At 45.4% G+C, this 70,814-nt stretch overlaps 1 protein-coding gene across 2 annotated transcripts; it reads left to right on the top strand.

Annotated features, from left to right (window-relative positions):
* The first annotated feature begins 16,620 nt into the window (after nt 1-16,620).
* Nucleotides 16,621-40,806, top strand: SENP5 (SUMO specific peptidase 5). Of its 2 annotated transcripts, XM_071437956.1 has the most exons (10): nt 16,621-16,773; nt 22,575-22,829; nt 27,240-27,345; nt 27,495-27,642; nt 28,257-28,304; nt 30,218-30,295; nt 33,603-33,740; nt 35,353-35,436; nt 36,815-36,865; nt 36,956-40,806. In XM_071437956.1, the coding sequence occupies exons 3-10, from the start codon at nt 27,257-27,259 to the stop codon at nt 37,064-37,066; spliced, it is 747 nt and encodes a 248-aa protein (XP_071294057.1). In that variant the 5' UTR covers nt 16,621-16,773; nt 22,575-22,829; nt 27,240-27,256; the 3' UTR covers nt 37,067-40,806. The 2 variants fall into 2 exon arrangements, with proteins under 2 accessions (XP_071294057.1, XP_071294056.1); XM_071437955.1 differs by lacking the exons at nt 16,621-16,773; nt 22,575-22,829 and adding an exon at nt 23,047-24,148.
* The last annotated feature ends 30,008 nt before the right edge of the window (nt 40,807-70,814 follow it).

Raw genomic sequence — 70,814 nt, 5'->3', positions numbered from 1 at the left:
GATGTGGAACAGAAAAGAGAGAAAATCTGCTTCACAAGGGATTGAAGGAATTTATTTTAGGGACTTGAAGGACTGAAGTAACTCATTTCACGTGACTTTTCCTCCTCTATCCCATGCTCATGACTGCATGCAACAGTCATTTTTGCTGATGGAAATGTGGTCGCTGTATTTTCTGTCCCACTGTCATCTCCTTGTCTCTTTACTTGTCCATACAGTATCATATACCCTATGGCATCATATAATTAAAATAGATGATTATGCAGATGTAAGTGGATCCCTAAGGAAACTTAGCACATGGACATAACACCACAGACAACTTTTAACTGATCATGCAGCTATGAAGAAGTTTCTGCTTTTTAAAATTAAAAACACCTTAACTTTTTCCCTTTTTTTTAATGCTAACAATGTAACATTTTCCTCTCCAGATAAGCTCTGAAATTGAAGAGAGAGAGCAGAATACCTTATGGAAGGCCATAGGTTTATGGGTTAGAAATCTCTGAAAAGCACAAAAATATTTCCTCCCATTTGCAGCACCCCTCCCCCTGCACGCAGAGTGCAGCCCCTGTATGCATTTGGTTTCCAGATCTGTGATTCCCACCCTCCTTTTTATAAGCTGTGAATTTTTTCTCTTTCAAAGCACAGATTTTACCCCCCTCCCATGCCCCCAGGGAAGCTTTTGTCCTGTGAGTGCCCTAGGTTTTTAAAGAATGTGGAAAGTCCTTGGTTTGTTCTGTTTCTGTACTGCTACCTCCAGTTCCTGATTCCTGTTCCTCTGTGGCCTCTGCTAACGCAGAGTCTGTCCCAAATGGGGGTTTTCTCTGCAGTTCCAGTGAAATGTGGCTGTGTGCACAGGGACTGCAGCCTTCTAGCCAGCATTCTTTTCTTGTTATTTAGTAGAGAAGAGATATCACTTTTTCCCCCTCTCCATCATCAGCCTGATTTTATTACAATCACATAATGCCAACACTGTTCATGTTTCCTCATCCCAAGACTTGGTGGATCCATTCAAACACCGTGTTAATCCCCCTCTATTCTCAGTAGCACCTTTATGATGGTATTGCCTTTCCAAGCTACAGTTGATCTTGCAAACCTTCACACCAGCTAATCCAACCTCTTTTGGCTTCTTTCCCAAAGGTGTAGAGTTCTAAGGGGAACACTCAGCAAGGATATTTTCACTCAGTATCAGTGGATCCAGAATTTCTTATTTTCTTACCCTACAGGGCTGCTCACTCCTCTCCATTACTAGCAGCAATGAGGGATAGATACTGCTCACATAATATAATAATTTTAAAAGGAAATAAGATAGGAAATAAGGATTCTAGAAGCTGTCTGCATTTTCTATCTGTAGGTACAAGTCAGGTAGAGCTGCCCTAACATTTGTGCTGCTGATTAAGGAATAGCCTGTTATGTAATAAGCAGTACACACTCTTCTATAGGAGCAATCTTGCAGTGAAGCAGGAGAAACCACCTGGGTGGAGGGACCAAGGATTAGCTGGTGCCTGAAGCAAAGACTGTATAGACAACATCTCCAACAGTATTCCTCAGAGCAGCTTGAAGAATCTGGCAGATCATAGCAGAACACTTGTACTTTATTATGTGCTGAAAAGTAACTGGTTTTTACACATTAGACACTAATCAAGGTCACCCTTTCATTGCTGAATGCTCTGCATTCACTGCGCTGTTGGCAGGAGGGCTTGCTCTGCTCCTGTGTGTTCAGAAAAAAACCCAAAATAAAATAAAAGGAGAAGAAATCCTTTGGCCAACCATCTGTTGGAACAGAGGCCATGGACACAATGCAGATATGAACGCCTGGATGCATTTTGCAGGTGTGCCCTGTGACCCATCTTTCCGTGGAGAAATTCACTGGCAAAATAGATTGCACTAGACTGTGCCTGCAACTGCAGTTAATCGTGCCTTTTCTATATTACTGCTACAGGATTAACACAAACATTGCTTCTATTTTCAGGCTTATCAAAGGCAGCAGCACATCTCTCTAATCTCCTATTTCCCTGCTCTCTTTAAAGCGTTTAAATGAATGGAGCACTGATGAGCAGGGATGTGGTGCCAGCAGGGATGGTGTCATTTAATGCCTCGCTATTTATGCTATTTAATGCCTGTGTGGCTTTATGTGCCCTGGGTGACTTGCAAACCATCTGGCAGCCTCCACCCTTTCGCAGGACAGACGGAGGTGTAGACAGCACCTTCACTTGTCTCTGGCTCAGGGAGTGACCAGCAGCAGTAAAACAGCTCAGTTCTGATGTGCCTGCTCCGACACAGCCTGCACCTGCTGTCACTGGAGGATGGAGCTTGGAGGCCATGGATTGGTGACCCTGGAGATCAGGCAGGCTGGATCCCAGTGAGCTGTGGGCACTTACCTACATTCCTGTTGGACTGGCTGGCACACACAACCTGGATTTTTCTTACAGCTGTAAAAAGCATAATGACATCTGATCTGCCCCAGCACCTGTTTGTGCACTGTTAACTTGTCAAAAGGTTTCAGACAAGCTGGAATTGGCAGAATTGTGTGTGTCATATCAGCTCCTTGTCCTAAGAGTCCTACAGCTGGATTTGCAGTATCATTGAATCATAGACTGAATTTGTAGCCATATTACTTACACAAATCACAAATACTTGTGTTGTGTCCTCCAATCTGCTAGGAAGTGGGCTGAGATCCACCCTGCAGCTTTCACACCACTGTCAGCTGGCATTAACTTCCAGTCATTTTTTCCTTTGAGGCCAGATTGAAATCAGTGACCTAGAAGTAAAATACTCTGTATTTTGTTAGCAAGAAGTCCCTGGAGTTGTGCGGTCTAAATTGGGATGTTTTCTCAGTGAGCTCTTTTGTATATCTTCTATGGCAATTGTGCTGTAATCACCACAATCCTCTTTCTGGTAGCAGAATTTATTAATTGCTTTCTACTTTCTCCAATGTATTTCTGCTCAGATCACAGTGAAATAAAGACTTTCTTCAGTGTGTGGAACAGTTATGATAGCCTACTGTAACACATTAGTTTTCTATGGTGACATAATCAGAGATTATATTATGGATTCACTGATATTCCGGCAAGGAGAGCAAACTGGAAACTGTCTTGGACACTTACTGCACTGCCTATTAGCAGTATAGCTGTGGGATCTGACCCTGAAAATGCTCATGGCTGGGAGAATATTTGCAGAAGTAAGGACTAGTCATGTGTAGAAAAATTTTCACAATTAGCCTTCATGTTTATGGGAGGGATCACTTGTGGACAGTGCTGAGAGTCTGCTGGGAAGTGCTGGCTGCCCTTGGCAGTGCCATTGCTGGAGGTTCATTTTATTCAGCATTTTAAGGAAGTGCCCAGATCATGTTGTAACTTAACTGCTGTCTGTTCATATGAATAAGTTATGTCTCCACTTTTTCTGGAGTTCAGGTTCTGTGTTCAGATTCAAGGTCAGATCCAGTTGGTCACTCTGTGGCAGTGTATAATGAATTGCCAGCATCCCAGAACATATAAAATTGGAGATTAGAATCAGCTCCACCTTATTATCATGATAGTCAATTGCAAGTGGTAGTGCAGTGGATAAAGGGCAAGGTAATGTGACATGTGAGTGGAATAGCTCTCAATCTGTGTATTATGAAATTGTCATTCTGTGCCACTGTTCAGCATAAATGGACTAATCTTCAGTTTGAAAATGAGGAGAGCTTGACTGTTAAAGAATAGGTCATTTGGCTTCTGGCAGCAGCAGAGGATGCTGTAATATTAGCTGTAAGAACTTGTGCATTCTTGGTAAGGAGATAAAAATGATTAAATTGCACTGCTTGCTTCTCTATCTTTTAAAGTAATTCATATTTGGACCCGGATTCAGCAAAGCATTTGCATAATTCCTCAGGCCATTCCTATTCAGCCATGCATTTCAGCTTGTGCTTAAGCTCAAGCAAGTGCTGAAGTTCTTTTCAGTTCCTGGGGCTTCAGCCTTGCAGAACAAAGTCTGGGCTGTTACTTTATGTTTCAGCAGCTTCTGAGGTGGCTGTGCTCTAGCAAATGGAAGTTTGCTTTGTATGCAGCAAATGGAAGTTTGTATTTGTTGCATTACGGGCTGAGTACTCTTTAATGACTCAGAAAGGTTAAGGGTGAAGATGTTGGGGCCCTGGAGAGGATAATTTTTAATAGAGTCCTCTGTTGGAAATCCAAGAGCCAGAACAGGGGTCATGTCTCTGAAGAGTTTCACGGACTCTGCAAAACTGGCAGTCACACTGACTGCCTCCCTTCCGCTGGGCTCCTCCTGAAAAGGAATGAGTAGAGCCAAGGGAAAGGTTTTGTTGGGCTCTTTGGGAAATGGAGCTCTTCAGGCTGACTTCTGTTCCAAATTATGCTGTTTTCCAAAGTAACTTCTCAGCTTTGGTAGAGTTGTGCCAGGTGGTAGCCATTTGTGATGTGAATTGTAGTTTTAACATCTCTTTCAAAAACTGCAGTATTACCATATGTATTTGTACTGTGAAAACTTGGGAGTGAGGGCTGGAGAAGAATATTGATATGCTGATTTTTTTTCTTTTGTGGAGCTCAAAGTTCAAAACATTTTGCCTGGCATTATCAAACTCTTGTGTGTCAGTTCAGTCTAGCAACAGAACATGTCAGCCAACAGAATTCTACTGCTTTGTGAAAATGTGTGTGGGAACTGAAAATTTTTCAACTGAGATTGACCCCAATCTAAAATGAAATGTTTGGTTACGGCTTTTTATAGAAAATACAATGAAACAATTAACTTTTTTTTTTCCTTTGGAAAAAATAATTTTCAAACATTTGGTAGGAAACCCTTTACAGAACAGATTTATGGCCTGAAGTCTTGTTCACAGTGAAGCTGGTGGGAATTTTGCTGTTGACTTTCATGTAGCCATTTTACTGAGGTTTCCTTTGCAGCAGGAGGGATTGTGTGACTCTCTATCTGGAGGTATTAATGTAACTTCAAAGCTTCTTGGCCCACTTCAGAAATAAAAAATATTCTTATATATCCTGTTGACTTGTTGGAGGTCTTGCTTCATTGAAGGTAACGCAATTTTTTGTCCCTGTCCCAGAGAACCACAAGGAACTCAATCTATATTTGTTAAAATGGAGACCAGCAACATGTTCTTCTAACACAGCAGTAGCAGAGGAAAGGGCAAATGTCCAGGTTAGTGCTCTGCTTTGCTGGGCAGTTTTCATATCATTGCTTTTAAATTGTTTGTGGAGGAGAATCACTGCAGGTTCCAGATGTAGGTGTTTACAGGGAGATTCTGTTTCAGTGCAGTGCTGTGCATGATTCTGCCTCTGTTTGCCTGCTCCCAGTGCATGAGATGATTCACCTGCTCCTGGATTTTCCTTTCTGTATAGCAGATTTTATTAACTCCCAGAAAGCTCGATCTGGAAGCTGGTTTTCCATCCCAAACTGAGGTCTTACTATTAACAATATTTTACGAGCATGGAGCAGTTCATTCCATTGCTGAGTCCTCTGTTCCCTCTTCTTCACATGTGTCAAAGTGTCAACAATAGAGAGAGAAGGAAGAGAAATGACTGGAAGAATCAGAGGAGGGGGGAAAGGAAAACTCTGTGATCACTTTTCATGAGATACACGCATTTGGAAATTTGCTAAAATATGTTTGTAATGTTTTTCATAAGAAACATTAAATGAAAGTACAGTTAATCCTGGACTTAACCTACCCATTTTTCCTTGGATTTAGGGCTACCTCAGGGCATTCTTCCAGTTTTGCACTTCAATCCCATCTCTACCTGCTTTACTGGCAGGTTGCACTGCACTGAGGACAGCTCTGTCCAGCTCTGTGTGGTAGATACAAAAAGAGCAGGACCTTCCATGGAAGAAGTGATTCCTGGGAGGGGCCTGAGAGCTGAGTTTCAAAAGCATCGTGTTCCCAAAGAAAGGCCAAATTTTTCAGAAGGGCTGAACAACAAGCACTCCTGCTGTGACAGATGGCTGAGTGTTTCAAAAGATCTTGCTATTAAAGCTGGCTGGAGATTCTCTATTCTCTCGTTTTTGACAGGAACTTGGGTTTTCAGTTAAACACAATAATAGTGCAGAATGGACAGATTTTCCTTCCAGCATTCTATTTTTATGTGAGAGTTTTAATTGTTTTGGTCAAGAAAACTCTCACCCCTGTAATACACTGATTTACACTCACTGTGCTGGAGAGCCATGTGACAGACACTTCCCAAAGTCTGATCCCAGGTTCTGACTCCCCAGTGTCAACAAAGCTGCTCCAGAGCTCTGTCTGAACACAGGGATGCTGTGTGTGATGTGGTGGGCAGAGCACTGCAGTGTGCTGCTTCCAGACAGGATTTCTTGGGTTTTCTTTTAGGTTTCCAAGAGAGGGTTGAGTTTTGAGATACTTGATTTGGGGTCCTGAACACAAGATCTCCAGTGAGTGAATGTCTTCACTTGTGGCTGCTCACAGGTAGGATTGGGAGTGAAAGGAAAGCCATGTTTGTATGTACCTGAACATGCAGAAAGTAGGACCTTGGAACTTGAGGCTGTTTCTCAAAATGTGTGCTTTAACATTTCCATGATTTAACTTTCCCATCCATAAATAGGAAATAAATCTTCATCATCAGTGAAGGACTTGAAAAGCTCAGTGTTTATACATGCAACTTTGGAGAAGCAGAAATACAAAAAAACCCCTTTTATTTCATCTGAATGTCTCAAAGCTCTTTTAAACTGTTAATTAATTGAGCAGTCATAATGATGTGCCAATGGGGATGAAGGGGGAGGAATAATTTACAGGTGGGAGAAATGAGGCATGAATGACTTCCTAGCCTTACCTGTGCCATGCTGTTAGTCTGTGTCAGATCCAGACAGATACCTTCTGTCCTGTCTCCTTTTGCATCTGTGATGGGTGGCTGCGAGCATCAGTTGTTCCCCCTCCCTGCTTCCTCCTCTTCTTCTTCATCCCCATGTTCTGTTTCATGGAATTACAAGTTGTCCACGTGGCTCACCTCTCTGAGGGAGCAGGCCTGGAAGCTGGGACATCTTTTCAACTCCTAAGTTCCACCTACTGAACCGGACACAGCCAGAGTCAACTCCACTGCCTGGGAGAAAGGAGTAAGGAAATGAAACTCCTGTGTGCTCTTAGAGCAATGGCACATTCTGCTCTGCCTTCCTCCTCCTGACCTTCTGCACAGCTGGATTATGGTGTGCTGTCCTCTGCACACCTTCCACAACAATTGAGTTTATACCTTTGCTGCACTGAGCAGAGTAGCTCAGGAATATCTGACCTGGCTCTGAAATACCAGCTCACCTCTGAGAAACAACAGAGCCCCCTTTGTCACTGTCTCTTTCTTGTCTGAACTCCTGCATTTGGGGTCAGAACACTTTTGTACAGAAAACATTGGATCTTCTGGCATATATTGAATAAATGAGCACAAGGCAAATTCAAATTGTTTAAAACTTATGGAATGGGCAGGATAAAACCACTGCTTAGGAAAATACCCAGTGCACAATTTCATCTAGAGTTTGGCTGAGAATCATGTTTAAACTTAGTTCTTAAATACAGTTGTGAAACTCATGAAGATGCCACATCAGTAGCTCACCCAACAACCTTGAGAGCCTCCTGGGAAGGTAATCACAGCACCAATAGTGAGCAGTAATTCTAACAGGCTGCTTTGCTTCATTCCTCTGGCTACTCCTTGTTGAGCTCCTGCAACTCCAGACATGAAATTTTTCTTCTACCCAACATGGTTCCAACTGCTTCTCCCTATCAGTTATTCATATCTGAAAGGGAAAGGAAAAACACTGACATAAATTGCTGGACCCTGGAATACAAGTTTTTTTTTAACTGACAGGGCTTATGGTTACCTTCAGACATAGCTTTTAAAGTAGTTTTTAGCTGGATGACAGAGATAAGCCCTGAAGGAAAAAGCAGTGGTAAAGTGGTGGGTCATTATAAATATTTTGTTCTCTCTGTAGTCGTGTTTTCCATTCTTTTTCAGTTTATGTATCTTGTAAAATTTTTCCAGTAAATCTGCTACCTTCTATGTGGTGAACTTAAGCCTATTGATTTGTAGCTGTCCTAATTGCATTTTACAGAACCCCTGCTGCCTCTGGGACCAGAGCTTGAAAAGTCCTGTTTAGTGAAATGGATTGTCTTCCACAGGTCATTGACACCCTATATTCTGCCTTATCTAAATTAGGCAGTCTCCAGCATTCTCTGATCTAATCCCAAAAGTGGCAGGTGTGTGTTATGTGCAGATATAATGCTTACACATAAATTTCTATTGAGCAGTTGTTGGAAAAGGAGCTGAAAGCAGGTAGACCTTGTCCTCCCAGCTCAGTGCAGTGCCTGCTAACAGCTGGCTTTTCTGCAGCTCGGCAGGTGATGAGTTCCCACCACTTCAGGAGCCCACTGCCAATGCTTAGCACATGCTGCTGTGAGAAATCTCATCAGTCAAAAGCGTCTCATAAATAATTTAGAGAAAGCAATTAGCACACACAGCTGTAGCTGTTTGCAAAGTCACAGTTATACCTGCCAGGGCAATCTGGAAATGGAAATTTCAAAACACATTTCTTGAAGTGGCCAGAATGGTCTAGCTTGGAGCTAAGGCTGATGGGTAGTTGTTGATGAGTAAGGAGCAAATTGCACTTTCATGTCTTTTTATGTGTAATGAAATCCAGGAGAGAATTTTAGTATTTTGTGCATATTGGGAAAGGGATCAAAGGGATGCATAGTTTTGAAAATCTCCAACAGTCAAGGCCTTATCCTTTCAGAAGCTCTGCAACTCATTCAGCTTCAGAGCAGGGGGGACAGATTTTAACAGAGACTTGGACATGCATTTTGAAGGCATCAGCTAGTTAGAGTTTGTCTGTATGTACAGACTGCTCAGGGAGGACAGGCAGGAGGAAAAGGAAGAAAATACTGTTTGAAGTGTCTCATCTGAGTATGCTTGCTTTGACAGATCGATGAGAGCAAATTGTTTGAGGACTTCTGGATAATGATAAAAGGGAAGGGAACCTGCTCTTTAAGAATCTCAAGCAACTACAGAAAAGGTGTGAAAACAGATTTGTTTGTGCAGGTGAGTCCTGAAGAAGGGGTATCAAAAGAAGGGTATCAAACATTAAATCTAGAGATGACACAAGGCTGTGTAAATAGGGCACATGTAAATATATTCTAGGAGAGGGTTAGAAGTCACCTACCATGACACTACATTGGGACAAGGGACAACATAGTGCAAGATCCTCTCAGCATCATGGTATCTCTGCTAACTGAATGCCTAAAACATGTTCATCTTCACAGGATCCCTCCTTGGCTAGGGAATTAGTATTCCTATGTTACCAACTGGAAACTAAATCACAGTATGTTACCACATGAGGCAATCCCAGTCCTAAACTCTGATTCCTTCCTCTTTCTAAGAGGGAACACTGTATTGTGAAAAAAACATTCAAATGTGGGTTGCTCATAGTATGAATGCTACAAAGCATTTCACCTATGCTTAAAGACCATCTGAATTAGAAAAGATTGGAGTTAGAATTTGTAGCAGTGGCATTATTTTATTCTGCAACTCTCCTGTGGAAAAACATGTCCCATTTCCTACTGTTGTGTGCACCATTTGACCTGTTCTTCTAAATCCAACTGCCATCACCTGGCCAAGAAAGCAGCAGAGAAGCCCAAGAACCTGCCTGCCACTTTTGGGTGGTCAAGGCCTTCATCCAAGGAAAACTCCACAGGTGAGCCTTAGAGAGTAACCAAAGGCAGCAGCTGCTCATTGACTGTGAGCTGGATGAAAATCCCTGCAGTCAGTCAACAGGCTGCCCCAGCTGCTCTGGCCTCACAGAGACAAGTAAGACCTCCTGTAAGTGATATTCATTGGAGTCTATCTAGAAATCTCTTACCATAGATTTTGTTTGACTGCAATGGGAACTTTAGCACGTTATTGAATACATTATGGCAGCCTACCTTCCTGGACTGCATTATGATTAGCTGTTAGTGTGTTTCGGTAAGAGGCTCAAGTATTTCATTTGCTTATTTCTTTCATGTTTTTATACTTACTAGCTCTTAGTAGAAGTGGGGAATGTGAAGAATGTCCTTCAGAACTGCAGATGAATAATTGCTCAACAGCCAGAATTTCAGTAACTTTGAAAATCTTCCTTGAACTGAAATTCAGCCTGGGGTGAATCACTGGTCACTGGGGTGAATCTGGAGTATTTTGTGGTTTTTCTTCTTGTGAGTTAATCCAACTTTATTCCAATTTAACATGTTACCTAGATGGGATCATTGTGTGGCTCTTCTTAAGCCAACTTAACACATTTTATAAGCTTCTAAATCACATTATCTTCTGGACCACAAATAAGTGTTCAAGAAATGTAAGTTAAAATAATTATCTAACAGGCTTTAAAGAATATCTTTCCCTCCTATCCAGAGAAAAGTGAGTGCAGAATTTGGATGACTATTCATAAAAGCCTGTAGAAATATTTATAGGTATCCTTCTTGAAACAAGTTGAGCCCTTGATCTTTATAACAATATTGCAGGTATATATTAACAGCACTGCAATGCAGAAATGTGAGAAACTACTAAAAATGTCAACTAGGTCAACTAAGGATGAGTCAGGATTTTGTTCAAAACAATAGGCAAAATGTTTTCATAATTCAAGACAATATTCATTGTACAGGAGAGATGACTCCTGTTTTTAAAAAGGAGATTATCTGGCTACAGGGTTTGGCTGGGCTTTGCCAGTGACTGCCCTGTACATGAGGGTAAACATCTGCCTTTGATGGTATCTTCTGGGTCCAGAGGTTACCACCTGAAGTGTCCTATCACATCCCCATTCTGGCAGCTCTGCAGTCTGGATTGGGATGTCTCTCCATTGTCTTTGTGATAAATTAGGGAAGAAAGGAAGAATCTGTTTTTCACTAAAGGTAGATTCATCTGCCTCACCTTTAACTTGTAGGAGCTGTCTGGGTGTGTCCATAATGAATGGAGCAGGAATGGTGTCTTCACCTGAAGATTCATCATCTAATCTAGATTTGATGACTTGTCACTGGAGAAGGATATACTTTACTGTTCATTTCAGAAGTCCTGGCAGTAAGGTCAGACTGGATGTCTCCTTTTACACAGTCAGTTTTGGTTAATACCACTGTATTTCAGCACAGGAGGATCCCTGATATTTCTTGTACTAGAAAAACTCCATTAACACTGTACAGGTTTTGCTAGGGGTTTGTTTATGTGTTACTTGTGGGTTTTTTGTGTGGGTTTTTTTTTTGGTTTGGTTGGTTTTTTTGTATACTTGAAAAGCACAAGGAATCCTTCAATCTTTTTCTTTTCTTTTCTTTTCTTTTCTTTTCTTTTCTTTTCTTTTCTTTTCTTTTCTTTTCTTTTCTTTTCTTTTCTTTTCTTTTCTCTCTTTTTTTGAGTAGAGCTGAATAATCTATTTTATTTGTCAGTTCTAATTTGAAAAGCGAAGTTCATTCTGTGTCAAAAGCCTTAGGTATGGCAGCCCAGCTACAGATGATATTGCATAAATGTCTTCATAGGACACTGGGAAAGGCTGACATCCTTGCCCACGTCGTTTTGATTGCCCCACTTGACCTTACTTTCTCCTAGTGGATTCTCCCAGGCTAAGAAAAATCCATAAACACAGCTGCCTTTAAATGGTGTGAAAACATGTAAGAAGGCCCTTCCAGCACTCTCATTTTTCTCTGAAAATGGTCTCGGCTTCTCCAGCCTCTCCAGAGAACAAAGATTTCCACCTACTCAGACATCCTCATTTCTGTCCTACGGTGCATGTTCTGTATCCTTCCCCAAGTACAGTTCTGGTGCTGCAATAACTGGAGCTATATCCTGCTTTAGAAGGAGTTCAGCAATTACAATATTAGTATCATTTGGGGAAGTTGATAATGAAATCTCTGCTGGTTTTTACCTCTTTTTTCTTTCAAGCTGCAAGAATTGCAACAACAGCTTGGTCCTTCTTCTAATTTATTCCTTATTCCATTTCACTCCTTTGTTTCTGATGAAACAACCCCTCACAATCTGATATCAGTGAAAGCCAGCACAGTGTCAAAAGCAAGTCCCACGTCTGGCTGCCAAGCAAAAGACAAAATGTACCAGTAGGATGCTGTGCAGCAGCAGCACTTCCAGGAGGCAGCCTTCCTCCAGATCTAGCCCCTGGTGTGTCACTGCTAGAGAGAACACAACCAACATGTTTTAATGAAGAACACTGGCAGCTGACTGGAAAAGAAAAAACTGTGTTTATTCTTTCTGTATCACCATTTGGACTAGTGCCATTTATACATGTTCAGGGGAGATTCCCACCTATGCTTCCAGCCTTGACCATTTCAGCCCCTGCCTCTGGTGGTCCCTGTGCAACTCTAGAGAAAAATTGTTGGGCATTGCTTCTCCTCTTTTTTTTTTTTTTTTTTTTTTTTTTGTTTGTTTGTTTGTTTGTTTGTTTGTTTTGTTTTTGTTTTCTCCATGTGGATAAATTCAATCATTCAGTTTCCAGTGAGCTTCATGGCTAGTTGTAGTGGCATAACAGGAGACAGTGGAAGGGAACAGAGATGCAGAAGCAAAAAAGAGTGTCAGGGATCAAGAAATTCCTCTGCTGGCTTCACTGCTTAAATAAACATGTGGAATTGTACCTAGAACTAGCTTTATATTACCTGCTGAGCAGCTGGTGAGCTGCAGAGCACAGCAGTGGTACCTGCATGTTTTCAGAAGTGGACTCTGCAGCCTGTGTTGGTACCATGATGACACTGCCTGTGGTACCTGGAATAGCTCATTTAAATATAGCCTGTACATGGTCTCCGTGAGCTTTGGTGGGTGCAGACACACAGCAAGATACAATTATGGATTTTCCAAGTCCAAAGCTAAGCACTATGTTAGGGCTGCCTTTCTTTCACTACCACAGTCCCTTCTGCAGTTAAATCTCAAGCCTGTTGACTTCAATCTGTTTGTTTTGAAAACATACCTGCAGGGCAGGCAAGCATCCCTGTCTGGGTCCTGTCAGTGAGATGTGGGAACACACTCAAAAGCAGCAAGGATCACTTGGGACTTTACTACTCCACCAGTGTGAGGGCAGAGAGAGAGAGAGAGAGGGACCTGATGGGCTGTGTGGCTCCTCATCCCTCAGCACAAGGCTGGGTATCTGCACTTCACTGCTTCAGGGTGGCCCAAGATATTCTGACTTGCACACAAAGTGGACAGGGAGCAAGAGCATTTTGTGCCCTGCAGCCTGGGCTAGGAGGTGACACTGTGGGGGAAGCTCTGTCCTGAAATGCCAGATATGTGGGGGTTCACTCTAGCAGCTTGGAGTGGAGCAGAATATTGATGTCAATGCACATCATTCTCATCCTCTCTCCCCCATGAAAATTAGCCTTCCCTCTGAAATCCTTGTCAATGTTGTAATTATGAAAGTACAGATATTTTAAATGCAGTTGGGTAAATGTGCAAGTCGTGGTGGTTTTGTGCTTTAAAAGCTCTCTCTGTATTTATATAATTGGGTTATAATCATAGAGGAGGAACTGAAAGCCTCACACTGCAGTGGTAAAAAATGTCAGAGGTGTCCTAACCCCCACCTCTGCCAGCAGTTGCTGTGGGTGAATTGTGCAGGCCATGGAGTGGCCCTAAACAAGCTATCAGAAGTCTGCCTTTAAAATATTGTAGGTTTGGGAGTTTTTAAACAGGTCACTTTGCAAATCCAGTTTGGAGTTTGCTGCATACATTATATGGACAGTCCTTGATTTGGGGTAACTGCATGTACTAAGATGTGCAGCTGGAAAATTGGCAATCCCTTAAATGAGGTTTGTGTGGATCTACATGGCTGTAGTGATATAAGGCTTAATCCTTATCGAGTCCATTGAATTTGGGGGAAGAAGAAATGACATTTTTACTTTATTGTTACATAGTGATCAATGTTCAAATCTAGAAGATTCACTTCTGGGATATGCTGAAGTGATCTTTTCAGAAGCTGCTGTGCACTTGTCCTGGGAGGAATAAGTGAACAAGTAGGGGTGGAGGCAGCAGAATCCTGGGCAGGGTGTGAGCACATGGGGAGGGTCAGCAGGGGCAGAGCTTCTCCAACTGACTGAGATTCTCTTCAGTAACTGAGCAGGGGCTAGAAGTACTGAGGTAAGGTTATGTAGTGGGGCTGTTTCCTCTTAGGGAAGCTTGGGCTACCTCTGCTGTATTATTGCTTTCTTCCCACCTCTTGCACCCCTGTGCCATTGAAGGATTAACCTCATGAAAATTCTTATGGCCTGAAAAAACTTCAGACTTCCAAAGCATGGGCCAAGGAGTAGCCACATTCCATCATTACGTACATAGTTATGTTCAGGTTAGAGGTTGCCTGCTGTGAATGTACCTTTTTCCAAGCTTTTTTACTTTGTTGTAATTTAACAGTAATCCATTCCATGTATTTAATGAAAGTATGTGCTGAGACCTACAGATATTTCTGCCAGTATAGTCTTTACATCACAACTTGACGTTATGTGAAGGAATGTGCAAGTTCTCTGGAGCGGTCCTTCATTTTATTCTGATTCAGAAGCGGAAAAACAGGCAGGGACAACAAAGAACAAATTTAATTTTCCTTCTTAAACCCTGCCAGTTCGAATAATCTCTTGCTGAGTTTCCTGATGTGGCTGTTCACATTCCTTCATGAATTCAGACTGGCTGTTAGCAGCCTCCAAATAAAACATGGTTATATGGAGATTTACCTTGGCCCTGCTCTTGCTTGGCGACATGAGACACAGAGAGCAGCCAACTGCTTCGGCTCATGCTACATGTCCTCTTCCAGCAACTGCTTCCTGTACAAGCCCACTGGTCTCCAAATTAATGGGATTGTTGCTTTAGCTCAAGATGTAGGAGATTTAATTCTGGTGTTTGTGTCAGCAATCAATGAAGTCAGGATACTGCCTTTACAGAGCATTCAAAAGCCCTTTTATTCTGAAAGAATCAAATCCAGGCTTCTGTTAAATGCAGTAAAGGCTGCCATCATTAAAACATTGAGGCTGCAAGTTTGGCCACAAAAATGTTACCGTAATGCAGTTGGTATTCAGTCCTTTCTGTCAGCGTTGCCAAGTCCAGCTTTTATTTATTTATTCATTTTCACAAGTCTCATGTTTTTCAGGCATTCCATAAAGCCTCGGTGTTTACAGGCATCTTAGTCATTTGAGAAGCTCAGCTTCCAGTTTTTAAAGATCTGCTATTAGCCCTCACGGACAGGGAGAAAGCAGGAACGTGTGATGAGGCTGATCCTCACAGGCAAAACCAGAAGGCTCATAAAACTCCACATTTAAAAAGTCAAATATGATTTTTTTAAGAGGATCTCATGAACTGGGTCTCCCATTTATGTGTCTCAAGTGCCTGGCATAGACTCTACTAATGATGGCTTGGGTCAGGCCGTGATGTGATTGCAGAGGTGCTGTTAGATGCAGAGAGCTCTGCAGCACTCAGATGGATTGGGGGAGGAATCCTCTTTCCATTTATTATATTCCTGTTTTAACTTCATGGCCTGAGCCTTGCCCTGTGCAGCCTGTTTACTGTGTGTTTCATAAAGGCCAGAGGATTCATCCTGTTGCTCTGAAACTGTTTAGCCCATCTTTGGCTGGATTTACTGTTCAGGAAGAACAAATGGTTGCTTAGGAAAGTGCTGTATTTAACGAGAGAGACGGGCTGAACTTTTTTCAAACAAACAGATAAAAGCCAGCAACTCTGAGCTTGGCATGGACTTTGCCGTTTTGTTTGTTGCATCACCCCATTGTCTTCTCTATCCCTTCTTTTTTTAAATTTCTTTGTTACAGCATTTCACAACCCACAGCCTGGATACGGTAATTCCTGAAGGAATGCACAGCATAATGAATACTGCATGATCACAAAATAGTTCACCTCGTGCAAAGCCATAGCAGAAAACGATGCAACATGGCTGTTTCCCAATTGTCCCTGCTTCACTGGTTTCTTTTATTTGGAGAAATTCTTTCAGCTTCTCCTCACAAGGGCTACTGAGTGAGAGAGGAAGTGTAACCTTTCTCCACCCAGCAACAAAAATGCAATGGTTTTGGAGCACTTCCCATTTCCATGATGTCTCTGTACAATGCAGCAGGCACAGAAGTTAAACTGGCCTGTGCCTTCTTCCCCGGCTGCAGGCAGGGGAACTGGGGTACGCAGATGCTGGGTGACCCACACATGGCAGCACATGGAGAAACAAGCCCTGCCTCATAGAGAAGCAGCTTTGCCAGACTGCTGGGGCCAGAGTTAACAGCAGAACTTTTTAATTTGGGGATTTTTAGCAGCACTTCCACACATCGAGATACTAATTAATGGCTTATTTTAAAAGGTCAGGTTGTTGAGTTTCTTATTTTGTAAATTGAGTTTTTGAGAAGCACTTCCACAGACCGTGGTATTAATTAACGGTTCATTTTAAGAAGCCAGGTTGGCATTTTTAAGTGTCTCATTTCCGCGGCCGTTCCCGGGCACAGCGGCGGCCCCGAGGTGCCGGCCGGACCAGGGCACCAGGGAGGGCCGGTGTCACCTTCGGCTTCGCAGCTCACAGCCCCACGCGTGCCCCGCCAGCGCTTCCCAGGAACGCGGGCAGGGCGGGCACGGCTGCGCCGGGAGGGGCCGAGCCCCGGCCCTGCCCCGCGGCCCGGCCCCGCTGCTGCGCTGCGCTGCGCTGGCTGCCCGGGCGGGCCCTGCCCGCGGTGCCGTTCCCCGCCCGTCGCAGGGCTGACGCGGCGGCGCCGGCGCAGCTCCGGCCCGAGAGCGGCGGGGGCGGAGCGCGGCCCAGGCGGCGGCCGGGCTGAGCCGGGCGGCGCCGCGGGCAGAGGTGAGCGGGGGGCGGCGGGCGGCGGTCCCGGCCCGCCCGGAGCTCGGCCCCGCGGAGCGGCGGGGTCCGGGCGCTGTCAGCGCGGGGCCGCGATCGGGCGGGCGGGCGGGCGGAGGCCGCGGGGCGCCGCATGTGGCTGCGCTGCCTTCCGGCCCTCCCTGCGCTCCGGCCTCCTGCCCTGCCCGCCCCGCGCTGGCCGCGGCTGCCGCGGGGCTGTGACCGGGCCTGCGGGAGTCGGGGGCAATCCAGGCATGCTGTGCCCTGGGCAGCACGGGGAGGCTCTCCCTGACTACCTGCTGTGAGAGTCGGGGCGTTGGTGGGGTTGGGAAGCTGTAGAAGGGAATTTTCAGGTGTTGCAAGAGCTTTGTTTCTCCATCACTGGGCTCTCGACCCCGCTCTGCCCCCAAGTTGTCTTCTCCCTGAGTTCCCAGTCTCTCTGCAGTGTAAGCACAGCGCTTATCTGCTCCAGTCCTCTTTGCTGTCCCCTCTCTCAGCCCTTCCAAGCTGTGCTGGCCGGCAGGGTCAGGGAGTTCAGCAGCAGCAGCAGCAGCTGTGAGTGCTGAGCCACGGGACAGGCACAGCAGAGATGTGTTCCTGAGCTAAAAGCTGTGTTTAACCAGTGTGTTCTACCACTTCCAAACTCCCCTTGTTCTAGTCCAGACTTCTCGCTTGGAAGAGAGATGGATTGCCTTTGGTAATACCCTCATCTTATCTTTTCATGTTGCTAACACAAGAAGAGAAGTAATTTTTAAAAAAAACTGCAGGAAAATGTGTTTAATACTTGTAGAAATACACTCTCTCTTAAGGAAGGCCCTCAGAAAGCATCAGGAGGACCCTTGACCTCAGACACATTCAAGACCCCCAGATGAAATACCAGTTGCTGTTCCCTTCACAGAGCTTGGGCAGCAAAGTTTGATGGGCTTTGTTTCAGCTGCTTCCGTGCTTCTCCCTTGCAGAGGTAATCAGGAAGGAAGGGACAAAGCTTGAGTAACATTTTATTACAATTTAAAGCCTGAAGATTAAAAAGTATTTATATCCTTAAGTTTTGCTTATAGAAAAGAATCTTTGGGTTCTTTAATGTAGAAAATTTCCATCTCTGATTTGTGATACTATGTCTCTTAAAAGTTCTGTTATCTAATATATATATCTCCATTAATCTGGTTTAGCCTAAAAGAGGATGTTTCTGTAAGTAAATTCTATCATCTTGCCAGAAATAAATCCAGTAGTTGTGTAGCCAGCCAGGTGAGACTTTGAGTTCCCAGAAGTGCTGGTTGAGAGAAGAGTCCGTGGTAACTGTAGGAGTTGAAACTTTGCAGTGTGACCATGAGGTCACCAGCTGCATGTCCTGGTGTGTTCCTCTGAGTCAGTAACTTCGGACTTTGGCTATTTCTGTATGGTCTTGTGCTAATGAGTTATGTTGTGTCAAAGTGCCTTTCCCTAGGGCTTGCTTCACCTCTGGGACAAAATGTTTGCTTAACAGTTCACAGAACTGTGCTGGTCAGAAAAGAAAGAGAAGAGGGGATGGTTGCCAGTGCTGTGAGTCTGCTTTTGCATGTGCTAATGGAGTAATCTCAGACTTCCGGACCTTCTCAGCTTAGCTCCGGCCACGTGGACACCCGTCTCCAGCTTCCTCTCTCTCTTTCCAGTTTTGGATCCTGCTTGGTGGAGGGAGGGCATCTTCTTGCCCAGCATATCTCAGCTGCACACCACAGTCTCAGGCTGGCTTTCTCTTTCCTCCTTACCTCCTGTCCTTGGGAGCTGCCCAGACCTTCACTGGGAAGGGCTGAGCTTTGGATGTTGTAAGAGCTGCCTCCCACGGGAGCAGGTGATGCCCGAGTTACTCCTGCCTGGACAAGGCCACGCTCTCACAGCAGCTGTTCACTCTATTTACATTACTGTGGCTCTTAGAAACAAGCTTCTTTAACAGAAGAATTTCCATGTGCCTCTTCACCCACTGGGCTCCCTGACACAGCCCTAGATGGCTTGTGCTGATCTCAGCATGAGGGAGAGCTCTTCTGCAGTACTGTGGGTTTATTCTGCACTTGTGTGGACAAAAGGTTTCTGTGGTCTGACAGTTCAGGTGTCAGCTAGAAACCTTTGGTAGCGTTCTGTCAGCTGCATTTGCTGGGATTGCTTTCCCCATTTATGTGCTTTTCAGTTAGAACCTGGGGTCTGTAAAACTGTCAAAAATAAATAGGACTGCCAAGGACTAATGAGTGGCTAAACTAAGAGGCTTATAATGGGTGAAAGGTGAATGTAAAGTATCTTTTACAGTACTCAACTTCACTGAAGGTGATGCAGGTTTCAGCCATGTAAGTTGCAAATGGAGTGATCTGCTGATTGATCTAAGGAGAATACAGAGTGTGTGTGTGTGTGTGTGTGTGTGTGTGTGCACTGAGTTTGTTACTCATAAAGGATGGAGGGCCTCATGTTCTCCATTCCCATGCAAGTGTGCAGTGCTTGATGTCAAGTTGCCACAGTCATGTTTGCTTATATCTTACCAGAGCTCTTGTTATAAGCATTCTGAAAACTGAGTGGTTCCCAAACATATTTTTAAAAATTCGAGTATAAAACAAATCTGTAATCAGAATCTGCCATTAATATGGAGGTGTAACAGTCTGGGGTTGCCTTCGTCCAGTGCAAAAGAGATTGTGCCTTTTAATATTTAACCATTTGCAGATGGTATGTCAAACACTGCTAAAGGGGTAAGTTACAGTAAATTTCTTTCACTTTTGGTCTTTGGGACATGTACATCTTGGGCTTTTTGAGGTTTGCTGGTGTAGTACTGGCAGCATCCCTGTGCAGTCACACAGCACAGAAACCTGGCTGCCTCCACTGATGAGCCACACGACTCTGTTAGTGGTGCAAGTTCCTCAGTCCAGAGGTTTTTCATCTCTGTTAATGAATGGGGCACATATTTCACTTCTCTTCAGGTTCTTAAACTTTGGGCAGTGCTTGCTTTATTTTTGGTTTTGCATTGCTCACTTCAGTTCCTTTTCTAGCAGTGAACTTCTAAGCTGCCCTTTTGTCTTGCTGGTTTATGGTGCCAAGTATACCCACTGATACTCCTGTAGCACTGGTGGAAAGTCAGTTCTTCAAGCAGCATCTTGAATTAAGTATTTGCATATGGATTATCTTTTGTCACTCTGAGTAACACTGCTGTTAGAAAAGTGAACTGTTTTAGCTCCTAGGTCTGGGATTAACTGCTCTTTGGAGGCCTTTACTTTAAGGGGATCCAGACTCAAAACAGATCATGTTTGAAAAGGGAGAGGGGAGGGCAAGAAAACTTTGCTTGGATTAAATGGCTTACTCAAACTATTTACCCTTTAGGGAGAAACTTTTTTGTACAGAAAAATTGTGTAATGTGGAAAAATTGGTGTGGACATCACAGACAAACATGAAATATTTTTTAATCCTGTAAGTTATAATTAAAGCATTCTTTAATGGCCTAAGTTAAAAATTAAACAGAAGAACAGGTAGGTAGAGTAGCTTTCCTAACGTCTTCCTTTGCTGCAGTTTTAAGAAGCTGGATTTCATGACACCAATGAGTAAATATTTCCATTGCTGTTGCTATTATGTTGAAACTGTGGCATCATTCTTGTCTCCATTCAGGTTTGCCTTGAGTCCTTTTTGTTACCAGGACTTAACCTTTGCTAGAATCTGATGCATTGTTTTTCCCCATGAGTTCAGTCTCCTCTGGGTAGAGCAGTGGCAGCTGTAGGAATTTCAGCTCCTGTATAATCCATGGCCATTCAGAGAGCCTTTTCCTGTGTGTGAGGCAGTGTCTGTGGAGACTGTTGGACTTGGCTGTGAGAGAGCCAGGGGAAAGGTGGTGACTCCAAATTGTTCAGGAGAGTTCTTAAAAACTGGCAGGTATGTAGCACCTATTGCAGGGCTTGAGAAGATTAAACTCTTGCCTTCATCTGCTGTGCTGTCCTTGGAGTGCTCAGCACTCACTGTGTTGGCAGAAGCCCCTTGTGTATGGGGCTCTCTTGAGAATGTTGAGATTTGCCTGGGTTTGTTTGTTTTACCTGGATGAAATGTGTCTGGAATAAGCTGTCCTAGCAAGCCTGTGGTTTGGCTGATGTTTACTGAGGCCACTCAAGGAATGTTTAATAGGTGCTGCACACAGTAGACAGAGACGTAAGAGTTTGTAGTGGAAAAACAGGGGTAAATTGCATTTAGGATAGAGAAATATGGAAGTGCTAGATGAGCAAGTACAAGAAAATTGGTGTGATGGGATGTTATGTCCTGATTTTTCTGATAACCGAGTTGTGTGGTGAGTATTAGAGGGTTACAAAACAGCTAGGCCCTGTTGCAGTGCTTTTATACTGTTCAGCTGTGCTCTCTATCAGTGGAGGTAGCCAGGTTTCTTTCTATGTTGTAGGTCCAGTGAATTCTGGACAGTTTTCTGTGTGATGGGAATATATTACCCAAGTGATAAATTATATTTTTTGTCCTCTCTACATTTGCACTCCCCTCTCACTCCACAAAAACAAAAAACAAAACAAAAAACAGAAAAAGAAACCAAAAACAAACACAAAAAAATCCCAGCTGCTGTTTGTGTCTAAGATGAGTAGAGTGAAAAATGCAGAAGAGCTTCTTAAGTCAGACTTTGAATACCTGGTTTTTCAGGTGTCATTCATACTTTCCTTAAAAGTCCAGTTGTTAATGTTTTATGTTTATTTATAGACTCCTTTATTTTGAGCTACACATGCCTATGTGTAATGATTAGGACAGACATAGCTAAGGTAAAACTTGCTATAATAGTCTGTAAGTCAGGATAATTCTGATAGAAGGGCTGGAAAAAGTCCTTTTCTGAACTTGAGAAAAACACAGACTTGTAAAATACAGGATGAGATGTACATAGTGAGGCTGGAGCAATTTGCATGAAGCATCCCATGTTGTGTATGTTGCTTTTGCCTTCCCCTTGTGTTTCTGGATTCTTCTAACTTCTAATTAATATTTTTAGCTATGTAGTGAAGATAAACAGATTATTACTATGCAGGTGTTACACGCTTGTGTAGTCTCAGATATATCCTTATTGAACACTTTGAGATGCAGGGTTTTTAGTGGGGAAAGGAGTTTTTAAGATGATTAGCTGCTGTGCTGCATTGGTACTGCTTTGTTAATGCAAAGATAAACACTGATTATAGAAGCTGATAGTGGTGGAGTCATACGGAGTGAGGTGTAGCTGTAAATAGAGAGCAATTACTTCAGGAGTAAACTGTGTCGTTCTTTATCTAGTCAGAGAATCAAAATTTCTGTGGGTGTTTGTGTTTTGCTGTTCCTTTAAAGGAAGACTGTGTGAGCTTGTGAAGTGTTTTCAGAGTCTGCTCACGTTATTGCACAAGAGTAAGGGCTCCTTTGTACAGTGCTGATGATGTGGGGTACCTGCATGCACTTGTTGATAACTTGGACTTCAAAGTTTTGTTTTTCAAAAGCCTTTTGCGGTGAGCTGGCTAACTGTGCTTGCCCTAGGCATAGGCAGTGAGAGAGGTTTACCCTTAGGCTAGAGAGTCATGAATTACATATGGGGAGCATGGGATGGGTGAGAATTACCTGTTTATTGCTCTACCTCTAGGGAAGGTAAATGAACAAAGTCTGTTTACACACCGACCATTGCAACTATTACTTGTTTTTCCTTTTGGTGGAAGTGAAAATGTCTTCGGGAATGTGGGGTTGTGAATGGAGGAGGAGTGGAATTTTAGATAGGCATGTGGCCTGAGGGATGTGCCTTAGTGTTTTGCTATTATGTTACAGTCCAGATAACTCTGAATTAATTTCCCTTATTCTTTCAGTTATTTTTGAAGATAATAATGCAGCAGAAAAATGAAAAGCCATAGAAGACCTTGGCTTTGGCAAAGAAGTCAGCTGTTGGCCCAGTCTGGAAAATGGACCACTGTTTCTGGGAAGCGTGGGAAATACTGCTTCAAAAAGCAAGTTTTCCTAACTTAGAAGAAAAGACAGAGTGCCCAGCTATTTGTGAGTTTAAATCACAACAAAGTGTACAGAATACTGCAGTGCAGAAGGAAGACACTTGAGCTCCAAAGCAGGTGGGCTCCTGATGTGCTTCTAAATGCAGAAATCTGTCCAAAATTTACTGTTGAATTATACAACTTTCCTTACAAAACTACTGAGAGCAAAAAGATCCTGTCCCTATCACGAAGCTGAAAGCTCGTCTGTAGAAGCAGTAAGGAAACTCAACAATGAATCCTTTCAGAGTGAAGATCCCTTGAATGAAGAATTTGAAACTGTTTCTGTTCTCAATAGCATCTCTGGCCATATCCATTATGTCTCATGTGGCTCGCTGGAAGGTGCTGCCTTGCCTGTAAAGAAAGGTGGTTTTGTATATAGCGTGGAGGAGAGCAATAATGATGAGGGCAACGCAGTCCTGGTAGTTTTAAACAACTATAAAAGGAAATGCTGTTGCAAAGGGAGTGGAATGGAACTTGTGGCCCCTTGACAGCTCTAAAGAGGTCCAAATTTAACCATCATACTGTAAAAAAGAGATTTTTATTTATGATGCATAAGAAACTTTCTATGGTTAGGTTTCGGTATAGAATCATAAAATTCCCAAAACTTCGAGCAAGAGGCAAGACTTGCAAATTAAGAAAAATCAAGCGAAGGTGGGTGCAGAAAGTTACAAGGGACCATCAGGAAACGCTTCAGCGGGATTTTGAAGGTGGATTGTGTAATTTGTTTTCCTCCTGGAAATCTAAAAGTAAGCGTCTTTGGAAGCGGTACAGCTTGTCAGATATGAACAATAATACACCCAAATCTTTAGGAGCGGAGAATGAGATCTGTGCGCCTGAGATCTGCCACACGCAGGATGTGTCCACTGAGCCGTGTTCCGAGGATCCCGAATCCAGAAGGCATGGTGGCAGTGTGGATGCTGTCCCACCAGAACTGCATGCTAGAGCTTCTCCAGAGGCAGAAACCTTGCACCAGGTGGAGACCAACGGGGCTCTTGCAGAGGATCATTGCTCTGACATTGTCGTCTCTGTGACAGGAAAAGAAATCGCTGTTTCAGATCAAGATGGGTCAGAATCCAAGGAGGTTGTGTGTGTTGGTGGATTGACACTGTTGCAATCCTCCTTGCAGGATTCTGATGTCAGTGATAATTTTGCAAATGGACCTTTATCCATGGAGCTGACACAGAATGAGGACAGCTCTAGCCAGATGGAAGTAGAAGGCTCCTTAAACTTGGACATTTTTAGTTCAAAATTACTAGATCACCCTTACTGTAAAAGTCCTCTGGAGGAGCCTTCACCAGAAAGCACAGGAGTGAAATCAGGAACTCGGAAGGGAGGCAAAAGGAACAGTCAGAAAACTTCCCGGGTGGCTGATGAGCAGCTGGCAACATGGCTTTGTGGTATACCTTTAAATATCTTAGGGCATCCAGGAGTTCCTGAAAACTGCTGCGTGTATCGTGGAGTTTACATATTGTGTTAATTCCTTTATAAAATGGTTTCTTACTCTGAATTGTAAAGGTCACTTAGCATAACATTTGATTAAATGAGGCTGCAAAGAGGAGAGCTGCATGAAGGAGGGACAAATGAATGTTTATCTGTCAAGCTATTTTAAGATTATTTTGTTTTAGAGAATACAATGTAGTTTAATTGGAATCTGCAGGAAATTGTTGATAGAAATTTTAAATGTCTTATCATGTGGAATCAAAAGGTTCAGGTTTTTAACTGGTTGACAATTGTTATTCTTAATTCGGTTTTTGAAAATCCTAGGTATTCTAATGCTTGCTTCTGCCCTTATACTCTCTTCTCTTGCTCACTAAATCACTTAAACTTAGGTTTTAATAGCCAAATACTGTTCATTGTCCCTTAGTTTTCTCTCCAATTGTTCATAGAGTAAGCTTAATAAATCCTATGAGACAATGTTTTTTTTTAAAGATTGGTCTTAGCAAAGGTTCAACAAAAAGTCTTTGGGGTTTTTTGTGCTATGCTGAGCATGCAGTATTCAATAGTCACTCTAAAGACAAGCATGATAAAAATAGTAATTGGTGTCTTATTTATGTGTAGCAACTTTTTACACACAGAGTAAGGAGCAGTAAGCTAACACGTTGTGCCATCTTGTATCCTCAGTGTAACTTCAGAGATATTCTGATATCTTCCTTTGGAGAAATTGGCTTTTTAGAGTCCCATATACTGTGAGCTGCTGTCAATGGGTGTTAAAGGAATTGTGTGAAGTTTGATGTGCTCTGATTTTTCTGCCTACCTGTTTGTCCTTCAATTTTGCAATTGATTTCTCTAAAGCAAAATGTGAAGAAGGACACAGTGAACCTCAAGAGAGGAGTTAGCTCTCCACATCCATATCTGTAAGTTAGTGTGGGATGTGTACCTCTGTGACCGGCTTTATGTGATCCAGCAAGGACCATATGCTGTGTGAGAAATGGAGAGAAACTCTGGTAACCCAGTGAAGAGATCACTTCTGCAATGGAGTTACAAAGTTTGTCCATCAGAAAAAGAGATGTAGTCCTTCTATAACAGGCAAGAGCCAAGGTTGTATCAAGGTGGCAAAGGTCAACATTTTGTGGTTTGATAGTATAGTACTTCTGAGTTTTCTCAGCTGAAAAGCTGTAAAGAATTGTAGTTGTAGGAGTTCTTGTGTGTTTAGGAGTGTTGTTAATAATTAACTGCACCCTAAAAGATAGCGCTGACCTGGCAGGAGTTCCTGGGGTAGAAACATGAAGGAGGTGCAAGTGTTAGGGCTGCTCTTGGGTTTTGAATTTCTCTGCAGCAGCTGAACTCAGACGTTAATGGGCTGCAATGCTTAGTGCATTCAGAAGTGCTATTAGGTATCAAACAGCCCCATGGTAAATCCTGTTCATGATGGGTATCTGATTTTGCCCCGGGGCTGAACTTTGTATTCTCTTCCTTGAGTTACACCAGCCCAAGTGAGGTCAGTGGTAGCTGGAGGTCTGGAGCTCTGCAGCTCTCAGTTGTAATGACAAGAACAGTCCTTCCTCTGTGCATTAATAAAAAACCTTTAAAAATTTTACATATTAAAACAGAATAAGGTACACTCATAAGACCCGTGCATTGTGTCGCTAGACTTCTAGCCAGAGTGAGGAACATCTTCCCTGTCACAGTGTACTGAGATGTAAGGGATAAAAGTTGTTGGGCAGAAGTGTGGCAGAGTTGCAAGAAGGTTCTTTTCCATGAAGAATGCTTCATTGTGATTTGATCTTGTTCTTCAATCCTTCCTCCCTTCTTTCTCTCGCATGCCTTGTTATATCTTCCCTGCTATTCTCAGCTCATTTTGGTTTGGGTTTTTTCTTGGTCTCTCTCCTTTGGTTTTTATTCTTACTGCTGTTTTTCTGGCACTTTTTCTGTCCAGTGTTTCATCTTCCTTTTCCTATCCTGATCTTGAAAGTTTCCAGGAAATGTTCTTAAAGTCTCAGTAAGCACACAATGCCCTATCCAGTGATGCTCTGCCATCACACCCCAGCCTCAGAAGAGTCCTGGACTTTGGATTAATGCAATTTTCCTGGACTCTGATCTCAGATCCAGCTTTCTGTACACACCAGCTTTCTGTACACAGAACAAACGTTTTCTGCTGCATCTGAAAATTCATTTTCAGAGAGCTGGACAACTTGGTCTTTTTTCTCTTGTTTACTAGCAAGTGTTGAAATCCTGTTCCCCATTCTCTTTCATTCTCGGAGTGGTTTTGGATGCTCTTAAGGAATTTTTATCTCCAGTGTTCCAGTCTTGTGTTTGAGAAAGAAAAACATCTATTTCTTAGGTTTTTCAATTCTTCCAGCATTCATCTCTTCATTATTTCCAAGTTAATATGTTTTTCTGGTGTGGTTGCTCAGTGTTTTCCTGGGCAATGACAGGCTGACATGGCTGGCTGTGTCACCTTAGATGCCATCCCTGGGATACAAGGGTAAAGGAGTTAAACTTGCTGGGAGTCTGTGTGGCGTCTTTTCTGTTCGCTGTGGTGCGGCAGCGGAACTGAGCAGGCTGCAAACACTGCCAGCTCCAGCTGCCTGCATTTGAGGAGAGTCATTCTGCCTGCCATAAGGACAGGATACTGGCTTTTCAATGAAACCTGTTGCAGGAACTGATGGCTTTTCACGTTGCAGTAAAATGATTTAAAATGCTAATTGAAGCAGGGAAGGGGATGGATTCTTCTCTAGCACTGGTATAATTAGTTTGCTGTAGATATATATGTGTATGGCAAGAAGAGGGGGTGATCTTTTCCTGTAAAGCTGAGTGATCAGATTCATGCATTTTTATTTTTGTCCTTCTTCCCCTACCCCCGCTTTTATTTTATGTTGCCAATTTGAGCTTAGTTTTCTTAAATAGGTACTTGACATGTGTGTGCTGCATGTTGGTTGGGTGCAGAATGACTGCTGCTTGTACCTATAAGAACTGAAACTTTATTGGATTGGTGAACTCAGAAGCTTTTTATATGTTTGCACTTTAATTTTTCTGGTATATTTAAAGGATTCCTAGATGAAGTTATGAAGAAATATGGCAGTTTAGTACCACTCTGTGAAAAAGATGTCATGGGAAGATTAAAAGAAGTCTTTAATGAAGATTTCTCCCATAGGTGTGTAGCAGTATCACATTGTACACCTGGTAAAGAACAAAAATCACTTGCATTGCTACTGCATGATCTTCATCTAACAACTAGGAGAACAGAATCTATTTGACATGACCTTGACTTGATTTTTCTCTACCTTTTCAATCCTGTTTTAGAAAACCTTTTATCACCAGGGAAATCATGAAGTATCGGGAAAAACATCCAAAAACCTCCACTTGCAATTTCCGGGTCTTCTATAATAAGCACATGCTAGATATGGATGATTTGGCTACACTGGAAGGCCAGAACTGGCTGAATGACCAGGTCAGAGATGCTTGGTGTTCATGTGTTTCCCTAACCCTTTTTAGCCCATTTATATTAGAATACCAGTTGTATGCCTGCTGACATTACAGGTGGGCTACCCTTACTTTACACTTCTCAAGTAAAAGGAGTGGTGGGCAGCTTTTACAGTGACAGGTGCAGTAAGTCTGGAAGCTGGGAGGTGTCACAATTAGACTGTTTCCTTTTGAACAAATGATGTTGGACTATTTTCATAAAATAGTGGCTACGCATATAGGTTTTAGTAACTTTCCCCATCCTAAGTTTGAGCAGATTGCAAGAATGACAAAGTGAAACAGCAAGCTGTGGCCCACAGCCAAAAAAACAGGAAGGTTGCAGAGCCCAGGGATGCACCAGTAGGTTTAAATTGAATTAAACTTCATTTAAGATTGAGGCAGACTTCAAGCAGCAAGTTACAGTCTCTCTCCAGGATGACCACTATTAGTTGCAGAGTGCTTGTCCTTCAGACAATGTGGCTCTTAAGTCTCCTCTCCATATTGCTGATTTAAGTGGGTAGGGGCCTATGTTTTATGGCATTTGTGAATTTGGGTCTTAAAAAATTGTGATGTATGTATTTAACTATTTACTAACTCTTCCAGATAATTAACATGTATGGTGAACTCGTAATGGATGCGGTCCCTGAAAAGGTGAGGGGGTTTTGTTATTACACAAATGTACCTAATGACAGATGAAGAGGGAGGGTGAAACTTTGCACACTTCAGGTATAGAATCAGGATTCAACTCGGCCATGGCCAACAAATTATAGTGGAACGAGTGGTTCCGTTATAATTTTTTGCTATGTGCTGCTCAGATTTTCTACCTTTCCTTTTCCCTTTTCAGTGCTGTTGCTCCTGTTTCAGGAACTGACTGTAATAGCCCTGCAGGTGCTCTTTGTGGTAGCCTGATGTCAGTGGTGTACCTGTGGAAGACATGTGCCCTATTTTGGCCCATCCCACTCTCCTAACTTCCCTGGAGGTTTCTGTTTCCAGCTTATCAGCTTCTAAAGTCCTGTATTCATGCCTTTGCTCAGCAGCCTGGTGTTTCAGCTGAAATTTCTGATGAAGATGGATTTCTGCTGAGATGACAAACCATGAGTGTTAGCATCTGAACCATGCACATGTGCTGCTTGCACTCACCCTCCCGCCCACCTCGTAGCTGTGGGGGCTGTAACAGCTCAAGCTGTGTCAGCTGCCTGCCTGGTGAATGTGAATTTCTGTGGAGCTGCTTGGTTCCTTGGCAGTATTGACTCTGCAGGACTCTGTTTTGTGCATCCTCCTCAGAATGCTTACAGCTTTGCAACTGCAGTGCCTGGCTGTTGGTGGCAATTGAGAGAAAGAAAGTGAAAAAAGTAATCAAGATAACAACCCCCCCCACCCACCATTTTGTGACTGAATTTGCAGCAGTGACAATTATAAAAACCCATCTGTTTAGGGACAGAACAGTTTTCAGGTGAGACCACAAAGGAAGAACCAAACAAAGCAATTTTTAGATGAGCTCTGCACAATGTAACTCTTAAAATCTTCAAGCTCTGAAGAAAGCATTGTTGCTTTGATTGGAGGTGATGGTGATTCTTCATTAGTATTCTCCATATTTCCTGAGTGTGCTAGGCTAGGGGTATTGGAGATTGTATCTGTTTGCTTGTGTCTGCTTTTTCTTCCTAGTGCATAATTGAAATCCTCATGGGAGATTTTGTGCTGGTACCTCAGAATGTGGTTTTGAAGTCTGTTGGCATAGCTAATGGCTATTAGACTGTGTTCTCAGATGCTGAATTTTCTAACTTTTTTTTCAAGTAACAGCTCAAGCCTCCTACCACCTCTACACTAGCAGAATTATTAAAAACAGATGTTGCAGATTTCTATTTGTATTAATATGTTAGTATAATTGCAAGAAATGAAGCAGAGGGAATAATAGTGTGAACTTGGAGCTAATTTTTTTTTTGCATAAGCCTACATTTTTTTTGTCATAAATGTTGATTTTCACTTTCCAAATGGATCAGTCATACCTTAAAAATACTTCTCAATAGCAGAATATTGTTCATGTCATAAGAGTTAAATGCCAAAGACAATGTTGTTGGACTAAACCTCATAACTGTTTTGATCAATTTTCTTTTTCTGAGTCTCAGCTTCCAGCAACTAAAGCCAGAAGTTGCTCCCTTCTCCACCACCCCTGCTTTTCCAGCCCAGTGTTCTCTTCCTTGATCCCTGTAAAGAACAAAAAACTAACTCCTTGTCCTGGTGTTTTTCTCCCAAGTCTGTCCCCAACAAAAAAATTAAATATGATATGCCTGGAGATACAAAAATGTAAATATAAATGCTGCAGTGGCTCACATGATATATTATAGGGAAATGAGGCTTATTTTATTAGCTTGCTGAAGAACAGTAAGAGTTGAGGCTTGGCAAAACCTCTGTTTGTCCCTACTGGGGTTCTGCTTCTAAACCTACATTAAATATTGCCTCATTACAAGTTGTTTTGTATAAATTATCCTGGGGGAAGGGGAATGACTGTGCATTAAAATTTCTGTGCTCATTGCTCCTCTCTCTCTCTCTCTCTCTCTTTTTAGGTTCATTTCTTTAACAGCTTTTTTCATAGACAGCTCGTAACCAAAGGATATAATGGGGTAAAACGATGGACTAAAAAGGTACCTTTAACATGGTGTCATCAGTGCTGGGCTTCTGCTGGGCTGGGCTCAGCCACTAACTTGAAGCTGGGTTACAGTGTGTTATTTGCAAAGGATGGGTTAGCAAAGGAGCTGTAGAAAGTGGGAAGGACTTGATGAAAATAGTAGTGTGGCACTATTCAAGTTAGTACGGGTATGTTGTACTTGGAATGGCTAAATCTTCAGTGGGAGGTTATCTCTTTGTGTATGTTCATGCAAGTTGTTAATTTAACTGCAAGAAATGTCTCTTACTGCTCCTGACAGTGCCAGGTACACTAATCTACAGGAGAGCAGACTTAATTCTGCTTCTTCCTTTTATCTCAGCCTGGTATTCTTTGACAAAATCAAATTGTTACTCCAAGTAACACATACCAGGTACTAGAAAGCAAAAAAGAAAGAGACCCATGGTTAATAAGCCAGACTGTTGTTCTCTTGACAAGAACAGAATTCACCTTGCTTTCCAGAACCCACACCAGATCATGGGTGGGATATTTTCAGGGATAGCTAATGCAAAAAGAAATACTCTCTTTTTTTCTAGGAACATTTGTCCTTTCTAATATGGGAGATGAGGCAAGACTAATCAAAGGCCATGTTTGAATGTATGATCTTTCTGCAGAAGTACTTAAATAGCACACATCTGTGAAATGCTAGAGATGAACTCATTATCCAAATATAAAATCTATTCATATAATTTATTAAAAATCTCTTTAAAGAGAGATGGAATATCGGTGCTTAATATTCCCACATATTATTTTTTAAACGTTCCTTTTCTCCAGCAACCCAAGTTTTGTAAAAACTCCCGAAATTAAGAGAGATTCTGGAAGCAGGATCTGTATTGTTGCTGCTGAGAGGTGCCTGATGTGACAGGACAATTTTTAGATATTTACACCTAAATTCCTAAAGAATCTCTCAAGCAAGAATGAGAACTAAGCCGTTTCTATGGGAAGGATTTGCAGATTCCATCATGCAATGTACAATTAAGGGGAATTTGTTTCTGCTCTTGAAACCTACCAGAGTATAGCACCATGTTTTGTAAATGTTCTCTCCTGGGATGCAGGATCTCCTGTGCTGGCTCTGGCTGCAGTGGTTTCAGAGCTCCTGTTAGTGTCTGTCCCTTCTGATCACCCATCACTGGCACTCCTGATTCACTGCCATGACACAGAGCTGACTCTGCTCTCATGGTGAAGTCAATCTGGGTTGCCACCACTCTTGCTGTACATCAGTTTGTAACTAAAGACAAACTTTTGGCTGCCTGTTTCTGCTCTTCTGCTGCAGGATTGCACACCTGCAGTAATCCCACAACTAGGGCCACATGAGGTCCCTTGAGTTTTGTGTGGCTCTGCTCTTGCTGGATATCACAGAAGATGGAGTTCATTTCTCTTACTCCAGTTTTCCTTTGTAGTCTCAGCTTGCTGCTGGCTGACATCCCTGTGCTTCTCTCCAGGAGTGATGGATTGGTGTGTAGTGAATGTGCTGTAATCCAGTCAGGAAGCAGTTTCTGCAGGTGGGAGCAGGGTCGATGCTTGTCACAATCAAAGGACTGTTGTGAGCCAGGCTCAGCTGATAACTGCTGTGAATGCCCACACCTTTTTGTCTCTTCGACTTCCCATTGTTACTCAAGAAATAGACTTTTCTTTCCTACAAAAGACCTGCCCTTGCCAGTAGTGTTGCAATTATGTACTGTTCAAATTGCACAGTGCTTAAAAAAACAGGAAAAAAGCTTAGAAATCTTCCCACAGGATGAGTTCATTTAGTTCAGGATTCTATTTTTGCTTATTTTCTGGACTGTGCCACCAAAACCCCAGTAATTAGACACTTCTTTCAAGAGGAGCTAGGAGAAGGAAGACCATGAAAGGCCCTGGTTTGGCTGGCTTCCAAAAGCATAAGGGCTCATCTGCCATACAGACATGGGGGGTGTTGCATCTGATCTACTTGTTCTGTACTTCAAGACCTTTTCCCTTGTTTGCTTGCCTGTGACCACAGTACATCTGCTACAAAGCTAGCTTTGAGAAAGGATGAATCTGCTCTACCTTCTTGCCCTCCTTTCCTCTGTTCACCAAAGCATCCTGCACTCCTCTGCTTTCCTCTGGCAAGTCCCAGAGCCTGTGTTAGAGCAGAAGGGGTCAGACTACAAACTTGCTGGTTTTGTGGGGTGTTTGTAATTACAGTCTCTTAATAGAATCATAGAATGGTTTGGGTTGGAAGAGACCTTGCAGATCATCCAGTTCTGCCCCTCTGCCATGGTCAGGGACACCTTCCACTATCCCAGGTTGCTCCAAGCCCCATTCAGCCCCTGCCCCACTTCCAGGGGTAGGGCAGCCACAGCTTCTCTGAGCAACCTGTGCCCATGTCTCACCACCCTCACAGGGAGGAATTTCTTTCTTTCATCTAATCTAAACCTGTCCTCTGTCAGTTTAAAGCCATTCCCTCTTGTCCTGTCACTCCATGCCCTTGTCCAAAGTCCATCTCCAGCTTTGTTGTAGTCCTTTATGTACTAGAAGGTGCTATAAAGTCTCTACGCAGCCTTCTCTTCTCCAGACTGGACAGCTCAAACTCCCTCAGTCTGTCTTCATAGCAAAGGTACTCCAGGCTTCTGAACATCTTTTTGGCTTCATCTGGACCTTATCCAACAGGTCCAGGTCCACCTCCTTCTTATGTATGGGGCCTCAGAGCTGGACACAGCACTTCAGGTGTGGTGTCCTGTGAGAGCAGTAGAAGGGCACAATCTCCTCCCTGACCTGCTGGCCCCACTGCCTGTGATGCAGCCCAGCGTGCAGTTGGCTTTCTGGGCTGTGAATGGGCTGTGAATGCTCATTGCTACCTTGTGTTGAGCTTCTCATCAACAGCTCCAAAGTCTGTCACTTACTCGTTTCTATCAGCAGCTCCGATAGAAATGAGTGGTGCTCACGCTGGACAAGTGTCATTACTGAAGAGATGAAGAGCTAACCTAAACTGAGGCTCAGTTGTATTGCCATCATTACCTAAGAAATCCCACTTCAACACAGATGTTGCAGTGCAGCATGAGCAGGATTTTGTCACTAATACAGTAGTGATTAATTCTGATACTGTACAAGGTTCCTCAGCCACTTTCTGGACTGCAACTGTATTTTTGTGCCTGCTAATAAGTTGTGTATTAGGTAAACATGAAGAATGTGGTGAAAGGGTGGAGAGGGCAAAAGAAGATTTCAGTTATGGAGTGGCAGAAAGGAAACTTGGATACAATTAATCTCTGGCTATGCTGTATTCTGCCTGTGGAACTCTCTGTAATATAGGTTGTTCTTTTTGCCAGGTGGACTTGTTTAAGAAGACTCTCTTGTTAATTCCTATTCACCTGGAAGTCCACTGGTCCCTCATTACTGTGAACATCCCCAGTCGAATTATTTCATTTTACGATTCCCAAGGCATTCATTTTAAGTTTTGTGTAGAGGTAAGAGTGACAGCTGTGTCTGCAAAGTCTGAACTATTTTCTTAAAGGGAACACTCCCCCTTTGTTTCTGTTCAGCCATAAACTTTAAATGTGGTATGTCTGTCATTGTCTTGCTGTGTATGAAATGAGAATCAGCCTGTCCTGCTGAGGAGTCTGAAGCACAGAGCTCGAGGGTCACACCAGAGCTGGGAGCTGAGGTCAGACTGCCTATTGCCCAATTAGCCTGACCGTGTAATCAGCACAGCTTTGGTGACTCTGACTTGGCACTCCCACAAAAAGCAGGAGCTCAAAGCCCAGTGCCAAGGGGAAGCAGAAGAACCCCAAGGAGAGTGACTTCTTTCATCTGTTAAGGGGCTTGTGTTTAGGATAAATGATAAATTGTGCTCCTTTAGGGGATAGGTTGCCTGGGTGAGAGCACAGGACTGAAGATGCTGTTGTGTTGCCTTTTTCCTTGTCCTGCATTGAAACAGTGTTTGCCTCTGGTTAGAACCCAGCAACCTTTCAGGGCTGCAACCTGAACACTGGAGTTAAATTATCCGTCTTCCTGATAAAGAACAGCCAGGAAATTTTTGCTGGGCTTAGCAAATTGTAATGACCCTCTTACAAAAGCTAATTTTGTCAACTTAATTGCTTGCTTGATGCAGCAGCCCTCTACTTTTAACTGTGTGTAGTTGTTGGCTTACTGAAGAGTAGTAATTATTGTACCCAGGAGAGTTCCCAGCCAGGACTTCTGAATGAAGATAGTATGCCTGCTGGCATTTGCTGAGGATGAAGCTAATGTTTGTCCTGGGAGCAAGAGATCTTATGCTCTCTAGCTTGTGAACGTGCAGCAGGAACCAGCCATCAGCCCTGTGGTCTCTCCTGCAGCCTTGCAACCTGATCTCTCCCATCCCATTCCAGGCAAGGCATTTGCACCTGAATGTCTCACAGACATGAGGAAATTTTATTTCTGCCTGTTCTAGGGGTAGGAGGGCAGCAATACCCCAAAATTCACTGTGATCCACACACTAAGGTGAATATTTGTGTGCTGCAGTGTTTAAATTGTGCTGTAAATTCCCAGCCTGTTTACAGGGAAGTAGGATTTGTTTAACCCAAGACCATAGTCTCATTTATCTTGCTTCCTTCTCTTTGCTTGTGTCAGCCTATTTTTTTCCCCTGTATGTCACTAAAACTCTCCCTGGAGCTTTGTTGATTAGCTGCAGAACTGGAGCATTTTGTATTGAGATTCCAGCAGGAACATGCGGCCGTATTGAACGTAAGGGCCTTGGTGTCAGCCAGCTAAGAGCACATGCCAGGCTGCTCTGTTTTTCTCTGCATGTCTGGGAGCACTCTGACCTTGTGCCTGGGTGCCACAGTAGTCTGGAATGAAGTAGAGCAGTGTACAGTGTGGCTGAGGGGTGTTAGAGCTCCCCTTGATAGACTAAAATGAGTCTTGATGGTAGAAGGCACAGTACCCACCAGAGTTCATTTCTTTACTTCTAGATTTTAGCTCATCTCCTAATGCTCACCTGAAAATTGTCCTATTGTCAAAAGGATGCCAACCAAGCAGTCAGTGTTTCTCTCCTGTTCTTTAGTGGGTGAATAATGTTGCTTTTTTTTTCCTTCTTTAAAGAACATTCGAAAGTATTTGCTGACTGAAGCAAAAGAGAAGAATCGCCCCGAGTTCCTTCAGGGTTGGCAGACTGCTGTGACAAAGGTAAATGACAGCACTTTGAGCCCTGGGGTCTGACTTTGTGGGAGATTTCATGGAGCTGCTTCTAAATTCATATATTTGTACAAGTACTAAATGGGTTTATGCTGCCCACAGGGAGGGTACTGGGAGAGATGCAGGTAGTTACACATTGGAATTCCAGCTCTGTTGGTCATTCAACTCCCACCAGGGCTTCAGCACTTTGTGCAAGTGGCTTGGTGATCTGAACAATTAAATGTGTGCACAGCAAACCTGCACCTGGTGTCCATATTGACACAAGGTCAAGGACTGACTGAGCTGGACACTCAGCTGCCTCCCTTCTCCTGAAAGGGCTGTTCTGAATGGATGGGCTTTGGTGAGGGAGGGAACAGGCTGATGTTGCTGGTATTTTATGTTTGCTATGGATAGAGGGCTTTGGTCTCCAGGGCTGTTTGTGGTACATTGCGTTTGATCACAAGTAAACAAAGTCTGGCAACAATAAAAGGGAATAACTTGTGTGTAGTGTAAATGAGGGAATATGTAATTTGCGTAGCCATCCCATAATGGCTCCAAAGATATAAAACAGGTCATTGCACACTAGACATATTTCCAACAGCTCCCTCCTTGCACAGATTTATTTTTAGATGCTGATACAATGATAAAATGATTCTTCTCTGCACTCATGCACAACCTGTGCAGTCAGTTCATCCTCCTGCGTTCTGTGAGGCAGAAGATCTGGGAGCTGAGGAAAAACAATTACTTTGCCTTTTCAAGTGCCAGAGACATAATAGCACTAGTGATTGGGACTTTTTAGCTCTGCATATCAAAATTGAGCGTGTTTGAGGAAATAATGAAGGTTGAAAGTTATCATTTGAGACTGCCTTGCTCAGTCCTGTTGCCTAGTGATGAGCCATTTGTCATGCTCTCTGAAACCCTTTGGTGTGGCTGGGGGAGGAAGGCCACTGCTGGTAGCATGGATGCTGAGAGTAAGCTTCCTCTAGGCCTGTGTGACTTTGCTGATATAGTTTTGTCCTGTGTAAAGTAGATAATGCTGTACAAACATTTATTTAAACTAATTGAGAAGCTGTTCTGTGTAGGTCACTAAAAGAAAATAAACTTGAAAGAAAGACTGTAATTTATTTTCTGTCCTATACTATATATTTTTCTAACTATTAGGTGTTATTCTAACAAGGTGTTGAGTGTCACCTTGCAAAGTTTGGGATGAGAACAAGTAATTACAACTCCAGTTTCTGGTGCTGCAAAGCAGCTATCTCTGAGCATGAGACAGCTGATCCTTATGCTGAATCTGCTTTTGGATATTAAGCAGGAGTTAGAGAATAAAAGGATCTAACTAAGTAAAAGGATAAGGACCTGACATGTCTCTGGTTGTTTCTTTTCCTTTCAGTGCATTCCACAACAGAAAAATGACAGTGACTGTGGGGTTTTTGTGCTCCAGGTAAGAGCATTCCTATGTAAAAATCAGTGGCCTATGTTGTTCATGTAGTAAATGTCCTTTTTTTCAACCAAGCCTTTTCCTTTTCCCCAGTACTGCAAGTGCCTCGCCTTAGACCAGCCTTTTCAGTTCTCCCAGGAAGATATGCCCCGAGTGAGAAAAAGGATTTACAAGGAGCTGTGTGAACGCCAGCTAATAGACTAATAAAATGCAGCCAACCTAATTTCTCTGGCATTTCTGACAAGTTGCAGCTGGTGTTTGTGTACTTGAATTTCTGAAAATTTCCATGAATTTGAGCGATTCTCAGCTGAGTGGTGTGGCCACTGTTGTTACCTCAATCTTTTGCAAAGTTCTTTAACTGGCAGAACATAACAGAGCTGCCATAGAGGATTCCTAATGTCAGTTTGGTTCTCTTATGTTCTTTCCTGTATTTAATATTTATTATTTCAGCATGCATATAGGCAAAGCATGCAACTAAACCCATGAAACGGTAGATTTGGGGCACCTTTGAGGTGTAGCTAGAAATGACAAATACAGGTGAATTTGTCTGGAAAAATAAAGATGCATGATATGTTTTCTGATGCAATAATGCTTTGAATGTATCAAAAAAAAAAATCAATGCCATAAAAAGAACAGCTAGAATGTATTTGATAGTTCCATTGTCCCTGTTGTGGCTGTGTAATACTGGATACCACATTTTAGGGTGGCTAAACTCATCTACAGCTTTAATTTGTGAAGACCCCTTTTTCAAATAGTCCAAGTTGCTAATAAAGTTTGTTCTGTTAGCATTTCTCTGGCTGTCATTATCAGCCTGTCCCTATAGACAAAAAGCAGTCTTTGCACAAATAAAGCTTCAGGACTTGTCTGTGTAAGAGAAAATACAGAAGTGTTCAGTCAGTCAGATAGGTGGTAAGTTCCAAGATGCTGCAGAAGTCTCCATGATGTGTGTATTAAAGAGAACTATAAAGCTAGCCTTGAAGAGTCACAGCCTAGATAGTAAGATAAACTCCTTGACAGTAACTGTTTACATCTCAGATGGCTTTGAGTCATTTCTCAGATCCATGATATGCAGTGAAAATGTACCATTTCTCCCTTCAGCTCTGTCTTCAAAACTTGTTGTCTTTAACCTCCCATTGGCTTTTGCTTTTGTTCAAATGTAAATTAATTCATTTCTGCTGCATCTGCTGTTTGATTGTCTCGAACATCCCTGGTTTTGTCTGTGTCCAGTAGCGCCGATGGGTCTGGCTGGGAGTTGCAGCACTTGTGGTGGGTGCAGTGCAAACACAGCAGTGTCACCCTGCTCCAGAGGGGTGGGAGCCCATGAGCCCAGCCCTGAACTTTGCAGGGTTGCTGTGCTGGGCAGAGGGTGGGTGAGAGCAGTTGGTCTGCTGGGCTTTCACCTTGGGCTGTAAACTGTGATGTGCTCCTTGCTGAAGAGAGCTACTTCTGCTTGAAGAGATTGTTGTCTGGCACTGCTACACCAGCAAATGTCTTTGCTGTGTTTTTCTGCCAGATACAGGAATGAGCCCAGAGGAAAAGTATTTTCATTGCTAAGCATCATCTGCTGCACAGCTTCACTTTGTGTCCATCCATAGCCCTGGCTTCTGATGGAGGAAAACCACTTTGACTTCCCTGTCTTGCAAATTAATTCAGACTTGAGCTAAGCCAGGTGCAAATCCCTCCTAGATGACGGGAGGGAGAAGGGAGGGGGTGCCAAGCACAGTCAGGCCAGGAAGTGGAAGCACGTGCACACTGCTGTGCTGGAGAAGGAGTTCCTGCAGTGTTCTTGCGTGTTCCCACTTCCCCTTGTTGGCAGCTGGCAAGGACTGGCTTAATTTAGCAAGATAAGGAAAGCCTTAAGCACTTGGTTAGATAATTTAAATGAGGAACTTAATGAATCAGAAAGAACCTAAAACCCAGACAGGCAAGATATATCTGCCCACTGTATAGTGCAAAGCACCCCACAGCACATGGTTTGTGTTTCCCTGAGGTGTAACTGGAAGGACAGCAGCACCTTCTTGAGGTGAGTGCTTGTGAGCAGTGGAGGGTGACTTCCATGAAAATGGAACTTGGGATGTAGTTCCTCCTGTGGGGTAGCACATGCAAGCCAGTGCTGCCATTCTCATCTCTGTGCACTGCTGTCACAAGAATGGTTCCAATGCTTATGTGGTGGGACAACTGATCCAGGCCACAGCTAACCCAGAGGACAGTTCGTACCTCAGTAAAACCTGCTACTAATTGTGCATCCCAGTATGAAGGAATACACGGAATTGGGTGGCCAGGAAGAGATGTGGAGGTAGTGCCACTCTGGGTGCATGAAAGTGAGGCTTTATTTTGAAGACTCCTGGCAGAAAGGCAGTGGAACAAAAAGAACTGCATGAGCAAATTGCTTTTATTTTCAGAACTTGAGCAATTTGGTAAGGAAGCTTGAAAGGTGTCCTGTGAGACTATCAGCCTGGGAGGCTCAATGCCTCAAAAAAAGACCCTTCTTTCTTTGTGCAAGTTGCCTTGTTGATGGATTTATTTCATTGCATGGGAATGTGCTGGAACGTTGCACTACAGACAGTTGTTTCCTAAGGCTTGGTGCCTACTACTGGTTGGTAGGCATCCATCTTGCTCTGTATGAGAGATGGTGAGGAGCCTTTAATCACGATCCCTTATCAGCACCATCAGCCAGAGCCCAGGATTTCTGTGAGCTGTGTGTTGAACGTGGGTGCTTTGAAGCAAGTGCATGTGTGTCCCAGATCGTTGGAGGGGAGGGGGCTTGCATTTGAATTTGCTGCCTTGTGAACTGGGGAACAGGGTGGGGAAACATGCATGTTGGAAAGTACTTCTTATGTGCTTTCTTGTCATCTAGAGGTTTCCTGACAAGTGTTCCAGTTGGTTATGGGGCAGCACAGAGGAGTTGCACTTGAGTCTCCAGCTGTGAACACACCAGTGAGGGGCCTCTGAAAAAAAAAAAGGAGGGGAAATTGAAAACAGATCTAATGTAAGCAAAGTATGTTGGTGCAGTGTTGAAATTAATCACAGGCAGTCGGAATCTCAGGCTCTGTAATGGTGTATCCTGTGAAACTGGACTAATTAACTCCTCCTTGAGAATGTCTTTGATGCCTTAAAGGAGATGGACTTCATAATCTGTAGTCATTTTACTAGTTCTTAAAACATTCAGAACTATGTAGAGTGTTTTTATTTTGAGAGGCACATTTATGTGGATGTAGTTATGGCTGTTAACAATTCCATTAATGTGATCTTCAGATTTTCATAAATCACTCTGAACTGGTTTGGCAGATGCTTAAATTTCACGACTTGTTCCAAAGAGATTGTCTCGCTGTGCTGATTTATACAAATAGTCCCAGAACTGGTGAAGCCTCTGCCTCGTGCGTGACAAATTTCAGCTACCTGAGTTGTAATAAACCTTAAACAGAATTGAAAATGAATTATCAGTTTCCATTTTGTTTGCTTTAATCTATAGTTTTAAATGACTGTGCCCCTGATGCAAATCAATAAATGCAGAGTGTGGCCTTGATTCTGCAAGGTGAGTAGAGAGATGCCTATTGCTGAGCTGCTGGCACTTGCAGAATGCAGGCTGGACCTTTGTGCTGTCTAATATGCAGTTGTTCTGTTCTTACCTGTCTCTCTTGAGTGTGAAGGTGATATTTTGAATGTTTCACATGCACTGATCACCGAGCCAGACAGGCTTGCACAGAGCTGCTGGCTTGTGTTGCATCTCCAGCATAATGCTTAACCTGCCTTTACTTTCTCAGACTTTTGATTGGCATTATCTACTGTAGCATTTACTCAATTCAACAGGAAAATTTAAACCTTGCAAAGTGCTGCAGAGTTAACTCCACTGAGCAACGACTGTGCACTGTGGGTGTGCTCTTGCATTGAATGAAGCCCATGTTCCTGTGCAGTAATAAAATTGAGTTTTACCATAAACCCTATTTTCTTTCAGTGGTTTGGTTTCATTTTAATTTTAAAAGCAACCGATGTGATGTTTGAGGGAATGTTTGTAGCAGCTTGTTTGGGGATGTGTTATTAGGAGAAGCCTCTCCAGTTGATTAGTTCAGTAACTCTGAGCTGAACACTAATGATGCTCTCTGTCTCACAGTGATGTAACTTACTGTGGTTTAGGTTCTGACAACATACAAGATTGGAGATGTCACCCATTGCATAAATAAGGGTGGGAATCTTGCATTAGACACTTTCTTCTAAGGTGGCATTTAAAAAACACAAATCTGTCAACAGTGCACGTAGGACTTAAATTGCTTTTCTAGATCAAACTACACTAATGCCCTTCTTGTATTGCTTGTGGATTTAGCTGTGTAACTATAGAGTTAAATCTTGTCTTTGCTGCATGTTACAAAGCTATACAGCTTGTGAATTTGTGATAATGGTGAGAATGAAGGCTTAGCAAATGTCTCTTTAAGCTATTAATCATGAGACTGGCAACATCATTGTCTTTATTACATTCATAATTTAAAAATCCTATCTTGGAGGAGGAAACATGGATGCTTGTTAAATATATTCTTCAGTGGAAAGTACTAAGAAATCAGATCATTAAAGTACAGAATCATAAGAGACACTAGAGCCTTGCCAGGAACAATAATTACTATTTATATGTAATAGGCACTGGGAGGGAAAAAGATGAGTCTGGTTTGCTTATGCCTGAACTTAATGGGTTTTATGAGTAACCAGCTAGAAGGATTTGGGGATTGAATTTCATTTCAGAGTATGTAATATTACAAACTACAGAGCTAAAAACTGTTGTAAACGGAGTGAAATATCTTGAGAAATCAACTGGTTTGTTTTCTCTCAATACAAGGAAGCAGAACATGTGTGAAGCAGCTCCAGCTCCTGCCTGAAATTCTCATGATTCTTCATTCTTGGGTTTAATTTCAGCATTGCTGGTAACTCATCTCCCCTAACCTGGCACTTTAGAGTTCCAGACCTTACCTGAGCACTAAGGTTACCTGGGGCTTTTTACAGGCAACTTTGGGAAGTGGCTGAGAGGAGGAGGGGTCAAAAATTGATTGGGGAATCTGTTTGCACCACCTTGTGATAAATGTTTTGTGGGAGGAAGGGCAGGGGAGAAACTAAGCTTTAAGAAAGATGTATTTTACTGGATAATGTGGGTCAGGTCATGTTTATGGTATGTACAGAGCTTGATGCAGACAAGGAGCCATCTTGTTTATGGAAACCTTTGGAGATGAGTGGGGGAGAAATGCAGGGAAGAGATGCCTTCTGCAGGGATCATTGCTCTGCACAAATGGACACTCTGTCTTGCTTCAAGCCTGTGCATTTTCCATCAACTTAATGCAGGCAGCAACTGCAGCAAAGGAGGAAATTCCCTCTGCAGTGTTCAGCTGAACATCACGTTTCTTGAGGGCAGTTGGGGCTTGACAGCTCCTCCTCAGCATCTCTTGGCAGCTCCAGCCCATTGAAGAGCTGGCAGGCATTGCTGCTCCAGGCAAATCCAGGGCTGCTCCAAGGGAGGATGCTCACAAATCCAATCAATTCCAGCTCACCTTTCAGGTCTGGCTTCTTCAGGGTTTCAGGTTTGGGGGGGTTGCTGGTTTTTGTTTTGTTTTTAAAGAAGTCTGAAGTACAGAGAGTTTTAGGGTAATTTTTCAATTAGTATGTTCCCTTTTCATTCAGAAAACTTGGCTCAGGAGATCTGCTCTCAGTTTTGCATACTGAAATGCTTCTGTTTCACTATTAATGGGCAGAAAAAAGTCTTCAGGGCCAAATTTTTGGCAGAGTTTTGGGTTTTGTTCTCTGGTGAATGGATCTTCAGGTCAATGGTTTTTTCCCTTTAGAACATGAATATAGCTAAAATATTCTCAAGTCATGAAATGTAATGCCTTGTATTAATGACCACTTAAGATTCTTGTAAGCAATTGGTTGTCCCCAGATGGGATGTCCTAGTCTTTAGAAGGGACTGGGAAGTATTTTGAGGGGATCAGTGCTCTTTAGAAAACAGAGCATAAAGGTCCAGCTCCCAAATTCACTCTCTGATCATTTTACCTGAACGAACATCAGAAACAGAGCATTTAAGTTCTGGTGCAGTTCTTAGAAGGGCTGTAGCTCATGGCCTTTCCTGGGGCTGTGGGGTTCCCTGGGTGCAGCCTGAGTCAGAAGGATCTTCCCAGGGTACTCTTTGGCCACCAGATGTCACGCAAGGACCACCAGAACAGCATGTGCTGCTGAGCTCCAGCTCCCAGCTCATGGTTGACCAAGCCATGGTGTCTCCTGTTGCGTGTCGCTGCCACGTCGGTGGTTGTCTTCTCACACGTTCCTCAGCAACGTCTGCACTGCAGTTGCAGAAAGAATGTGTGTGTTAAACCAACCCCCCCACCACCACCTTCCACCCACCATCAAATCCACTGAAAATCCCTCTGTATCAAACATGTAAGTGTTTGGCTCCAGTGCGATTACTCCAGAGTCCCATCAATTTTACAAATTGGTCGAAACATTTTTTGGTAGAGAAGCCTTGCATACCAGAGGTCTTTAGTCTGATCAAACTGCTGCCCTACCATAGATCATGACTGTTATTTTTATAACTCTGTATTACCATGGCAAATGCTGGGAGGGGGGGGAAACCACATCAGTAGCAACCTCTGTCTGATTTGTGGTCGTATGCTTATAACTTGACATGGTCTTGCAAATAACTAAACAAAACCAGGAATTCTTTTAGGGGGAGAAAAAAAAACCTACCCAAAACTCAAAAAAACGGCTGCATCAAATATCTTGTGTGGAGTCTGAATTGCTCACAATTTGCATCTTTTAATGGAAAATGGTTCAGTGCAGGAATGGGAACTGGTTGCCCTCTGTTAGTGAGCTGGGACTGTGCTGTGGCTGTCAACCACTGCCAAACACTGTGACAGCCTCTGGGCCATGCATTTTCTTGAATTTTTATTTAATTGCTGGTGTCTGCTCAGGCTTTATCCTAAATTTAGTAACATTCAGTGCTCACTTTCCTCTGCAATACCTTTATAAATTCCCATATAATCTGATCTCTAATTTTAAAGCCATCTGTCATTTTTGAGCTGTGTATTTTCCAGCTTTAAAAGGTCTCGTTGAAGGAAAATTTAAATTCATGGTCTACTGAAAATGTATTTTTCTTTAAATTATTCATTGGTAAAATGTCTTTGAACTTGTGTTTGTGTAGCTGGTGAGTCAGGGGCAGATGCTGGGATTCCTGGATGGTCCTTGCTCAGATGCCCCCTATCCAGAGCACTGCTCACCTCATGGCAGCAGTGGGAGTTGCTGCATCAACACCTCACCGAGGGACCAACCTTCAGAGGTGTCCCCGTCTGTCACACGCCATCCTGTTCACTAGGTGGCATTGCTTCCCATTCTAAAAGCTTCTAAATACTTCATTAATTATGCTAATCCCCGTGGTGGACGGAAAGTGAACTGCACTGCCATGTCTTCACCCTCGTGTCCTTTTTATTCTATTTTGCTGATGGGATTTCTTGGGTTGAGTGACCTGCAGCATCCTCATCCCAGCTGGTGAAGTTCTGGGTCCAGGGAAGGCTTTGGCTTGGCAAACGTGAGCAAGCCTGTTGGGAACACTCTGAAGGTGCTGCCTGGCTGTTGGTAGCCAGCTCTGTGTGCCAAGTGCACCAAAGTCATCATTCTCCTCAAGTTACTGACCTGGATTATTATCTTTAATAAAAATTGTCAATGTACTTGCTGGAGCAGGGGTGCTGAAGCCTTGGCTGTCCTAGAGTGGGAGTAAAGTGCTGATGTGAGAATCCTTTCTGACATCAGACCAACCATGGGGGCAGCAGGAGAGCAAGGTGCTCTGGAGGATAATGAGCTGCTACTCATCACTTGGGTGTTTTGAGGGAGATTTGTTCATCTCTTTTCCATGTAGCCCTGTTATTTTATTTTACATTCTTATGCCCTTCCTTGTCTTCCTCCTTTCCTTACACAAAGTCTTAATTAAGGGCTGGAACACAGTAGATTTAAGAAGCCTGTCTGTTGCCAATGGGAATTAATTGCAGCCTTTTGTAGGCTTTAAAATGAGATGAATTTTGCTTTTGCAGGCTCGTTTTAGTAGCAGGAGTACTTGGTTTGTCCGTGGGACACATCAGGAAGGTGGCAAGGTCTCTGTGAGGTGCAGCTCTCACCTCTTAGGTGTCAGGTCTTGGGTGTGTGAAATCACAGGAACCTGCGAGGCTGAGAATGACCAAACCCCCTGAGGCAACTGATGCAGCTGAGATCAGGGTGCTGCCCCTCGAGGGAGGGGGGTCCTGCCACTTCCCAGCCTGCAATATTTGTGCCCCTTTCCCCTTGCAAACCCTGGTGGTGCCACATGTGAGTTAAGACCCACAGAGGCCGATCAGGACAGGCGAGTCCCACGCTGGGCTCCAGAACATCCTTACTTTGCTCTCATGAAAGGACAAGACAAAGTAGTTTTTGAACAAGACTTTTAATGAACAAGCAAGATAAAAATAAATGTAAATTGAAGATCCTGTTTCTCATGTGTATTTTATTAAAGACTACAGAGTTGTTCGTTCTTGCTGTGTAGTATAATTGCTAAAACATGATTTGTAACCAAATATAGCTGCTTGCATTAAAAATGGCAGTACTTCTTACTAGGGAGGATGATATGGTAAAGGAATGCTCATTTAAACAATTACATAGTTCAATTTTTGTATTCAAAACCTCAGCTTTTTCACTTTTTAAAAAGTGAACATAACCTTGAGATGGTTTTTAGCTTGAATTTTGTTGGGCTGCACTTGGATGAAGAATGGTATGCAATTAAAATAAACAATATACTTTTAAAACTGGTTATATACAGAAATTAAACTTGTCAAACCATGTTTTGCATTTTGCAGTGATTGAGTACAAGATAATGAATATGACAGATTCTGGTCACAACAGGACTATGCCTTTCATTGTCCAGGGCCTCTGCAGCCATGGAAAGCATTTCCAGAAGCCATTTACAAGAGAGCAAGGGCTTGCATTTACTGGTTTAGTACCTACAGCTTTTTGAAATGTTTTGTGTGGCTTATTTCCTCTGAAATTCTAGAATTTCTAGCTCTCACCCTTCTGTTGTGGGTTCAGATTTGCCAGGTGAGCAAGGATGGGAAGATTGATTCCCTGTTCTCCCAGTTCCATCTGAGCTGGGCTGGGTGAAGATCACCTTGACCTACACTTGGTAGCTGGACTGGAAACTGGTGGCATGAGGAGATGAGCTTTGTGTGACAACATGTGCAGATATTTACATGTGGTAAATAAATCCATCCTTTTTTCAGTCTAAAGGCTGACATGGTGTTCTAATGTGGGACCCAATGCACTTAAGTAACCAAAGGGCAACCAGGGGTTACCTGTCTTGTGAAGGCAGGGATGCTCCTTTCTGAGTTTGTAACCTGCTGAAACTCCCACATCCATCACCTGAAGCTGGCCTTTCTGAAATACCTGGTTGTTGATGATGTGAGAGCAGTCAAGGCTGGGATCCTGAGGCCTCCTCATTTCTCTCTTGCCCTCAAAAGGTTTAAATGTTTGCTGGCTCAAGCTCAGTGTTGACTGGAAAGAGGATGTGTTGTGGCAGTCCTGGTGTGCAGGAAAATGCCTTTTCAAGCTTCCTCTCTGCTGTTTCCCAAGGAATTCAAGATCCAGTTGTACATCCACACCTTTCATTCCTATGTACCCCTCTCATGAGATCCAGATACAAACTATTTCAGAGATGTCTTTAAAAATCAATAGTCCTGGAAAAAAGTAAACAACTTCCCTCTGATTTCAGATGAAGTCTCCAAGAGCATGTGGATGTCTCTGGGGTGGACCATCAAAACCATCTTCAGCCCCACTCCCATGCCAGAGTTTTTATCTGGAGGAAAAGAACAATTGCATTTAATCTGAAACGCTCTTAGGAGATGATAACTTATTTTAGAATTAGAATTGAAATAAGACTTTTTTTTAGACTTGACTGGAAGTTTTGGATACTTTCAACCTTATCTAAACAAAAACATTGATTTTTGGTTAGATGTCTCCAAAGCCACACTTCTGAAAGCTCATTCAACAGAATGCTTAAAGGTTTTATTTCTATCCCAAAGGCGAAAGAAAACAACTTCAAAATGTCAGAAATGCTGTTACCTGATGAGCTCTATTTTTTGTAAGGTCAAGAAAAAGTGATGGATACAGTAACAAGCATTTCTACTGTTTCCTTTTAAAATATATATGTGATGCTCAAGTTCATAAGTGAAGCGTGTGCCTTTCAGAAGCTAAAAAATAGCAGTGTAAAAGCAGAGTCCTTGGTCTGTCCCTCCTTGTTTCTCCTCAAATCGATTTTTGTTTTAAGTTCTTCTGGTGTAAATAATTTTAATGAAAAGGAGAAAATTGCTAGGTGGAGTTTATCATCTGGAATATATAGGCTTAGATGGTTTCTTGAAATACAGAAGACATGTGAGCAGAACTCTGAATGCCCTGGAGAAATAGTGCCCAACCACTTTAAAAGAAAATAATAATTTTAAAAAAATAATTGTTACCCTGCAGTAGACTGGCCTGGTGCCATTCTGTGTGAATGGAAGGGTTGGGGCTGTGGACACAGCCAGGGTGTTCCTGGGTGTGTGATGGAGCTGCCCCTGTGCCTTGGGCACATTGCAGGGCCAGACCCTTTTCTCACAGCCCTTGAAGCAGGGGCAAGAGCAGCTGAGGAGCCTCACCCTCATCCTCCCCACTTCATTTTCTTGAAACTGTTGTCCCAGGAGATGGGGAAGCACATGTTTGTGGGGGACTGGGGGAAAAAGGGGATTTGAGCAAGGTCATGATCCATCCCACGATGGATCCATGTGATCCATGGTCACACTTGCTCTGTGCTCCTCATTTCTTCCTTTAATCCAGTGATAAATACATACCAGTTTGAAGGAAAAAGAGAGAGGAAAGAAAACACTTGAGGTAGGAAGGGACCACATGGGTGCCATCCCATCTCCTTCCCAGGAGAGGTCTGCATGCAGGAACACACGTGTCTACAGAATTTTGTGTTCTCAAAACCTCTTTGTGCCTTTGCTCTTTACTGCTGGGAGATCCTCCGAGGCAGTGGTTCAAAATCTAGCTTGTGTCTCTTGCCCTACTGCCCCACACCTTTATCAGGGTCCCATGGAGCATCCTCACCCTCCTGTGTCCCCATGCCAGCCCATCAGGGGCTGCTCCCAGCCCTGGTCATTCCCCCAGACTCCTGAATGCCCCTGCCCTGATCCTGTCCCTGGTCACCTCCTTGTGGCTTTGTCACCTCAGCACTGCCCGGGGCTGTGCCCAGGAGCTTCCCCCGGCCCTGGCTGCCTCTGCCATCAGCAGTGACCGTGCCCAGGGCTCGCAGCAGGGAGCAGGAACCTCTCTGCTGACACCAGCGGCCGTCCGAGGGGGTCTGTAATGCTTTGCAGACAATTTTCTCTCTGTTATTGTTTTAAACTCCATGTTAGCCATTCCTGCTTCCCAGGTTTCCGCGTGTTTCAAATTATTTTCCCCAGAGGCATCGACAGCATTTTTCCAAATTGAATCTCATTTATTTTCTACCCAGGTTTCCAATCTCTCTGGGGCTCTTTGTATTATTTCTCAGTCCGCACTGCCGTACAATATATCCTAATTTAGTATCATCTGTGAATTATATTACCATGCCCTTTAGTTCTTCTTCTATTTAATGAAGATATTTCCAAGAAAAAAAATCTAAACTACATTTTATTAAAATAAGAAGGTAGAGTCTTAAAAACTCCTTTGTGGATTTCCAATACGAATTCTAAATCTTTTTCAAAGGAATCTTCAGCGTTTTAAAGAGAAATTAAAATCTTCCAAATACCAAAGTTCGTAGGTGTAGAAATTAATCAGTTTTTCAATTAGTTGAGACCTCTGTCCCTGTGTAGCGAGTTCTGCATAGTGCACTTTCCCTGACATAGACACCATCTATGTACTTGCAGCAGATTTTTTTTTTAAACTAGCACCAAACATATGTTTCAATTCCTCAATAAATTTGTTCCCTTTCCCTTCCTGACCTTTTCAGGTTTGCTCTGTGTGGCTGTTCTAGCAAACATGTACACTGTCAGGAATGGTGCTGAAGCAGCATATTTTAATGCAAACTATGCAGGCTTATTCATAGGAAGTGATTTTCAAATTCAGAATCATGAATATTTGCACTGTAAGGTTGATTCTGTTGTAGCTTCTTATTTATAAGCTAAGAAGTGCTGCCTGTTGGTGCCTGGCTGGGAGAGCACCACGCCTCTGTTGAGGGAATGCACCGAGCTATGGGAGCTGCATGTCCTGTCAGCACAGCTCAGATTTCCAGCCCTGCACAGGGAAACAGCACTGGCAGCAGGCAGTTTGCTGGAGATTCATATCCTAAAATATTTGCTGCATAATTTCTAGCAATGGGCAATTTCATGAAGACTATGATCTGCTTGTGAAGAGAAATAAGATGTAAATTGGATTAATAAATTGTTCTCTGCAAATGGTTTGCTGGCTCCAGAGGGCTTTTCTCTGAGAAGTGCTGGGGTCTTTGGTCCTCTGTGGATTGGGGGTTTGACCCTGCATGCAAACCAATGCTGGGGGAGGCTTCTGGAACGCTTCAAGCTTTGCATGTCCTGGCTCTACCGACCCATCCCACTCTGCCTCTGGCTCCTGCTCTCTGGGGATTTCCCCCCTCAGCTGGGGATGACTATGCTGAGCAGGGCTATGGATGCTGCTGGAAAAATTCATGCTCTGTTTTATCCTGGAGAACGTGTGGGCTAATTGGGGTGGGTGGTGCTGTGTCCCCTGCCCTCGGGGGTGAGGAGGGCTGGTGTTGGAGCTTGGAAACATCTGCAGTGTCAGTGCACAGGCTGAGCTGCCTGCGTGTCCCTGTCCCCTTTGGGTTGCTGTTGTTTGTTTTGGTGTTAAAAACGAGCCTTGTTCTCTGCAGGTGTAGGGAGTTCCCCAGAGATGAGGAATCCCCGAGCTCTGGGGGCTGTGCCACCGACGTTCCTGCCAGCACCGAGGGGGATGCTCCGGGTGGAGCCGCCGGCTCGCTGCCACGCAGCAGCTGTGGGAAGTTAGAGGAGCCTTGGGGCTATTCTGGGAAACACTGAGGGAGATCCCCGAGGTTTCCAGAGCAGAAAACTGGCTCAGAACTGCCTGCCTCCATGCCAGACAGGGATGATGTAGAGCTGGGCGCGGAGCCCTGCAGAGAAGGATGTGTGATTGACAAATCAATGGGATCCTGTAGGAGCAATGCAGAGTCAGGGACCACCAAGAGGGATGCTGGAGGGCCTGGCCCTGTGCTTGTGGACTGCTCAGTAGGCTGCAGCTGAGATCCACATCCCTTGTATGGCACAGCAGGCTCCCTCAGGATACTGGCATGCCCCTCACATGGCACTGTGTGTAGGAGCCATGGCTGATATGGGACAGGGGGTGTAGGACATCACCTGCCTGTCCCCTGGGTCAGAAAGAAGATGCTTGTTGCATTGTCTTGATGGGTTCAAAGGGAGTAAAATTGCTCATCCCTCATGCCAATCCCATGGAGCAAAAACCTTGCTGAAAGAGGGACTAAAAGCCACATGTGCAATGCTGATATTTGCACTGTGTTCCACGTGAGCACATATGGGTGTGGAAAACCCTGGGTCCAGAACCTCCTTGGTAACTTCAGGTCTGGTGAAGCGGTGCTTCCTTAGCTCTACATGAAAGCCACCTATTGTTTCCAAAGCCACCTTTCCTTCAAGTCCTGGTCATGAAAGGAAGCTCCAGCTTGGTGGGCAGTGTTGTGTTACTCAAGCAAGCGTTTAGAGAGTGGCATGTCCCTGGGGACAGTGGTGCCTTTATCCCAGGGGACACACCCAGACCTGTGCACCCCTCCTGTGCCACAGCCAAATACCAAGTTCCATGACTGAGCACCCCTCCTCCCCTTTATCAATAATTTTAATCGGTTTAATAATGTCCCCTTGCACGGATAGGATTACGATTAGAAAATGTCAGAGCCTTGTTATCATCTAATTAGAGTCACATTTCAGCAGAATAGAAAGGAAAATCTTCAAGCGCTGCCTTGTGCAGTGAAATGGGGAGAAAGTGCTGATTTGAACCAGCTGCGGGCCGGGCCGGGCTGCAGCCCCGGCTGGGACACGGGGCACAGCACAGGACATGGCAGCAGGCCCTGGTCAGAGCCCTCTGTGCAATCAGTGCAAACTGCTCCCAGATCACTTTCGCAGAGCAAAAAACTCCAGCACAGTCCAGTAAAAACAATCAGGCTGTCAAGTTTGCCGGCTAACAGCTGAGGGGGTCAGAGCAGCAACACAACACAAACCAAAATAAACACCACCTCACTCTGCCAAAAAGCCTTTATCACTCTTCTGGGAGAGAGAGAGGCACTTTCAGATGGCTTTAACTTTTCCCTTTTTTTGGTTGTTTGTTTTTGTATGCTCAAATGTGAGCTGAGAGTTAGGATCTCTTTCCGCCCTTCCCCTAATGCCATTATGGCAGGCCAAGGTACTCTTAGGAGAGCCTCTTTGTTTGCCTTTTGCAGGAGGAGGCTGGAAAGGCAGAGGGGAGAGTGGGTGTGCTTAACCCCTTGGAAGCTGCCTGGGGGTTTGCTTTGGCTTAGCTCATCCTTGGGCCATTGCAGCACAGCCTCCCATTTGGGGAGGAGGTTGCGTGGCTGCAGTGAGGGGCAGGGCTCTGATGATGCTGGAGTATCCATGGCTGCGTGGGATTTGAGTGGCAGTGACCCTGCTGGAGGGGAGCCTCAGCTCCTGCAGGCCTAATGACCCCGAGGGCTGCAGCAATGCAGGGCTGACACTGTGCAATGTTAGGGCTCAAATGAGCACTCACAAGTGCCAGGGCTGCAGGGAGAGTCATGCATGCCCTGGCTCCTCAGTCTCTCCACACAGAGCCCCTCTGGCTGCCCTCCCACTGGGATCTGCACATCCATCTGCCCAGGGAGCTCATGTGTGGTAGCTGAGCAGGGGAGCCAGCAGGGAGCTGTAAAACCCAAACCTTCTGCAGCTGCTGTGAGCCTGAGTGGGGGATTGTGGTCCTGCTGTCATCACAGTGGGACAAGCAGAACTGGCTGCACTTGGCCAGATCACAGGGTGAGGGGAGAAAAATGGAGTATTTCTTTCAAAAGAAATACTTTTGAGGCTTGTGCCTCACCCTGCTCTGTAGGGACAGAACTATAGATTCATAGAATTCAGGCTGGAAAAGACCTCCAAGTTCATCAAGCCAAACCAAACCCAAGGGATACACCCCTTGCAGCCACATTACAGTTCTTTGCTCTGGGGAAGCAGCCATGGTTCCCCTATGGGTTTAGCAACATGAATGCCTCCAAGGGGCTGGGCTTAACCACTCTCCTTAGGGCCAAAAGGGTCTTCCCCCTGAGATTCCTGCCTTCAGGAGCCTGCTGAAGGAGCAGGAGGACCGTGGCCACCTGCTGATGTGGTGCTTGCCTGAGGCTGGCCCACCTTACACCAGCATTTTATGCTGGGAACACCTCTGTGCACAGGGGGCTGGACCCCAGCATTGACCAGTCCCACATAATAAATAACCACAGTAAAAATAGCCATCACTTAAATAGCACTTTACATCCTCAGGATGCTGTAAAACCCCAAATGCTTAATCACAAGCAGCTCTCTTGATGTTTAGAGTGAGCTGATATTTTGGGTCTCGGAGGAGAATGTATTTTCTGGTGCCAAGAGCTACAGTGGGCTGTGTCAGCAGCTCCTCCGGGAGCAGGACAGGGCACAGCAGAGGCAATTAAAGCTCAGGTGTTACACCAGCACATTGGAGCGACCCAGCCCGTGGCAGGGGCTGGTTCTGAGCCAGCACCCAGCACTGAGCCCTGCCTCCCCCCTGCCACTGCTCTGCAGCCATCTACAGAGCTCCTGACATTTTGGGATTTGCTATATTTAAATGGGTGGACAGTTTAGGCCTGGCCAGGAGCTCACCTCTGACAGTGATGGCTATTGAGGGTGGCACCGGGCTGCCCCCGCTGTGCCAGGGGCCAGCAGTGCCATTTCTGCCAGGCACAGCTCCCCCTTCCCAATTAGGGGTGCTGCTAATTTTAAACGAGCTGCTGCCACCAAGTAGGAGCACTTAAAATATCATCCAGCCAAAGTGCCTGTGGTGAGAGCTGAGGGGTGAGTGTGAAGTGGAAGCTCTGGTCCCTGATATTTCAGGGCAGGGAGAGCTGTACCCCTCTGCCTGCTGGAATGGGCAGGCTTGGGAAAGGAGGATTTTCTTTGGGTCTGTGTTTTCCAGGACTTGGGGAGGGAGAGGGAGGTTTCTTTAATCAAAGTGAAAACTAGCTCTGATTTCATTTTAAAACTTGTGAAAACGTTTAATTTGACCTGATGCAAAGTGTTGCATTTCATTTTGCATTTTAATTAATTTTGTGATCTTCTAATTAGACGAATTTCAATGAAAAAAAGTGTTTCTCTCAAAACTAGAAGTCGGAAGATTTTGAAGATCATTTTTGGCTCTGAAACACTGCTTAAAAGCGTCAGAGATGCTTTCTAGAAACCCAGGTTAATTCCTGCCTTTAAAGAGTTTACAAATGTCGTGGGAGTTAAACCTAAGGAGTGCTTTTAAAAAGGACCCTTGTTCCTCAGAAAGTGAGCACTGCTGCCTGTGATCCTGGGATGAAAGGGGAGAGGGTCCCTGCTCAGACCTTTCCTGCTCCTGAAAAAATTCAGGGCACTCGTGGGTACAGAAGGAGCTGGAGCCCATCACTGCCAAGGCCCTCATGACTTTAGGAAGCCCCAGCCATGGCAAAATCTGACACTGCCTGAGTCCCTGCTCTTAAAGGAACACAGCAAAGGACCTGGGATGGAGCCTCATGGGCTATTTCCCACTGAAGAGGCTTTTGTTCCCCCATGTTGTTTAGCTGCTGCAGTGGGCAGTTTGAGGATGAATCCACCTGGAAAGCCTTTGGCTCAGCAGCCAGAGGGCTGAGCCTCCACCAGCTCCAGCTTCAAGCCCTGCTGGCACTGTGAGTATCCATGGTCATCTGACATTGCTTAGATCATAGTTTTGCTTTAATGCATCACTTTTTCCAGTCAATTAACAAAATAGAGCCACAGATTTTAAAATGCATACATGTTTACAAAGTATTATAGCCAGTAAATCCCACTCTGAGGTCCCATGGGTTTCCTGGAGCCATATGAGCACACCTAAGCTCGATGCATTCCTAGAGGAAAAAAATATTTCTTTAGAGAAAAATGTTAAAAATGTCAGTGGATGGCTGTAGCTGCAGCATGGGCTCAGGGGACAGATGCTCAGCTGCTGCTCTGCCACTGGCCCTCATCACACCAGAGTTACCAGCACCTCTATGAAGGAGACCTGCAGACCACACTGAGCCTTAAATGAGGAACTTGCTGGTCTGCTGACCATCATCAGGGCTTCTCCAAATGAGTCCTCTGCCCTGTAGAGATAAGTATGTGCCACCCTGGAATATTGTTCTCTGATCAGTGCTCCAAGCACCAAGGCAGCTCCAGCCCCCTCCAGGTGCTCCTTAACTTGTGCTGGGTCTCATCTCCTCAGGCCCCAGGGACTGGTGGCATCCCCCTGCCTGCTGCTGCTGCAGGAGAGGAGCTCATGTAGGAGCAGCCAGCTGCAACCTTCAGCTCCACCATGGCCAGAGCTCCCATGTGAGAACCTGCAGGTGTGGGACAAAAGTGCCATCCTAGGGCAGAAGCACCCCTGGATGAAGCTGATCCCATAGGATGAAGGGAGGCTTTGGGAAACTAAAAATCCTTTGGGAATTTGGCAACACACTCATCCCCAGTGGAACTTGTCACAGGGCTGTTCCTTCTCCCAGAGCCCTGTTGGTGTTTCACTTTATTAACTTCAGTTTTTTAATTGGATTGTGGGTGTCCATCCAACTTTGTCCATTTCTGACACTTGGGAAGCCGACAGTGGAGGAGCTGCCTGCTGTTGTAAATCACTTTTTGTACATGAAAGGACAACGGGTACCAGATACCTCAATGCTTTTGGGAAGTTTAGACTGCATTTTTGGAAAGTGTTAGGGCTGCATTAGCAGGAGGTAATTTTATGCAGCATAACCGTGGCACTCGAATAAACTCTGACCCTTGGTGGGCACAGGGCAGGGCTTTACTGAGCCGTGTGTGCCCTTGGATTGACTCAGCTGGTGGGAATGTGTTTCCCTGTACCACTGACCTGCCCTAAGCCACCCCCAGAGCCTTTTCTCCACGTTAGTATTCCTGGGTGTATTTTCTCTGCTCGGTGATTAGAAGTCAGCACTCTGAGGCTGCAGAACAAAACGCTTTCCTTGAGGATGGCATTTGCATTTGAAAGGCACGGTGGCTGTTCCAGGGACTTCACTACTTCACTAACTTCTTCTGTACAGTCTCCTGGCTCCGTTCTCACAGTGCTTAATTTGGGGCTCCATGCTCTGCTCCCAGCGACCTGCATCTGGCTCGAAGCCAGCCTTAATTGCCCTGTCTTGGGGTGGCTGGGAGAGCCATCCAGCTCCAGCAGAAATTACAGTGCTCTGAGGACAGCTGCAATTTCTGTCCTGCTGCCCCCAGTTCCTGGGAACTCTCCTGGCAATCAGCAAATGATGTGACTCACGTTCAAAGAAGCCAGATCCACTCCAGCCTAGCATGATATTTTGATTAGTAAGAGGCTGGCATAAGAGCCAAGTGGTTCCTCTGTGTGTGTGACAGGCTGTGAGTGTCATTCCCCCACTGCACCAGGCTCCTGCTCACTGCTGTGGCTTTGGGGAGTGAGTAAGGGCCAAGTTTTGGTGCACACTTGCACCTCACCTTCCCTGCAAAGGGATGAGGAGCTGCTGGCCAGCCATGCCGACAGGACACTCACAGCCCTGCTCTCCCTGCAGGACTGGGCTTGGTCCCCCTGGGGCAGGGTTGGTGATGCAAGCAGAGCTTTGGTGGCAAAGCTGTGTAACCCAGCCATGCCTAGACCTTCTCTTCTTTGCACTAAAATTCTACAGCTGGAAGTCAGGCTTTGTTTGCCCAGAAACCCAGGCAGCTTGCAGGAGAGTGACTTAGGTCCCCAGATGTGTAGGTGAGATGGGAAATTGCAAATGCTCACACCTATAAATGTGTATGCGAGCTGGGACGTGCTCAGAAATGCTCACTTTTATCTGCTCTACCTAGTTCTGGAGATGCCTGGTTAATTTATCAACTGAGAAGCTCCATCTCGCTAAAAGTCTCATTTCCATATTCTTTCCAGATGGTCAAGATGCCACAGAGACAGTTTCTAAGTAAATAACTTGCTTCTTCATGCAGCCCACTGCCAGCCTCCCAAGTAGCTGTCCCAGATGGCCGGAACATCCGAGAGGCACCTGGCTTGTGAGAGAAAGTGCCGAGTGGCATGAATAATAGACACGGGGTGGCTGTGGCTTTGTCCAGCAAATTCTGTGTTTGCAGCCCGGATCTGGGATGGAGAACTGCTGGGAAGTCACAATGCCCTCTTGCATGTGGGTCCAGCACAGCCTGGGGGTTCCTTGGTGGCGCTCAGCATGGGGATGGGGATGCCCCGTGGCTGGGCTGGGGTGCGGCAGTGCCGGGCTCCTGCTCCTCACGGCTTCTCTGTGCACCGCCGCCCATCACAAGTTAAAACCGAAAGGTTAAAAGCATTTAATTATGCTGATGCTTTCCCAGCGGATTAAACAAGAGGATAAATAGACTACAGCGTGTTATTTGGGATTTGATTTTGTTTTTTAAACAAGGGGAGGGAGACGGGAGGCTGCGGCTCCTTGGCAGCTGTCACACATTCTGCTTTTGATGGTGTCAGTTGTGTCTGTGAGGAGGTGTTTCTCTTGCCACTGTCAGCATTTTCCGGGGGAGGCTGAATTCATTGATACAGTCTGTTTGCTGTCCACATATTCACAGTTCATGTGTTACATTTTACATAAAGTAAACTTAGCGAGGGGAAAACCTATTCTGCAATTCTTCAAAGCTAATGCACACTAAATATATTCTGACACTGACAGGTATTTCTTATTAAAGAGCTCTGAACTGCAGTACCAGGTTTTGCTTAAGTGGCATTATTCTCCCTGAGCAAAGACAGTTCATTTATTAGTCATTCTGAAAACCAAATAACAAATATTATTCTCTAAGCAAACTAAACAAACCATTTAAAAGGGGCCTGTCTGAAATGATTAAAGTACAGTGTCTGAAAAGCAGCTGACATTTTAGTGCCAAAATACCATATGGAGGCTCAAGTGCTTTATTAACATCCTTTGACCTAAGCTGCAAAATCTCCCAACACCTTTGAGCGTGGCAGAGCTGCCTTCCTGCATGCAAGGGAGAGTGCAGAGGCAAATCTCCCTGCCAGTTCTTCAGATGTCATTTTGGCACATGGCAAAGCGAGGTGCAATAATTGAGGGGCTGGATGCGAGCAGGTCTCTTTTCGATTTCTGCCAGAGATACAGCGTAAAATAATTCAACAAAGCTGAAAGCGCAGGCTTTTCACTTATGCCATAAAAAATAAATATATAGTGTTTTTCTTTTTTTCTTACAGCTCTCTCTTTTTCTCCTAACTAAATATTTCCTTTCTTCCAAGCATCAGACATTATTTCTAGCTTTCAGGCGTGCAAAGTAAAAGAGCACGTGCACTGATATATATTTATTTATGGTCTACATGGAGCTGCCTTTGTGTATCCCCAGCTCTGCTCTGAAGATTTCCTTCACAAGTAGGAAAACAATTTTGTGCTGCAGGTCAGACAGAATAACTGATACCACTGTTTACAGATCTGCGCTCACTGGAGAAGCTTATTAAGCCACAGTTGGGTAAGGAAAAGCCTGTTCATCCACACTGGGATGATAAAGCTGTGGGGAAGGGCTCATGTGGGCGCTGCACCAGGCACCAGTGGGAAGGGCCCCGTGAGCACCAGGGAGTCACTGGATGCCGGGAGGAGACGCTCGCCAAAGGAGCTGCTCGGACAACCTGTTGTAACATCATTCAGTCAATTGTTCTCAGCCTGTTCCATCTGTAAAATGCCTGGGATCTGACCTACTTTTTTTATTTTTTAAACAAATGTTTTCATTATTAATAAGAGTTTATCAGATAGGGAGAGGAAATAAGTTTTAGCCTGAGGTCTGCTCATGAAACATCTCCTGTGAGCACATCCTTGCTGACTCTGAAGCAGGGCAGCTTGACTTGGCAAGGATCAAAATAATATAAAATTTATGCAAGGAGTTTAATAAAAAACCTGCAGATACTGAGCTGATGTATGTTATTAACTTGCTTCTCTGGGATTAGGTAGGTCTGGGTAAATGAGGAGATATTGGTCCAGGTTTGCTTTCTGCCGGTGTTGTCCTAGTGACAGGGGATTACACGCCGCTGGGGATTAGCCTGATGGCACGGCATCGCCGGGGTAACCATGTACATGCTGATGTCACTGAAGGCATTTGGTCAGGTCCAGAGTTTCTGGCATGAGCTGATGATTCTTCCCCCCATTAGCAGCCCGGGAATGCCCAGCCGAGCGGCACATCCCCAGCACTCCACTGTGTCCATCGGTGCTCTCCTCTCCCTGGCAGGGGCTGTGTGATCCCAGCAGTCGCTCCCTCCTTGCTGATGAGAGTGCACAAACAGCATTTTCATAGCTGGCACCAGCAAGAGCTGTACAATAGTGGGAGCATTCGAAGTTCCTCTGTGAACACACGATATGGTTCAATAGGATGCTTTAAATAGCTCCTCTTTGGAGAGAGAGAGCAGGTCAGAGAGGCACAATGGCCGTGCCTGTGTGCAGCCATCGCCGAGTAATGATACGAGCAGCAGATGTGGTTGTGCTTTCAAAGGCACTTCTGCCAGCAGCCTGCGTTAGGGAAAATGAAAGCTGGGCTGTTCCTGCAGCTCATGGGGGGTGCAAGGCATCCACATGACACAGGGAATAATTGGGATCTGGGGAAAAGCAGCAGAATGAGTGCTGGAGAGCAGCCTGTGCCCAGGTCGTGCTGCTGCCCTCCCACAGTGGTGCCAGGTTCCTGGGGCTGGGCTCCCTTCCCACACTGGTGCCAGGCTCCCAGGCTGGTTTCCTGTCCCACAGCCGGGGGTGGCTGCAGGTGAAGCGATGGCCCGCACTGGCGAAGGGCACTGGAACAGCTGCAGCTCCTGCCAGTGCTGTGGGGGAACAACTTCACTAATCTGACATCGAGAGCAAATGTTGCTAATGAGGAGCCCAGGCTTTGGTAACCATGGCAATTCATGTTCCTGAAAATGTGAAACAAAGTCAGAGAAGGGGCCAATCCTGCTCCCCTCTCCGCTCCAGTGCACTTTGCTTGCTGGGGATTGCCAGAGGAACACCGGGTCCAGCAGCAGCGAGGAGTGAGGAAAGCTGGAGAGCAGGAGCAGCCTGGGGGCCTCATCCACCCCTCACAGGAGGAGCCTACCTTGCTCTCAAATATTGCCCTCCCACTGCCCACTCGAGGCCAGGCTGAGCCCCATCAGCCTGGCACAGGGCAGAGGCTCTGGCTGGTGCCAGGACTGCTTCAGCCATGACCCCCAGCTGGGAAAGGCAGCAGCACTGCCAGCACGTGCTGCATGGTCACCTCTGCCAAGTGACAATTCACTGTCTGCTCCTCACACTGTGTCTCTAGGGCCAGCTGGGTTCCCTATAAATTTTTATAGAAAATATAAAATGACATCTGGAAGCCTATGGCAGGCAGATAGATTCTCATTCTTCCTCTAAGCAGGGAAGAGCATTGCCCTTTCTTAATTTTTCACAAATCTTGTTGTCGAGCTCAGTGGAGAAAAAAACCTGGTAATTGGGTAATCCTGTCTCCTGTTCCAGCTGCAGAGCCATCACCAGCTCCACACATTTTTGGAGAATAAACACAAATTCCAGCCTGTGCAATGGCAACAAAGCCATTTGCAGATACAGGAGCTAAATTGCAATGCACTGAGCCTAAAGCAAAGCCAGGGTTACGACCAGAAATATGATTTCCCAAGACAATGCCAGTCTTGGTACAATGAGCAAATGCACCCAGGTGCATCCCTGGGTGTCAGGACATCCCCCACAGGTGCCCTCAGAGGCACCCAAAGTCCAGGCTTCTCCCATTCCCCCTGGGCAGCCAGGGATTGCTGCGCCACTGGTAGAGGAGGAGCAGGCAGAGAGGAGCGTTCCGGTTGATGAGGCCTTAGGGAAATCCACTGGTAAGCGAAAATCTCTAAAGCAAGGCGGAGTTTTGCCTTAATTAAACTGCAGTGAGGCCACTGGTGCAGAAACCTGACAAAGCTTGGGGGATTATTTCAGCTCAGGAATGCGGGAGGTGCCACAGAACCCTTGTATTGGTGGGAGGCATCTGTCCAGGGCAGCAGCGAGTGCTGGTGCCAGTGGTGGGGAGCACATGTGCTGCTGGGGAGTGGGGACACCCCAGTGGGGGAACAGGGCTGTCAGACAAGGCAGGAAAATTTTAAAAAAAATGGCAAATAGCAAAAAAAATAGTAAAGCAACAAAAGCGACAGCCCATGCAGGTTTGTAACTGGAGTAAAGCTTAGAAAGAAGATCGATTAGGAGCCAAAAACCCCAAAACCCCAAGGCTTTGGGGCAGCCAAGGTTTCCAGTGCTGCACAGGATGAGGCACAGATGCTGGCTCTCCTGCTGTGGCCCTGGTGCCTTCCTCAGGAGCTGTCTCAAGGCACCAGGAGCAGGGAGGGGTTTGTATGATGCCTGCAGAGATGTGCCCCCCGCTGCCTGCAGGGCCAAGGTCCCCCTCCCCAAAGGATGGCCCTTGTTCTCTCAGGTTTTTCCCTGCTTCCCCCATCTCCCTGCCAGCAGCACTCCTTGCTTTCTCTGCCCACCACCCTTTGCAGGATCAAATACATGTTTCCCCATCTCTTTTGCCCCTCTAATCTCACTCATGTTTATAGGCTTCAGGAGGCCTATTCTGGTGGAACAGCTTAGTTTTTTTAAATATTCTTCTTTTTGATGAAGTTAGGGTTTGGGAAGTCCTGGAGGACTGCCTCAAAGGAAGTGTTAGGTTTATGTGCAGAACGACACAAAAAAAAAATAATAATCTCATTTTACTCTCTTTGGAACAAGAATTGTCCCCTCTCTCCCCTTGGCTCCCCTCCCTCCTCATGACTGGGAAGGGAGAAAAAGCTCCTCTTGCTGCCAGTATGCATTTCCAGAGCATACTGGACATGTCCAGTATTTCCAGCATACTGGAAAGGTCCCTCCTGCAAACTGCTCTTTGCTGCTGTGTGGCGCCATAATTGTTCCTTTCTGGGTCCGGTCTTTGGGTTTTCTGGTTTTTTTTTTTTTTTTGGAAAGGGGTAATTTCTTTTCTTTATTTTGACCTGTTACTAATTCCCACTCATCAGACTGTCCTGGATCAACCACCATCACCTCCTGCAAAGGTGGGATCTGCCATTTTGTTCTGCTGAAAAAGGAATGGAGGAGAACGAGGGGTCCAAAGTCAAGAATCGAAGTGAAGCATCAAAGCAGAGAAGGCATCAGGAAAAAACCTCAATTAGGAGGAAGAAGGCAGGGAGGGAAGGAAAGGAGACCTGGGCTTCAGCTGCAGCTCAGTAGGGCTGTTAGAGGTGAAAGCTCCTTCCTGGGCTGGACACATCCTGTCCCATGCTTGGCCAGAACAACAGCAAAGCTCCCAAAAAAGCATCAGCAGAGCAGCCACCCACCCTGTTCACATCTTGATGCTTCACCAACCCCTCACACTGCTTACAGCAGTGCTGTGCAGGGCACTTCTGGCATTACCTGCAAGGGCCTGGTGGCCACAGCAATCAGTGCTGGCCATCGAGGCTGGGTCCCCCCTCACTGTGTGTGTGAGTGAGTGACCTGTGCCAGGGACAGTGCCCCAGCCCAGGGCAGGGCTCTGGGGCTGCTCTAAGTGTTCATCACGTTCTTACTACCCAAGCACACATTTTGGCAAGACATTCAGCCTCCCCTTGACTCACAGAGCTGACAGCTCTCAAGTACATCCCGAGGATGAATAAAAAGTGACAGAACAGGTAGTGATTCCTGCAGTCAGCCAGAGCCTCTCTGAAGACAGTCTCAAAACTGTCTCACTGTCTTAGTGGCCAGAGGATGCCTGTCACAGCCACTTGACCTGTAGGCAGATGGTTACTGTCCGTCTAACACTGTCTTTTGGGGCTTGATAGGCACTTCTAAAATGCAGATAGATGGCGAGCCCTCACTGGGGGAAGGGGGCAGTGCTTGGCAGCTGAATGCCAGCGTTAGGATGTGCAGGGCAGGTTGCTGGGGAGCATGGCACGTGGCTGTTATCGAGGGCCAACTTGATAGGCCCCATCTGTATTCACCCTGAGGCTGGCAGGGCAAGGTCAGAAGGGTCTGCAGAGCCGGATGGAAGAGCAGAAGTGTCACGGGGCTGATGTCACCTGCCTGTGATGTCACCACTGTCTTCTTCAGAGGAGCACTTCCAGTGATAGCAGAGCTTCTGCAGTCTGTCTGCCAGGCTGGCACTCACTCTGTAGAGCGTAATTAAGGAAATATATTAATAGATTGGGAGCTGGGGCCTGGGCAGTGTTCTTGTGTGACAGACAAACACAGAGACAAAGCAGACGCTCCCTTCACAAGTCCTGCAGGATGCTATTAGCAGGCACAAACTCGCATCCCATTAATGCCATTGCTGGTAGGCAGCACCGAGTCATTTACATTTTAAACGAAGCTCCCAGACCAGCTCCAGTCCAGGACCAGCTCCAGGAAACCTGCAAGACTGTGTCTGCACCCAGGGAGCCTTGGGGTGTCCAGGAATACCCTGCAAGTGAAAACAAACATTGCAAGGGCTCAGATTTTGTGCTGATTGCAAAGCCACCCCACAGAGGTGACACAGGACAGGAATGAGAGGTTGGGGGATGCTGGCAGGGCTCATCTTTGCCAGGATTTTTATGAGGATGGTGGAGTTGGTCTAAGTTGATACTCCCTCATGGGCCATTAGTAACTTAAATGTAGCCCATGGGGTGGCCAGCAGGAAAGGACTCTGCCATCTGCATCTGCAGGGACAACTCCAGCACGTCTGCATCACTGTCAAGGAGAACGTGTTGCCCATCTCCACTGAAACAGCTCTGAGAGCCCTGAAACTGCCAGTTTCCAATCCCTGGCCTTACATGATGGTCTTAACAAACTATGGCATAAATATGCCAGGCAAGGGAAGGCAGCTTTCACAGAGGATTGGGAATGTCACAAAGCAGGGAATGTTTTTTTCATTGAAAGGGAGATCTACTCATTTGAATGGACAGTGCTGCAGAAACAAACTGTTCAGAGGTGTTGGGAGGGGAGGAGAGGGGCACTGCAGCCAAAAACCAAGGGCCTAATTGTGTAAAGCTGGTGAGGAGATGCCTTGGTCTGAGCCACCGGTGTGCTAATGGGGAGGTTGCTTAGCTACAGTGTCAATGGTACCTCAGCAGCCCCAGGTAGGGGAGGGAGAGCCCAGCGTAAACAGCCAGGAGGAAGAAGGGTCATTAAACTGTTCCCTAAAGACCCCTAACTAGTGCTGGTTGGAGGAAATAAATAAGGAGGAAAAGTTGGTCTGAGTGCCAGGGAGGAAGCCAAGCTGTTCAGGAGATGGCTTGTCTGCTGCCTGAAACCGCCTCTTGTCACTAATTTCAGCTGGAGACTTTTCTGTCGCATGGTCTCAGCCCTCGAGCATTCCTGGCTTTTTTGTCTCTCTTCCACTTTCCCGTTTAATTCCTTCTCCTTGGAGGTGAAGGCTGAGAGCTGTGGTGTGAGGGGGCCGGGGTGCAGCCGGGGGAGCGGGTGGGTGCCCGGGGATGGGAGCACACACGTGTTGCCCCTGCACATGTGCCTCAGGCCCCGCAGGAAGAGCAGCCAGGTGGCTTTGTGTGACCTTTCCTCTGTGGGCAAACATCACCCAAGCTGACCTGAGCCTGCAGCCTGTGGTGCACATTAACAGAAAATCACCGATGAAGCTCTGCCTTGTCCTGGTCCTGTCCAGCAGGGGACGGTGGGCAGAGAGAAAATCACGGTGAGTGGCACTGACAGCACCGGCTCTAAACAACAGTTAGGAGGAGAATTATTTTAATGAATACATTTCCTTTCAATTGTATGCGAATAGTGAGATCCCATTAGAACGGGGAAGCAATTAAAGCTAATAAAGATGAACACGCAGCACTGGGCGCATGTGGAATAACAAACAGCGAACAAAGGATTCAGGAGAGAGCTGACTCTAATCCAAATAAATGAGCGGCGATGAAAGGGAAAGCAGCTCGGCTCTCCTGCCGTGAGACACGCTTCCTCCCCGCCGGCTCCTGCCCGGCTTCACCTCAGCGAGGCAGGGAAAGTCATCCTCGGGATCGGGATCGGGATCGGGATCGGGATCGGGATCGGGACCGGGCGTGGAGGCGGCTGGTCAGTGGGATGGTCCCTGCCTTGCCATGGGGCTGGAGGGGCGGCCGTGCTCCCTGGGGAGCACCCTGCTGGATTTTGGAAGAAGGTGGCAAGTGGCCCCAGCGGGGGCAAGAGAGCTCAGCAGCGTTTGGTGAGGCTGCAGTGGGGAGAAGGGGCTGGACTGGGAGGGTGGCAGGAGCACATAAAGTCGTGCAATTCCCTGCCTTGTATTTGATTATTGGTAGTGACTGTCCACCAAAATTAACAGCCCTGAAGACAACAGGCTCGTGACGAGCCCAAAACTATCAGTGCTATGGTGAGGTGGAGCATGGAGGAAATAATAGCCTCTTACAATGGTGTATTTACACAGTAGGCTCACAGGAAAATTGGGTAAACTGATAATTACCCAAGGATATTATTGGCTTTGGCAGAGTTAATAATAATTAGTACTTCTCCTTTTCCAGGCTACTTACAGGAGAGACCTTTTATAATCCACAGAATACAAAGGACCCAAACCACCAAGAACTGCTTCCACGTGTGGCTTTGGAAAAAAAACACACCAACTATTTCAGCTGGCAGGCTCCAAGGGTGAAAATCACACAAAAGACGCTGGGGAGCCAGACTGAGAAATAATAATAACACTAGTAATAATAACAGCAGTAACAATAATAATAATAATAAACTATTTTCTGTATTTGAAGAAAACCTTGTGTCATGACTGCATTTTCCCCAGACTATCTCATGCAGCCAAGCCAGAGATAAACCCAGTGCTGACACTTGACAGATTCGTGGGATGCTGGAAGCTGCCCTGCTGTTCCTCTCCCAGCGCTGGCAGCTCCTGGTTTGCTTTCTAGCTGTTGCTTTCCATGGCAGCGCAGCACTTGCTCTTTCCAGAAAGCAGATATTATCCGTCACATCTCCTCCTTGCAGAGTCTCCCCAGTGCCCGTGAGACAGCAGCTCTGCACCACGAGGTGCCTGGGGCTGCAGTGCCATGGCCAAGGATGCTGTCACTGCTCCCTTCCTGCACCCAGCCCGCTCAGCAGCACTGAGGGGGACACTGCCCGCCCTCCTGCCCCAGCCTGCTCTGCTGCTGCCCCCAAGGAGCAGCCTTTTCTGGGTCAATGCCGCTTGACAGTTTGGGTTAAACGGGGTGAATTTGTTTTGAGGCTCGCTGGAAGAGGAGTGTGTGTGTGCCCCACCAGCCCACGGCCTCCTGCTTGCTGCTGCCTGGGGAGGGGAGGTGTGGGGTGAGAGGGCGATGAGCACTCAGCATGGATGTGTGTGATCAGCCGTGTGAGCACAGCTCCACAGGCAAGTGCTGCAGGGATGGGGAAGGAGGGCCCCAATTTGGGCACGCCAGCCTCCATCCTGCTCAGCTGTGAGGGCAATCGCCTCCCCCTGGTCCCCCATCTCCGGGTGAGCCCAAACCCCAGCAGCCCTTAAGACATCCCTAAGGCACAGCTTTGCCCATCACTCCTGCAGCTCCGCTTCTCATTCCCAGTTTTGGTTCCACCCAGCCCTGCCCAGCTGCAGTGCCCTGGCAGAGACCCTCAGTGCCGTTCCCTCACTGCCCTCGCTGCCCTCTGCCCTGCTGTGACAGCCACATCCCTGGCACGTAGGATCTTGGCTGTCTCTCCTGCTATGGGCAGCCTTCAAATGCTCAGAAATCACCAGTGAAATCCCCCCTCCCTGCCCCAAGCTGGCCCATAAATCACGGCATTATAAAAGTAAAACTGCTTTGTGCGTGCATGCACATTTCAGGTTGCCTTTTAAACCTGAACTTGTTTCTCACACGTTGGCAGAAGAACAGAGGGGAGTTGGAGTCAAAAGGCAAGCTTGAAAAATAAACGCATACTTCTCTCTTGCTGCTCGTGAAGGGCTCCCAGAGGAAAACAGAGAAAAACAGGGCAGGAAGAGGCCCCAGAGGGGTCAGTGTGCCCATTGCCCGAAGCAAGGGCAAGCTCTTCCCCACAGGCATCAGCCTGGTTTGTGCCCAGCAGCCAGGGTGGTGGGAGTGCCAACTTGGTGCCCACAGTCCCTTATTTCCATCGCCCTCCCAATTTTTCCCTTTCTCCCTTTTCCACCCAGTTTTCCTGGCTTTCTTGTGGTCCCATGTCCATCCTCCGTGTCTGTCCCGTGTCCCTGCAGGGCTGCAGCACTGCTCTGGTGCCACACCCTGCCTGGCCATGCCACGTGTGCTCTACTCCTGCAAGCCATCCAAGGAAGAGACTGAAAACTGTGCTGTCTTCAGCCACAGTTTAACATAATTAGACATCCTGGCTTGAGGGCAGTAATTACTTTTATAATCCTTAAACATATCTTAAAAAAAAAAGTAATTGCCTCCCAATTCAATACCTTTCAAAAAATCCTTTTAAACAGCGCTGCCTCCTTCAAATACAACTCAGTCAACAGTAATTACAATAAATTATTCTGGGTTCTAAAAAACATATAGGAATTAATCTATATGTGCAAACTGCTAACCAGTTGTGTTTACCCTTCTCTCCTGCCAGCTTCCCAGCTCCCTGGCTGCAGCCCTGCCCTCACTGGGCTCCCATCCCTGGGATCCAGCAAAGCCTCTGCCTGCCCTCAGCAGCACCAGATCTGCACAAAGCTCAGGATTTGGGCTGGACACAGCAGCAGCCAGCTGTGGCTGGCACTTTGCAGCCTTGGCTGCATTTCAGAGCCAAGCCATGGGCAGGCATCACCAAAATTACCAACTTTTTAGGCATAACTTTGCTCTAACCTGTGAGGTAAAGGTGGCACAAATGCTGGCCAATGGATTTGATCCTCAGCTGGGAAAAATAAGGCATAATTCTGCTCAAGTCAAAGGCGAGATCATGATTCACAGCAGCTGAGAATCTGGCCAACAGTGTCAGCAGCACGACAATAACGTAATGTTTTCATTATGCATTGTTTTTTTCCAAATATTTAAAAAATTATCTAGGAATTACTCACACATCCCGTAATAGTTACCAGTCTTGGGTGTTTAGGCGAAGGTTTCTTGAGACAGGGATGGGATTGAAACAGCTTTAGCTATCGCCTCTCATGCTCTGTGCACTCCTCCTATCACTTCTGCTCTCCTCCTCCTCTGTGTACACAGTCCAGTAACCTCTTCCTGACAATCTCCAGATCCACAAAATTGCTCAGTTGGAATTTTGCAGTAAATAGAAAATTGCTTTGCTCCTTTCTCTCAGGACAGCACAGAAAATGAATCCAAATGAAAAAGCAAGTAGTGTGTATCTGGTAGACATAAACAGCACAAGAAAGGCAATTCTGTTTTCCAGCCCTGCTGCAGAGCAAATGACCTTGGAAATAATAAAAAGCCTGGGGCCTGAGCCTGCTGCAGAGCAGCATGAGCCTTTATTTGGGGAAAGGCTGGAAAGGAAAACCTGGAGGAATGGACATGTTGATGTGCAAGTCTCTACCAGCTGAAATGTCTCTGCTTGGGTCCACAGCTCACAGCAGGAGGAGGACAGAGCTCATTAGTCCTTTCAGCCTCACCTGGTGCTCCTGGGATTCTTTGCCCAAACCATCTCCCTGTCCTCTGCCAGCTGCCCACAGTGTGCCTTTCCCAGTTTGGAATGCCTTTCCCTGGTTGGGGTGGTGGGATGATGGCACATGGCCAGGGGTGAGCCGCCCTCCCAACACAATTTTCAGTCATCCCTGCAAATATTTGCAAATGATGAAAGCCTGGTGAGGAGATCAGGGTAATTCATGGCTGTGGGAGGAAGGATGGGATAAATTTATAACTCTAATTACACATCAAACCAGTGCACCAAAACATGACCAAGTGGGAGGCATCTGTTGGGCCTCAAGCTCAGTCAGTGGCATCACCCACATCCCCCTGTGGCACTCAGCAGCAAGAGCTCCATGGGTGCTCATGGAGAGGTGAGGAGTGAGAATGAGGGGTTGGACCTGGGAGTAGTTTGTGTCAGAGGGAAAAGCTGCTTTTGCTTGTGGGGCTGCCAAGGGGATGGTACCATGGTACCAGAGCACACCCAGAGCCCGGCTCTGGCTGTGCTGGATCCAGCTGCACTGGCCAGGTCATTGTGTGCTGTGAGCCGTGTGCTTTTTGAGTCCCACATTTCTTCAGAAAGAAGGAAATAAATAAATAAATAATTTTTTTAAAAGTCCATGGAGGCAGCCAGCAGAAAATATGCACTTAAAAAAACAGGTTTCTGGATAAGAGCAAAAGGGCAGCGTGTGCAGCTCTGCTTGGCACGGCTTGCTTGGTGTGGGGACGCCGTGTCTGCCTGCACTGGAGCAGAGCAGCAGCTCTACAGGGACAGCAGGGGGGTCCCAGGACAGCTTCACCCCCCTGCAACTCCCCCAGCGCTGCTTTGCCCACCCATTTATCCAGGACAGAGGACTGAAAGCAATTTGTAATTCCAAGAAAGGCCTTTGAACTGTAATAATCCCAATATTTGCTCTGTTACTGCTGCTTTTTTGGCCCCAGCTGCTCTCAGGCAGAGCAGGGTGTTGGATCTGCAGTGGTGAAGCCAAATGGAGGCCGGGCTGCTGGGACAGTTGAGCGAGTGCAGCTTGCCTGGCTGTGAGCAAACGACAGGCTTAGGTTTCACTGGGGATGGAAGGGGCAAAGCAGTTACCCATGGGTCTGGAGGGCTGAGAAATGCCCCAGTGACCTGTGCCTGTATCTCCCGGAGCACCATCTCCCTAAATCTCAGAGCTTGTTAACTCAGATGCATTTTTATTTTGCAGCAAACTGTTTAATCTGAGCTTCAGAGGTGCAGCTTGCCCCCGCAGAAAGCAGTGAAATGATGAGGGGGGGAAAGGGAGAAGTAAATCCCACCTGTTTCCTGTTTTTATTTCCCCCACCCCCATCTTTCTGTATTTTCTTAGTGTTCCCTGGTTGTTTGGGAGCTCCTGCAACTTGTCCAGAAATACCTCTGCTAGTTCAGTGGCATTTTGGAGCCCAGGAATTTAAGGAGGGCTTAGAAATTCCTAATGCAACTTTCAACTGACTAAATGTGGGTGAAGGCAGCTCGCTGCTTTTTCAATCAGCATTTCTCTTTCGTGTCTCCCTTCCCCTTTCCTGACCTCTCCCTTGTCCCCCTCATGCCCAGGAGCTGTGGTACCCAGCTCATCTTCTCCTGCCCCGCGTCCATGGACATTTGGTGTACATGTGTGGTGGTGGCAGTGAGATCCAAACATTCCCTCAGACAAATCCTATGAGCAGCTCTGCACACTTCTGTATCTCTGACAGGGTTTTGGGGACAAAATTCCACTATATTGCACTGTAGTGGAGAAATTCCTGAATGTGGGACTGCTCTGAAGACATCAGCTGGGAGATACAAGTTTCATCTGATATTCCCAGCGTTGCTGGGATGGTGCTTTACTATCCATCATGTCATGAGAGCAGCACTCAGTTTGGGACAGGAATTTCCTAAGCTCTGCACGTCTCAGTCAGAAGCAGCCAAATTTCCCCGTTAGAAAGATTCCCTAAGAAAACAGTCAGGATGGAAAACCATCCCATGAAAGCATGGATCACCTTCTCTGCACCAGCAATCTCTACCTCCTCTGCCAGAGCTAGCAAGGCAGCCAGAAAAATGTTTGTGAGATGCTGCCCCGCTACCTAGAAACCCTTATACATCTCCGATATGATCTGTACCACTCGCCTCACAATGCACCAATATATTTTAACTACAACCCGAAATGTTGCAAAAGAACCTTTTGAGTGAGTCTCTTTGGTGCAATACAGATACGTCAAGGCTGATTGTTATTGTACATGTCAGGGCTGTTGAAGTGCAGGATAAAGAAGGCCATTGTGCTCCCACGGAGGGGACAGCTCGGATGATTAATGACTGCTCCCTCAATTCTCCCAAGAAGAGATGGAAGTCGGATAAGGCCTCCGCTGGCGGTAGGGGCAGAGCACCAGAAGACATACCCAGAGTGGAAAAAAGAGCCCAGGGCTCCGCATGGAGGGGCAGGATCAATAAGCAGCAGCCTGCCCGAGCGCCGGCAGCTCGCGGGCTGCAGCGGGAGCGGGGAGCTGCCGCCTAACACTGGGGCTTGTGTTTGCTGCTCTCACCTCCTTTCCTAATCCAGGCTTTTTTCTCACTGCTTTTCTGCCTCTGAAAGTGGCTCTTGGGAAGGCAGATTGCTGCCCATTGAGTAAGGCAAATGGCAAAAATCAGGGAAATTGCAAATTGATCTTTGCCGAACACACACGGTGACTTTGTTACCCGCTTTTTGAGCCTCGGCGCAAATACCTCCCGGGCTAATTCTAAGGCGTGCCAAAGTAAATTACATTTAGTTTGCCTTAAATAAACAATGACTCTTCCAGGAAAGGTTTGTCTCTTCTGGGCACTTGCATCATTTATCATTGCTCCAATGTTTTGAGTTGGCTGCCCTTTTAGGGTGAGATGTCTCTTGGTTTTAGTGTGTGCACAACCATAGAGAGGACAAGGTCTTACCCCAAGAAAAATGTACTGAGAAGATGTCATTAAAGCTAATGAGAGTCCAGGCAGCTGCAGATCATTAGAGAGTGCCTGGGGCCAATTGTAACTGAGACCTTTAAATATACATCATAGTCAAATAAACAACATCATATTCGATCTGCAAAGTCTCTATCAGTTCCTGCCCAATCCTTATCGCCCAGCCTTACATTTTGCTGAGAAAATGTTCCCTGCTCAATAACAAACCCAGAAGCA

This window comes from Agelaius tricolor, unplaced genomic scaffold (genome assembly GCF_023055355.1).
Source record: "Agelaius tricolor isolate 1412-34295 unplaced genomic scaffold, bAgeTri1.0.p SCAF_12, whole genome shotgun sequence".
NCBI classification, from domain to species: domain Eukaryota; kingdom Metazoa; phylum Chordata; class Aves; order Passeriformes; family Icteridae; genus Agelaius; species Agelaius tricolor.
Note: the sequence above shows the minus strand (reverse complement) of the source record. Positions and strands in the feature narration are given on the sequence as shown.

Excerpts from the sequence above, each read along its gene's own strand:
- SENP5 (XM_071437955.1), top strand. The coding sequence starts at position 23,197 with ATGCTGTTGCAAAGGGAGTGGAATGGAACTTGTGGCCCCTTGACAGCT. Across the intron at positions 27,346-27,494 it reads AATGAAGATTTCTCCCATAG|AAAACCTTTTATCACCAGGG; the intron begins GTGTGTAGCAGT and ends ATCCTGTTTTAG. Across the intron at positions 28,305-30,217 it reads TGGATGCGGTCCCTGAAAAG|GTTCATTTCTTTAACAGCTT; the intron begins GTGAGGGGGTTT and ends CTCTCTTTTTAG.